Below are 72,089 nucleotides of genomic sequence, written 5' to 3' on the forward strand. Positions count from 1 at the left end.
TACGATCCGGTGGTTTTCCTTTATTTAGTGATTACAGGGACCCTGTCCTTCATATGGTCACTACGGTACACAACCATAGGGTGTACGGTAAAGGTTGGTACGTTCTTCATAAACACGTCACCAACGGCGCGCGTGTTCGATGCGAACACGGGCAAAATGCTGCCGCCGTCGACAACAGTTCTGCGCGTTGCTGGTGCTGCTCTCCTCCCTCCCTCCCGTCCCCCCACGGCCTTTCGCACGACGGAAGAAATCGCGTTTGCTCTACGCCGTGCGCTCGCTCCCCGTGAAAGCGCGCGTCGCTCGCGCACTTTCACTCGCACATACAGCATACGGCCAATGAGAGTTTTGTAACGTGAGCTACACTGGCCGAGGTCGAGCAGTTTCGCGTGGCTCCTGGAGAGCCGTGCTGCGTATGCTTGAGGAGCAGTGACGTCACACGGTGCACAACTGGCGCGCCGGGCGTTTGCCCGGCGTTTGCGTTGGGTGTTCAGTAGCAGTAGTGATTTATTAATCAAAATGACGCGTATTTCTGCTGCCCAATAGGGAGCACGGTACAGCGTCAGAGTAAAGGGAAGTAGGAGATAAAGATCTGACGAAGGGAATAGTTTGATTGTTTGCGCAGGGTGTTTGCCACTGTGGTATAGCCATGGAGGAGGAGAGCGAAATTGCCGCTCAGCGGCGCACAAGAGCGGAGAAGCTTAACTGATCGGATCCCAAAGTAGTTGCCTGGCAATTAGCGGTTGAGCGTAGGAAGAACGAACAGAAGAAGGCTAAACCTTATGCGGAGACACTGGACCAAAGGGAAGAACGTCTAGCAAAGCGGCGTCGCCAGGAGGCTGAGCGACGTGCCCGACCATCTCAGCAGCAGCAAAAACAAGACGCCGTTGAGAACGTCAAGGCTCGCCGATTGACTTACTATACGGTGAAACCTAGCGAAAGTGCCAGTGCGACTCGCACCTTCGAGGCGGTCTTCGTAAACAATCCGTTTGGATATGTGTGCGACGTGTGTGAAAGACTGTGGCAGATGAAAGACTTGACGCCGGTAAGTAGTGCCATGCATGAAACGTTGAGTGTAGCGGGGCCGCCTGAGTGGGGTGAAACCGTGGCTCGTGTTTGTACAACGTGCAAGAACTTTCTCGTTAAACAGAAGATCCCACTCTTTAGCGTTACCAATGGGTACCGTTACGCGCCCATGCCACCAGGTATACCGGTTCTGAACGATGTGCCCGACTCAGCTCACACTACATATATCCTGGCATAGCCGAGCTAAGCCACTGCTAACTTTTTTTCTACACGCGGGCACGACCCTCGGAAAATAAGCCCTTAACAGTATCGCTGCAAAAGCATCGACGCTTTCGTGCCCTTGCTGCGTCTGCTTGTGAAAACCACAACTCTCGTGGACTTCGCTTAGCAAGGTGCACGAAAGACGAGGTGAACTTGCTTTTTACAACGGTCTACGACTGAACTTCTTCGGCCGACAAGTTGAAAGACGCCAGCACACGTCGAGCTTAAACACCCATGCAATAAAGAAGCGTACGTCGGTAGCTCGAACTACTCAATCCAGGTAGACCATGCACTTGAGTCGGCGAAGTCGAAGCTCGCTCGCTGTTGGAGTCCAGGTATTCAGGCAAACGGAGCGTCCGGCTTGTTCGCCATTACAGAGAGTGAACCACGGCCACTTATGACGCCATGTATGATGAAGGGTGCTGACAGACGCTAGCCGCATTTATACCCAAGTGACTCGGAGCCGAGTTGACCGAACGAATGCACTCCTTGATTAGACAACACCCCATATAGAGAACGCATGGCGCGTAGCGCCCTCTATATTCGGGGTGGTTCGGGATTATGTGGTTCGGCATGATTATTTCAGCCAGCTGCCGATGCATAACGCCGAAGCCGATGCCGACGCCAGATTTTCTGTGATTCGGGGCCCTTAACGCTATCCACTTAACACAGATAGCGTTATAGCTGTGTAATAATAAAAACAGCTCTTTACTTGCTTTTTTGTAGGAAGTAAACTATTCTGAAAGACGGAACGGCTGTAGCCAGGTGCGGCTTCAAGGTGTCCTCGCTCTTTGAGAACGATGCTAATCCCAAGTAACCATATACCGGCATTCTCATGCATACAACGGCGTAGCAGCACCAGATTCCCCTCTAGGTAATATTCACCCTCATTTCACCCTCGGTTTAGCCACAAGGAACTTGCGCGAAACCAGTTTGGAATTTCCGAGCTAGACCAGACCAAATTGATACTAAATTTCTTCTGAGCTGAGTTCAAGTTTGTTTAAACATGGGCGCTATAGCGTAAAATGATTCCAAACTGTTTTAATTCCAATTTCTGCAATCAGCCTCCACGATTGGTCAAAACAGTTTTCGGGCCGCTCCCAACTTCGCCTGTCTGTCACGCGACGTCATGAAAACCGCGATAGCTCCCCATCTGATATAACGTGTACACACTGATTATGCATGATTAAACCACACAAAAGAAAAATAATCATTCCTGATTCGATGTCTTTTCACCATTAGCTCTCTGCTATTGGTCCAATGTTTTCTGGCTACGCCCACTTCACCTGTCTGTCACGCGACGTCACAAAACCGCGAAAACTCACCACGTCAAAGTGACGTGTACGCGAAAAAAATGCATTAATATGCCCAACAAAACTGAAAAATTTTCTGAATGGCCACAGACTGCCCTGTTCCGAAAGGAATCAAAGATGGCTGCCCCCGATGGCTCAGGCCCTCGCTACTCGCACCTGCCGGTGAGCATGTATTTATTTGCGCATGATAAACTTTTTTTCGTGGCAGTAAAACGTTATCGAGCCCTTTCGGCATGCATACGACATCGCTCTGTCAGCTCTTCCTTGTTGAGGATCCGTTTTAGCGGCATTCTTATCCTTCTGTTGCACTCCGCCGCAATTTTGACCAGCCACCGCAAGCTAAATAAGGCTAAGCAGACCAATCGGATAAGCCGGCAAACCCTCTTCATGCGGTAATCTATTTTCACTGTGCTGGCTCGGCCCCATCGAAACCCTCTTCCACTAGAGCGTGCAGCTCGACTCTTGTCAGCCAATTAGATAAGAAAAACCGCTGAGTGTAGACAATGTTATTGGTTTTGAAAGCGAACAATGGTGACCTCCTATAAACGAGGACAGTGTTTGATTGGGTTGTTCAGACAACGCAGTGGGTCACCGCCCGATGCTTGCGTCGATGGTTACGTAAATTTGACGTCAGGAGTTTGGAATCAAAACAGTTCGGAATCATTTTACGTTATAGCAGCCCATATTTCTTTAGGTTTACTTTTAATTTTTTTAAAATTCAATAATTTACCCTATTTCATCACCTATTCCATACTTTTTTGTTTCTAATCTTAAGCCCTACTATGAAGTTGATCGTGGCCGATTCCTCAGTGTGGGGAGCGGGGCAACAACCGATTGATTACCGCTTGGTTCTAGGCCGATCTCCAGTAGTGGGTAAATGTCATTGCTTGGAAGCAAGAGAAGATTCAGTCATGTGCCTGCTTGCGACAACTGTGCTGCGCGTCGCTGCGGCGCTGGGGCTATTGTATGCAAGCTGGCATGGCTTGAAGAGCATCGGCGTCGCGTACCCAGGCATAACTTACCTGAATGCGTCCACACTTTTCGGTGGGGGAAAAGGCGACTACCGGAAGGATGAAAATGCATACGCCATGATCACCAGGGTGTACAGCATAACGCTAATCGGTAAGCCTAACGCTATTCATAGCATGTCTCCCCACGTCGGTACACGTTTTATTGCGATAGCACTGACGTCATTGTAGCCGCCATGTTGGTGCACCGACACCATGATAAGCTGGGTCCGCAACGTCACGTGACAGCTTTCAATAAGATGGATTGGACTGAAGTGCTCGTAGCCGCCATGTTGGTGCCCCGACACAGTGATAAGGTGGGTGTGTGACGTCACGTGAAAGCTATCATATTGATAGCTTTCACGTGACGTCACACACCCAAAGCGGATTTCACACACTCAAAGCGGATTTCTGCCGTCGGCGTCGCTGTCGCCTTGAGGTTCCGTATGACGTCAAACGATGATGAAATCTTTGCCGCGCGCCGTATGCTTTATGTGCGAGTGAAAGCGCGCGAGAGACGCGCGCTATCACTTGGAGCGAACGCACGGCGGAGAGCAAACGCGCTTTCTGCGCTGTGCTCCCTGAAGGGCTGCAGAAATGAGCGTGTCTTTCCTCCTTTACAATCCCCATCTATACTCCATCTCACAAGCTGTTGTCACCACTGGGGAAGCTACACAAATTCATAACCAATATGAAGGTTGAATGCTCCTCGAGATGTGCTCATCCGCGCCGCGTCATCTGCTCAGTGTATGCTTTCCATCCTGTTATTTGCTCCATGTTTGGTGGATTGACCCAAAACGTGTTTTTACGCAATCACCATAAGCTTTATTGGCATGCATGCGACAGCTGGGCTTCGCTTCACCTGTACGCTTTCCCTGTAGTTACCTTGAGGCCTCCTTGGCAAGTAGAAAGGACGATCGCTCTCATAAATGTTCACCTGCGGCACAGTGTCTGCTCGGCGTCTACTTGGTGTTTGCTCGCTACCGTCATCACGTACCAGGCTATAGTGGGGTAGTAAATTAATGGTGCAATAAACAATTAGGCTTTTATAGAGTTCCGCGTGCTAATGCTAATGCTCTAGCGCCGTCTGCTAACTAGAAATCAAACCAGTTTTACGGCTCGGTGCCGTGTCTGAAGTCCTAGCAGCGTGAACGAAACAGCCTGATCTCAATAATTGTGACAAAGCATAATTAATGATTTGGCCTCAGCTTGAGTTGAGACTTAGCGATGACGAATTTTGCCTATTGTTTCTTTTTGATAAGGCGGAGAGCCAGTAAAAAGCGCGAATTCGGATCGAACCGGGTGATCGGCGCTGTATGGGTGCTGCCAGTCTAACATGTCCTAACATGTCCTAACAGGTCCTAACATGTCACGTATCGTTGTAGCTTTTTTGTAGCGAGCAAAAATAAAACTCTCTAGTGTAGCCAAAAATCAGCCAATTACTCCCGGAACTATATTCCTACGCAAGTATATTGCCTAAGTACGCCTCGTACCTTCGTCAGTGCTGACAACAGCTTGTGAGATGGAGTATATAGAGCCAACGCGACTTCTTCCGTCGCGCGAAAGGCCGTGGGGGCACGGGAGGGAGGGAGGGGAGTCGACATTTAGCTGCGGCACCAAATGCATATTTATATAAAAACGTTGCGAGGCGAGAAGGTGGTACAGACTTCGGACGCTGCTCGACGAGTGTCCCGTTCTGATCTCTTCGATCACCTCCGAGTCACCCCCACAGGCACCGGCAACAGTCACCAACGCTGCGCGCGTTCGGTGCCAACGGGGGCAACACCGACGGCGTCGACAACAGTTCTACGCGTTGCTGGTGCTGCTGCATGTCCAAGTTTATACAGCTGATAAAACTACTATCCATACTTCGTATAGCTCTCTACTAATTTGCTATCGCAATTGATGCTTCGCCTTTCGGGTGAAACTGCGACATTTATTCATGTACATGCCTTTCACTTGAGGATGCTTAAAAGATACTATTATTGCTTCCGTTCTAAATGTGTCAAGAATTCTGCAACAATTGCTTTGAGGACACCCACTCTCCTTCTCTAATGTGAAGATACGTGTCAAGATTTTACTCCCTAATACAGTGGAGAGTAACACACCGTCAGATACTCCAGGATGTAAAAAATTTGCGGGGAATGGCGGTGGGTTTTGATTTCTGAATAGTGAAGGACAGATGAATCTATTGTATATTTAATTAGGGAGCACCGACTGTAACCGTCTTTTATTTCTCAGCGTTGAATGGCTGTTGTACTTTTTGATAATCATATGTCATGGAATGATCACATAGACTTGCAGGTAAACTTGCCCAAGTAGCTGGAATACTGTTCAGTTTAAAACCCCTACCACGCAAAGTCAAACTTCTCATATATAATGCTCTTTTTCTGAGTCACATACACTACTGCTGTCTGGTGTGGAGTACAACGTCTGCTACCAACATAAACCGATTGTTCCTGCTGCAAAAAAAGGTAATTCGTACTATTTTCAATGCTCCAGCAGATTATCATACTGCACCTCTCTTCAAACAACTTAAATTACTCACGCTACACTCTGTTAGACTTTAGATTGTCATTAGCCTATCGAAAAGACGTGAAACAAAATCAGTCATACATTACGTCTTTGTCATATGTAAGAGGCCGCCTGCGGCGCGAAAAAGAAGAAGAGCACGTGAAGCACCGTGTTCGGAACGGCACGAGCTCTCGAGGCGCGTGAGCCGAGGCGTGATCGAGGGATGAACGGCGCTGTCTGGGGATTATCGACGTGGCTCCGGGCCAGGAAGGTCGCATCGCCAGCTCCGCACTGGCGACGGGAGACTTGGGGGTCTGGTTGAGTCCGTGACGTTGGCCGTCCAAGGTGTGGCCGTCGACCTCGGCAAGTTCGGGCGAGGCTCCTGGACGAGCTGCAGCTTCTCACGGCAGGACCAGGCACCCCAGAGAGGCTCCCCCTTCTGCGGCAGACCGGCACGATTGATTCTCCTCGGGACGCCACGTCGGCACTCTTGAAGAAGTAGCGTCGCGTCCCGACGCTAGGCCTAGGCAGGTGGGCCTAAGCTACGGCGACCACCATTACTGACGAGCTCATCTCCGACGAAGTACCGGCGAGCTCCCTACTGATAAAGAGACGACGCGCCGACAACAAGGCAAAAGCGACTATAGCATCAACGAGAACACCTACTCCTGGAGAAAAAGGGCCGACGAGCTTCGGACTCGGACAAACGTGCAACGACGAACGCAGCAAGGTGACTCTTATTTGTAGCGTCTCAGAGATAAGACAGGGTTGCCTGACTTTGAAGAGTTAGCCGCCACGGACGCGCATAGGCGCCAAGTAGAATGTTTTGTACATTAGGCTTTGTACATTAGTTTGTATCTTTATTAGTATTTCTTCCCGTAGTGTGCTTGGGTGTGCTTGATTTTTAGTTTTGGTTTTGAGTGTGCGTGTTATTAAAAAATATGTTTGCTGTGTCGCCATCCGTCTTCCTTCTCCATCTCTTTTAACACCCGCACGCCTCCGAGATCGGTGACGCAAAACACATCACAGTCTTTAACACAGTTAATTAGAAATAGACCAGAATACTGCACATGGTCACCTGAACACTGGCATGTACCACGTCCTCGCACTAATTATGCTTTTCAAATGTTACATCATCGCTTACCACGCTTGTTAAACACACTCATGCGCAATAACATTGATGTCATTTCTTGTGCTTTTTCGCGTTTGTATGAGTTTTTCAATGATATTTGATCAGGATCAATTTTTTTTAACACGAAAGTGTTTTATGCCGGGGTCCACCAAGACTTCACTGACGTATTTCCGTCACGGAAATACGTCACACGAACATACACGAACATAATACAAAGAAAGAAACCAGAAGAAAAGTTCCACAAACATGCAAAATTTGGAAATCGAACCCACGACCTCTCGGTCCGCGACGATAGATCGCCGAGCGTTTAACCCATTGCGCCACAAACGCATTTGCAGAGAGCTACACAGACGCGCCTTATATATCTAACACTCCTCCGTGTACCCGCGCTCTTGCTCGGGGCGGTGCCGCCCGCCGCCTACGAGCAGAAAACAGAAGTACTGCATTATGACACTAACGCGCACCGACAGTGAACGCTTCGGTGGTCTCAGCACTACGACGCCTCGATGCCAGCATTCGAAGGGACGCTGGCATCAAGAAGCACTACCAACGCGTTCTCGCAGAAGCACTACTAGGTGGCGTTCACCGTACTCAGCACAGCGGAGCGTGGCCTCCGCAATTAGCTCTGAAAATGTTTCTGAAGTTGATCGCGGAGGCTGCAATTACGACGCGCTGTACGCGCTGATTTGACTCGGTGACGATTCAGTTACGTGATTTGTCTTGCGCGTTGTATTAGTGTGTCAGTTACGTGCTTCGTCTTTCGCGTTGTGCTAGCGTGTGCAGCGTAGTGCAGCTTCCATATGCACGACGGTTGCTCATGGTCATCGACGTTGGTAGTCGTGATGGAGGAGACGTGCCACCAGGCGTCAGCGTGGGTGCATCAACGCCTAAGGGCGCTTTAGCCACAAAACACCAATAGACATTATATATCAATGTGCAATAAACATTACACTACTTCTGTGAAGACACGTTTCACTTTCGTGTTCTATACCGATTCCTATATAAGAGGGATCAACCACATTTTTTCACCGTTTTTGTTTGCTCATGTATAAAAGTGCTATTTTCTGTTTGTAGTGTTTTTCTTATATTGATTTTTTATGGCATAAGTTTAAGCCAACACTGCATTGTATTGAAATGCATTTTTGTTGTTAGTCATGAATTAGCGCCTGTGCCTGCCGCTGCTGCCCTCAGACTGGGTTTTAAGGCCCGTCAAGTTGCTGTGCGCAACTTGTTTCTTAAATCCCCCTTAAATTGCACATTTATGAAAATAAAGGCAAATTCAATTTCAAATACTTTGCGTACATTTAACTTCAGGGTTTAGGAGGGGCTAACAAGACAGCTTCTCCTCTCACAGGTGCTCTCTCAGCTCATCTAGCACCTTTTAAGAACCCGCTATTCTTTTTTTCTTTCCGGAAGCGTAGATGCGTCTGTGAAATCGGCGAAATTATGTTTGTCGCCGCGAGGGAAGCGAGTGCCGGAAGAGGAAGGCGCCGGGAGGTAGAGAAGGGAATCACCGCGTTCGCGCCCTTTCCGTATCTGCTTCGACGCCGCGGTGCTCATTGTGCATGTTCGAGGTGTCTCTTCTTTGCATACGTAGCAATATGTGCCTTCCCTGTGGCACACCGTGCGTCCCACCGTCGGGATCAACGTAGCGTCCGCGACCGCGGCCTTTTCGTATGTGCATCGACGTTGTGGTGCTCGCTGTGCATGTGGGCGGTGTCCATAGGCTTGCGCGTAACCCGCGTTCACGAAGTGCAACGTCACTGTAACTTTTTCTTTCCTTTATTGGCGAGTGCAGGACAATACTTGATTCAGGAGTGGCTCCTGCCTGGTCGCCTGAGAGATATGCTTACACACCTCGAGGTTGGAGCCTGGCTGCAAAAATACGCGCCTGCGTTGACACCGCACGAGTGGTTATTGGACAAGCCCCTGCACCACGTTATTCTGCTACTGTCTTCGCTTCTCATCATTGCAACTGCTTACAGGTACCATGTAGGTTTTTCAGCGAAACCTTTGTTAAATCTGGACCAATGACCGAAATCACCGTCAAAGTTTATCTAAAAAAATATGCCAAATAGAACCCGGTGCATTAGGAAACGGCGTTTCGAGAACTCATTACTTTATGATAACAACTTTGGTAAATTATAATTATGGTAAATTTTCGTTCCTTTAATTGATCCATCGCTCACTCTTCTTGCATTAAGGATATTCAAATAATTTGCTCGTCATGCGACATGAACGCATGGGACCGACAACTACATGAAACTGTCAGCAGGTTGACTAACTGAGTGAAAAAAAAATGTTTAAAATTTCACACCAATATGAGTCTGCATCTCTTCAGAGCTTGGAAATATATCCTCCTGGACTTTCAGCTGTGGTTTCAAGGAACAGGATGCCACCCATACGTTAACCCGAAGCTTTGACAAAAAATATGGCTGATTCCTTTTAACAATGGAGCTGTTTAAACCGGCCATAATTTGTGCCGCGAGCCGCAAAACCTCGCCGAGCTATGACGTCACTGCGTTGCCTAGCAACCCCATACCAGCTGTGCGATAGCTTCGCAAGACTCCGCACCTAGACACTGCGCGCAGCGCGTCTGCTCCGCTTACCATAAACGTTCCGTGTAGCAGGTGTGAAGGCGTGGTTGCTAGTGTGCGGGCGATAGTAGCAGCCATGGGGAGACCACGGAAGAACCGCACTCCTGTGGAAGAGGCCGCTTTCCGGGAATCACGCCGGTTCGCCAAACAAGAATACAATCGCCGGCGTCGAGCTTATCCTGCACAGAGAGCCGAGGAAGCTTTAGCCAAGCTACGGCACAGGGTCGAAGCTGTGCCTCGCTTCTCCTAGCTCCGGCAATGCTCCTCCGCCGCCGCGCCAGCGATGGCGTCACGGCGCGTTGCATAGCGCAGCTTGTAACACCGACACCGCGTTCCAGCAGACCCGCTCCGTCAATGCGGTCAACCTAGCAATCACTTAGGTGCCGTTCACACCGAAGGCGGAGCGGGCAAGCGGACATGCGGATCCGGTCAAGCGGCCTTAGATTTTACGCTTGGCAGAAAATACACGGCCGCTTTGTCGGATCGCGCTCGGACCGATTTTTTCCTCGTGGCAAAGTTGGCTGCTTTGGCCGCAGCCAATCAGAACCCGAGACGGCGGAAGCGCTGGTGAACGAATGTAAACATCCGGCCAAGAGAATGCAAATGGCGTTCAGCATGTCTGAAGCGGCTGTGTTCTCTGTGGAACTGCTGCTGGACACAATCAAGCAGTGCATGGTCCTGTACGATAAATGTATTCTAAGATACAAGGAAACCAACTATAAGAAAAGGCTATGGAAGAAGATTGCGCAGCATTTGGGTGTGACAAGTAAGAGCGAGGTGGCGGCACGTCCGTGAAATTTCGAGATGCTGCGCCTCCCCGGCGGCGCGGGCAGCCAGACAACCCGCACGGTTCGAACAGCCGCGGTCACTCGAAGCCTCACCGCTTTGAAAATCCGCCTAGCTGCTCCGCTTTTGGTGTGAACGTAACTTTACCCAGCTTCGCCCAGCCATGTCATTGCTTCACGCCACAATTCTTGCTTTGCTTAGTCATGATAACACCTTGTGAAGCTTGGCCATGAGGTCACCCTGATTTTAAAGACGTACCCAACTCTCGTAGACTTCGTACCGTATAAATCTAGCGTGGGACGGTCTAAGAAGTACAAGACTCCCGAAGAAGAAGCCGCTGAGCTGGAAGCTCGTCGTGCCGCCAGCCTAGAAGGAATGCAGGCGATTGCGTGCTAATCCGGAGTATCGCGCCGAAGCCGCCGCTGCTAAACACGCCAAGGCTAGTAAAACCTGGAAGAAGCTAGGTCGACCACCAGCTCCGCTGTTTACTCCAGCCTTGCACCACTAGTGCAAGCTTCCCACCTTTTTTATAAGAATTGGTAGAACACGAAAGCGAAACATGTATTTACAAAAACTGTGTAACTGCTGCAGCGAAAGGCGCACAATTTGCGGGACGGCGACCGTGTTGCATGTTTGCTTCGAGCGCGGCGGCCTGTTGTCGAGCGGCGTTGAAACGCGCCAGGCGTCTCAACGCGCTGACTTGCCCGTGAGAAATTGATAAGTGCGTTCTAAGCCACGTGCTGGTGCATGCGCTCGTGGCGTAATGGTTTCAATATCGGGCTTCTGTACGGAGGGCCTGTTTTCCAATCCTCCGGCGGCGGCTGCATATCTTGAAAGCGAGACTGCAGTGGTGACAGAGTTGAGGTGCGCCGATGGCCGATGACTTTGTGTACGTTGTGTTCTGGCCGCTTATTTGGCGTAGAAGCGAGAGGAAGCAGGAACGGGAATTCTCTTGCTGCTGCGGGCGCGCTTTGTCACGCCAGCGTTTTGACAGCGAGTGTCCTCGGTCATCGAGTGATATCGGTTCATGTTTGCCTCTGTGCACCTGACAACATGCTTGTTAATTTAGTTAGTAGTCGAATCTTTACAAGATTATAGGGCCCATAAATCTACTATCCTTAGTTTGTATAGCTGTCTAATAACTTGCTAATGCAATGGATGCTACGCCTTTTGGGTGAAACTGGAACGGTTTTTTTTCACGATCCCCTCAAACATCTAATTGTTTCGATACAACGAGTAAAAGGCACATCGCGCCCTTACACGAAGAAACCCTCCAATGTGTGATTGTATTAAACTACTAGCATTTGCATATAGAGCTGGAGTGCCAACTAGAATATAACTCCTAAAACGACATGACGTGGGATTTCTTATTTAGAATTGAGTTTATATAAATCTGCTGCGGTGGGTTCATCACCTGGGTCTTTTAGATGGTCAAGCAGCCCTAACTTGCATGACAAATCGCCGTATTCAGTTATTCATCGGTCACCACACCCCAGATCATGCAATTACTGCATTGAATCGGGGGGGGGGGGTGATCAAGCCATACGCATTTAGCAGAAATGGCGTGTCCAAGAAACATTTCTTATTATTTGTCACCGAAATTCAATTTGTTCGCGTTAGTTACCTATACCGTAGCGCATGAAGCAGGTTTTTGGGAAGCTGTTTCGGTAGAACTGGAACGATAATATATTTAAAAGCACATCCCTAGGAAATAACATCTCCAATCTGGTGTTAGTGAATCTCTGCGGACAGTTATTCGCAATGTAAATAACAAAATTCATACTTTCTATGGGAGTTCCTGGACATTCACTCAACCAATGGCAAGTTGCTGAAAAGTAATACGAATGTTCTTCGTTCTGCATTAGACACAAATAAAAAAATATTAAAAGCTTTTTTTTGTAAGCAGATGCTCTCAACGGAAGAAAAGGTACGACAAAGATATTGAGAAATGCGTTTGCTATCAAAAGTGCTGAAGTTTATTTCTGGGGTCTGTTCTCACTATACACACATGCAGATGACATCCGCCAACACCTCTGACACCGAAATCTTTGATAGCGCCGTTGCTGATAACAAAGAAACGTAATCAAATAGCACGGTCGTTTATCCATCATTCTAGAAAATGACAGCCGTGGTCCAATAATACGAACACTAGGCAATTTATGTAAAAACATGACACTCATTCAGAAGGGCATATATTTTCAATAAGAGGTTATTGGCTGCGCTAATAGGAACTTTTTTCAGAAAACAGGGTTTCCTGCATGCTCGGGATTTGCGAACTACCATGAACAATCAATATTGTTTTACGGAGATTTGTATGACATACATTGTGTAAGAAAAAACAATAAATTCAATAGGCAGGAATTTTGTGCTTGTACCAAATAATGGTGTAGACGAGCATTGCGCCTGTGCTCGTCTGGTCTTATCTTGTGTTGTGTGGTGGTGCGCTTTTAACAATGGTTCCTAAATGGTTGTAGAATCGCTCAAAACTGTTTTCCCAAACTGCACCTATTGGGCTACCATGATATCCGGTCCGTGAACGCTCAAAAGCACACTTTGTGGGAGTGCCCAAAGTATGCCGCCCTCCGACGAAAGCACCGGGTGCAAGTGGCCAGCTTCGAGGAGTGAATCCGTCGCTCGGCGGAAGCCGACAGTGTCCTGCGAGCGCTGTTCGCCTTTGCTGCAGAATCAGGAATTCTCCGCATGGTGTAACCATGCGAGGAAGCATTCCTCGGTGGCTGGCCCTGTCCTTATCTGCCAATTACCGAACTCTTTTACCCTAAATAGGCTGATGAGCCATCCCTATCTCAATAAAGCTTTACCATACCACTCCAGTGACTCTTGTCTGAGTGTCGTTTGAGAAATATTCCAGTGAACGACTCTTGCACATTAAATAGTTGGAAGAAAGAACTTTTGCTGCGGTACGCAAATGCGAACGGAAAATATTCTGTTCAATATGATGTGCTCAAAGATGTCAGTTGTGTTAGCGACGATGCATAATTAAATGTAGATATAGTGGATGCTTGAGTAGCTTATCAAAACTAAAGAAAAACGCTACTGAAGGATTTGTCGTGCCGCTATAGCCGCGTTCAATGCTGCAAAACGCATGGATTTGTAACTTGAGGATGGTATATTGGAAGTTGTTCGTACGACATATTGCGAGAAAGCGCGTCACAGAAAACACGAACTAAGGAAGAACGTGGACTCAGGCGGGCATTCGTCGTGTCATTTCTCAGTCTTTATATTACTTGCCCTATTACTTTGCAATTGCAATTTGCAAAGCTTACCTCTTTTCTGACCCAAAATCTCGCCAGGAAGCGTCTGTTTCATGTGTCTATGTTTTGTATGATATGTCATCAGAGCAGAAATTTTATTTGGGCGCCGCTTCACATAAACAGGTGCTTCAAGAAGGATAATACGAAGTCCAAGAGAGTGGGTAGTGCTGGCCCCCCTCCAGCGCGCAGCCTGTCTCCCTTCACGGCTACCCAGAGGATAGTGGCCTTCAACCCTACCCGGTGTACTTTAGGCCGACGCTGCTATGTTGGGGATGATGACGACGACTGCTTCCCTATCCGTAAGCATTTCACCTCTACACATGTAAACCTTGGGAGAGGGTCTGCAAGTTCCTCAGAATCACCACGCGGAATTGCGTACTTTTGAAATGAGGGCACTTCTGGTAAATAGAATGCTCAGAGTGGTTTATAACTTGTTAATGCAAATAATTTTTCTTCTAGTCACGCCAGCCTTCTAGTATCTGGGCGTTTTAGTGGGTCAGTGAGCAGACCAATACCGCCGTCGGTAGTCAAGGACGGGAAGTAGCTAATGCGACTGAAGGGGAACATCGAGTATCTTACAATTATAACCCATCCAAAAACTGGCTATACAACAAAGAACAACCTTAGAGAAGGGAAACTATACCTTCCACAGTGGTGCGAAAATAAGCAGCGGAAGTGCATAGAACTTAAGGTTGAATACGACAGATGGTGCTGCTGAAACAGGAAACGAAAATGAAATATTTCTTTTGTGTTTTTTTTTAATGCAAAATCCAATATGGCCGCTTCTTACCGGTAGCGTAAGCTGGTATGCGCCGTGCTCGGCCTGCTGACGTCTCGACATGTTCCGGTGCCTTGGCTACCGCGTAGCTACCATAGAGCCTCTGCTGACTCCCGTACAAACAAGCCACAAGTGATTGAACAGGACATGTGACTTTATTGACAGAAAACAAGCAGTGCACCTGATCTTACAAGATCACAAATAAAATTTCCATGTCGAGATAAACTCAAACGATTAACACCAGCTCGTAAACGGCTCACCTTCGTCGTGCACATGTCATTCCGGTCATGAGCACTGCCAGATGCTGTCAGATTGGGCGGCGTGTCCCACCTGTTCACACCGGCAGTCACCTGTGAAGATAAGCAACTTGCATTGCGAAGCAATAGGGTGACAGAGGCATCTGCTCCCGCAGCCAACACAGCGACATGGACTACCGGGGATTTTAGTGTTACTTCCTTTCCAACCTGCACGTTTCTTTTACAGCTTCAGCTGCTATGGGCTCATTCCAATGTCTGTTTCGGTTGGCGATGGTGTCCTTCACCGCCGGCGTTGCCGCCGATGCTGCCGGTGTCTAGTGTCCATAGCAGCTATCGCCGGGAATGAGAAAAAGAATTACACCATCTTCCCTTAGGGAAACCCTGATTACTATGCGAAGCAGCCATGGGGTCGACTCAAGGTAGTTTTATCAGCTGTATAAACTTGGACATGCAGCAGCACCATCAACGCGCAGAACTGTTGTCGACGCCGTCGGCGTTTTGCCCACGTTCGCACCGAACGCGCGCGGCGTTGGTGGCTGTTGCAGGTGCCTCTGGGGCGCCTACCGTCGCGCCTGTAACATAAGCTGCTTCGCATTATCGCGCGCGGAGCCGCAGGTGTTGCCATTCGTAGCGCAATCCGGAGAGGAGAGGAGCGTCAGAGAGGAGAGGAGGAATGCCGAGAGGAGAGGAGATGAGACAAGGAGAGGAGAGGAGGGGGAGGAGGATGCGCGCGCGCAGTGCGGGTGTGGACGCCGCACGGCGGAGGGAGGGTGGGTGTGACATAGCCCCGACCATAAGATGCTTCGCATCTAAAAAAAAAACAGTTCCCGCCGCGATCGAAGCTGGGCCCGCTGCCCCGCAGTCAGCTACCCTACCACTGCGCCGCGCCAGCGCTTGCGAGCATGCAGTGGAAGGATGCCCTTTAAACGCGTCCTATAATACGCGAGTAGACGCGCGATGTCACATGCGTGCCGCGTAGCGTTGATACGTGCACACTTGGCAATGCATTTGCATATTATTGCGCTAGGTAGATCACCATGCAGCAGATATAGAGGTGGCGGTGCAAGGTATTTAGAGAAGGTTTGAGGAAGAAAAAGTAGTTTACAGAAATGTATACAACGATGCTAGAATATATATATATATATATATATATATATATATATATTGTGTACCTGTTTAAATCAAGCTGGCTAGGCGACTATGTCGCCGTCGCCTGTCAAAGCGGATGCCAATAAACCATCACCAGTAGCATCTTTTTTGCCACTTGTCCTGCGATTAGAGTTACTGCTTATGCCTCCCTGCGGGACCCATATACCGTAAATGTACTTGCCATGTGAGATGCGCGCCGCGTAGCGTCTATACGTGCGTCCTTTGCATCGCTGTTGCATATTATTACACCAAGTGGCAAGCCACATGTAGCAGTTGCATAGGTAGCCGTAGAAGGTACATAGAGGAAGAGAAAGATTATGTAGATGTATAAAGATTGCTGTAGTGAAAAATATGCATGGCACATCCTAGGGGGCCGCAATGTTTCGAGGACCTCAAAGGTATTATAACACCAAGCTATTACAAACTGTTTCTACTCCAATTCTGCAATCAGCCCTCGACGATTGGTTTAAATATTTTCAAGCCGCTCCCACTGAAATCACCTGCCAGTCACGCGACGTCACGAACACCGCGAAATATCCCATCTGATATGACGTGTACACACTGATTCTGTACGATTACACTTAACAAAAAAAAACAATATTATTTCTCATTCGAAGCCTCTTTCGCCATTAGCCCTCTACCATTGGTCAAAAGTTTTCAGGCTACGCTTATACTTCGCCTGGCGGTCGCGCGACGTCACAGAAGCACGGAATATCACCGCGTCAAAGCGACATGTACGCGTTAAAGATGCAAATATATGCTGAACACAACTGCATTTTCTTCTGAATAGCCGGAGACTGACCCGTTCCGAAAAGAATAGGAAATGGTTTCCCGTCGAAAGCTCTGGCACTGGCTACTCGGAGCTGCCCGGGCGCATGGATTTATTTGCGTATTATCAAAATTTTTGCGCGGCAATGTAATGTTATCGAGCACGCTTGTTACGTAAACGACATCGCTCTGCCAACTCCTCTTCGCTGAGAATCCCTTTTAGCGGCATTTTTAACCTTCCGTTGCACGCAACTGTGATTTTCAACCAGCTGCCGCAAGCGAAGCACGGGGAAGCAGACGAATCGCAGACGCGGGCACCACCCTCCTCATCCAGTTAATTCCTGAACATTCGCAAGTTGCATGTAGACTCTTGCTCACCCTGGGAGGATACCACACAGCTCCACCCACCTAATAGGATCCCACCTAATAGGATCCCACCTAATACAGAAACGCATGATCATCTGGTGCCCGGGTCACGAAGGACTCGAGGGCAGGGAGAGAGCGGGAGAGAGCTCATGCGTTTGTCAACCTAGTGGCCGACCATTCTGAAGGAAACCTCTTCTTGCCGCGAGACAACCTTGGGCACCTACGGCGCGATCAAGGAAAGTACAATCCACCACCACCTTATCTATCCGGGCGGGACTCTTACGACTGAGGCCGAATACAGAGGCACACATATTCAAACCTTTATTTGAAACATGCCATTCACCCCATTCATCAAAGTCACTCCTTCACCAGAACAGCAATTGGCCTCCCTGGTGCAGTATTCGGCCACTACCTCCCTCATGACTCCGACAGAAAGGGGTCAGGCAAGAAGACACAATTTCTCCAATGCTATTCACTGCATGCTTAGAAGAAGTATTCAAGCTCTTAGACTGGGAAGGGAGCAGTGGGAGACTTGGCTCGGCAGCGAGGATCGGGAGATGCAACTAGCGCTCCTCGATCAGGCACGGCGGACCGCTCAAGCCAGTGGAGCCCTGGACTAGGGGCGCCAACCACCCGCTCCCTACACCTGCTATTTCAAAGCAAAGCTTTCTATGGCTAGGTGAAATCGACTGTGCACAAAAAACTATCATCAACATTGGAATGAGCGTCAATCGCGTTCTTCCGCAGCTGGCTCGTTGGCTCGTGCTCGTGCTCGCACGCGCTCGGGCCACTGCTCCCGCATTCGTCGTCGCCGTCGTTTGCTTCCACAAATGGCTGCGTTGCCACTAATCATTCCAGCGTAGAGTTTCGCTTCTCTTCCGTCGTCGTAATGGGTATATAGGCCGCGTTTACGGGGGTATAAGCTATTGCTTAAGGTACCCCCTTAAGGTACCCCCTTAAGGGTATGAGCCATTCATTGTCTTACGTAACGGAAATATTTAACTTTGAAGCAATTTATTTCTACAAATCGCAAGCGTCAATGGTGGGCGAATGCTGCTAACCACGCCGCCGAGCAAACTCGAGACGTCGAACGCAAGCGACAACGGCGGACTGCGGGCATGCCGTCAGTGACGTCATTCTCTCCGTCGCATCCGAACGTGTGTGTAACCTCATTATTGAGAAATACTTTAATGAACCCACGGGTTAATGCATCTTCACAGAATGGAAGGGCCAACGAATTGTTTAATACACGTTTTGATACATATAGCTACCATTATTGTTCTGGCTCGGCCCCATGCACCGTTCGTTCACTCGCTCGTTTGCTCGATCGTTTGTTTGACGTCTTGAAACATTAGGCAATAAGAAAGCGACGAAGTGACAATCCTCGACGCACGTCGGCGTCTCGTGCTGCAAGAATTCGGGTATTGGTTCGCATTACGTAGCTATAAACTATAGTTGTCTCTGTAAATTGTTTTAAGGAATAATGGTTCGTAGAGACTACCACGAGTAACATTTTTCTCATTCACTTTTGCCCCGTCAGACGTTTTCGCGGGCATATTCAATTACCCTGAGTTTGATGCGCGGCTCGAACATGATCGAGATGACGGGGTATGTGACAGAAGTACACCATGCACCCAATGCTTCCAGATATACAAAGCGCAACACACCCGCTGAACCTGGGTAATAATGCTCTCTCTGTAATAGCGGATGCAGTAAGGCTAACACTCTGGCGAGAAACAAGCAGTGGTCCACAGTTCTACCTTTTGGCCAAAGCAGGCCAAGCTTGAACCTGGCGCCAAAGAGATAAAACACCGCCGTGATGCTTCTTCTGTCTTGTTCATTGCGAGCGGTATGTTCGTATAGTTATAGTAGATAAACTCAGTGCGCTACCCTTGCAGGAAGGAGCATCGACAATGCAATATACGACGATTATGTATCGAAATACGTGAGGCTGCAACGTATCGGCAGCATCTCCCGTTTCTAAATTGCTTAGCCCTGGACGCGTTCATGTCGTAGAAAGTTCCAGAAAGTTTGTTTCGGTAAGATTTCTCAGTTATGCTTCTTAAGCCGTGTAGCTTGAGGGGGCACCAATTGTATCTATGCAGGCATATCCATGCAGAATAAGCGAAGTGTATACAAAGACGTCGTTAAGTCTGCTGAAGGATAAATTCGCTTTCCAGCCATCTCCAATAACCCCTATTTTGCGTTACGGTATGCGTGAAATTATCCTAATCTCATCGAACCACCTAATCCCCTCATTTCCGAACAGGCTGTCCTTCCCCAGTCTCACCTCTTGATGACCTTAGAAAGGTTTTTTCTTTCTCTGACATGCTTGCTGAGTGGTATTTTTTTCTGGCATTGTGAAGAATTCTCCTAGTTGGGGAATTTTCGTTGGCATTCTTTATGACGTCCAAAGGTCCTTTCTATATATTTTACTGGATGGTCATTTTATATGCGAGCTGATAGTCTAATACGGTAATTTGTGTGCTAAAATTACGAAGAAAACTCCCTGAAGCATTGACAGAACATCGAGCGCAAACTATAAACACTCAGCTTTTTTTTTTTTTGAGAAACCGGTGAATATGTTGGCGGCCACATCACATGTTCCCGAGCCTACGGACGTATATCAATGTTACTTATTAGGCTTATCTATGGAAGTCGCGTTGATAGATTTCACTCGATGTCCTGTCTAAGCTACAATGCGTTTGTTTTCGCAATTTTTGCGGACCAACTTAAGGACACGTAAGCAAAAAAAAAGGAAATGCTGTTTATGTTATTACTCTATATGAGTGACAACGTATGGTATGTATTTCAAGCAAGTTACAAAACAACGTTCCCTGACCATCTCTCTACCTGCAATAAATATAACAGTCGACGTCCTTCCACTATATTGCATCGGGATCTGCCCATGGTTAATATGTTCTGCTGTCGACCTGCGCTTTTTCTTCAACTACAATGAAAACCAATTCTATATCGTTTCAGGGAAGCAGGAATTTTCCTAATGAATTATATGTTCTGAGCAGAAAAAAAATTATTTACACAGGCTCGGTCAATATTGCCGTACTGTATTTACAAAGCCCCAGTAAAGCCCACTCGGATTACCAATTTATTAAATTCAGCTGTTACGTAGGTTGATCTAGCTGCTGCGATACATTCTGTTTCTGGATACACCCATAAATCACGAAATAAGTAACTAGTAAAAGAAGAAGGCTGAACTCCTGATCGTCAAGGCGTAGTCAACCTTACGTGCGCAATAAACTACAAGAACATTCACAGAAACAATTTTACACAGGCAATCCGAAGCAATACAACTATTAATTAATTAAAAATTATACAACTATTAATGACATAATTGGGCTTGTCCCTTGGTGGGTACGTGTGCTGTGTCAAGGAGGCTGCTTATTTTTGTTTATGCCTACCTTATGTTGTCATACCCTGTGTTTTTTCCACACAAAGTTTTAGCTAGTGCCTCTGTTATGCAGTTCAGTTTTTGCTGTTGTTTTTTTCCTCTCCTGTGTCAGGCGCCATTGTACTCCCTCAGGCACCTGACGTGGGAGTGGCTCTGAGCTTTGCTTTTCTTTATGACCATATATTGATTTTAGCTTTTGTTTTGTTATGCCAACAAGTGTTGACGCATATGCTACTTTGCTAATGTATTGATTGATTTACTTTTCATTTTGTTTGTAACCCCTCCGAGCGCAACATGCCTACAATGGGGAGAAGGCCCTCGTCAGGCATTGTGCCTTTTGGCCTCCTTCCTGGAGTGTATTCACTTCAAATAAAGAATAAATAAATAAAAAAAATCGCACATAAGAAAAGATGTTCTTGGGGGATTCTACCAGTGTCGAAATACTAATGAAGATGACAGGGTACAAGCTATACAGGGGCTAACACGGCACTTCCATAAATACCATTTTAAATGATAGTGTTGCACCAACCTGTACACACTGAGCATATCAATGGATCTTACTGCTCTTTCCTGCGCCATAAATCTAACAAATTAAACGCAGAATGAAAAATTTGCCTGATGCGAAGTGCATTGTATTATTTTGGGTAACCCAGTGACTTCATTTACATCAATTGTGAATTAATGTCAAATATATCAATATTCCAGCACATAGTGCACCAAGGGCAGGGCCACTCGGGTTTCTTAAAGTGCACCTCTAGTGCGGTGCACGAAGGCTTTTAAATACCGGCCCTATAGTCCTGTGGCTTTTGCTAACATCAATATACTTAGGCTCACATGCGCTTCCTTCGTGCATTCTTTTTTCTGGCTAGGACCACGGACATTGCACGACGTCATGATAGGCAGCAGATGGCAGGATGATGAGCCATACCTCGGTGGACTGCATGAACGCGATGCGCCTTTAGTGTCAAGTAAGTGTTGAAACGGGCGTTGTTGCTGTGATGAAGATGTCAACCGTGGCTGAATCTTGTTCCTCCCAATGATTCCAAGAAACGTTAGTATATGGTGATGCTTTTTCAAAAAAGTAAGTAATGGGGCATAACCAAAACTTGTTATGTAATTAGGCGTAATGAAAAAAAAAATAATCTGAATTCCTCCAAGTGACGGCAGACAACGTTACCTTGTTTCTGTCCAGCTACGTGGCATTTGCGTATCTTTAAATCTTGGTGCATGGTATGGAAACACCATATATATATATATATATATATATATAAACGGCCACCGGCGTGGTCTGTGTCTGTGACCACGTGACTTTTTGTAGCTTCTGCAGCTACGCCGCCGGATTTACCGCTTTATTAATCATATAATGTGTTCGCATTAATAAATAAAATTTTGCAACGGTGACGAGGCGCCTTTGCCAGCTGGCCGCCGCTGCTTTCAAGTGTAACACGTTTTCAATCTTAGCAATAATCGCGCAGCGTTAAGCTCTCCCTTCCACTCTTATCTTTTACTGGTAATTGATAAAACCAACGAAAAAAAAATCAGATGCAAACAAGAAGTAAAGAAGAAACAACTCAGCGCTGGTTGTGTTGTACGCAGCGTCGGGTTGTCTCTTCTTTTCTTCATGTTTGCGTCTCATTTTTTTCGCTCGGTTTCTGAAGAGTCAGTATGAAACAACTGGCTCAGCAAGCATCACTTTTACCTTTCACTTTGCAAGCTTTTTTTCCGTCATCTCCTGCATACAGCATAAACTACGACTATTTATCGTCTTATAGAGCACTTGCTACATGGCGTCAGCCTATTGCATGCGGTTGCCTCCGAAAAATATGCGCATTCGCTACCACGCCCAACACGCTCCGCCTCTACGTAGTAGTGCTACAAACCCATTGTTATGGCTAAGCCAGCTTGTTTTGTGACAGCTCCGTGGTTAGCGTGTCAGTATATCAACTCTACGTCGCCCCAGTCACGTAGTTAATCACCCTTGGGTGGCAGGTTGGTGTTTAATATTCTCTTATATATAATGCATATAATGTTCTACGCGAAAGTGCCTGGTTGCTACGTCAGCGGCACGCACAAGCCAATGTGCTGGTGGCCTTTTTGGCAAGCCACTTCGTATACTTCTCTTGCTGCGTTCGACGCCCAATACGTCTATTAGTTCTGAAACTGCATTGAATAAGTTTTATTCTTGCTCACGGCGTTCAGTGGCCTGGCGATATAATCCGCAGGTACGGACTCTTCAAGAAGTGATGAGTTGTCAAGCGACATCCCTTACCACACGCTCATAGACGACACGGAAGCGCAGAGTGATGTGGACCCTGGAGGTGCGTACAATAGAAAGGCCATAGATATGCTTATAACGACCATATCGGGCCTGTGATTTATCAATACAAACAATAGTGAAACGTATGAAGTCATGTACGAGTGTTGCGGGTGAAAATGTGCATTTAGACGCAAACATAAATCTATGCATAAGAAAACTGTCCTATAGAGTATCTCACGCATGATATCTTCGTGCTCACAGCAATTTGCTTGAGGCTATGTTCTTTAATAGGATTTCAAACAAATATGATGTATTGATAATACATATCCGTGTTATTTTTGTCAATAAAACAAAAAATGCATGCATTTGACCGAACGCGTTGACCGAACAAGTAAATCACAAAATTTGCTGCCAGTTTTTTCAATAACATAGAATCCTAGAGAAAAAAAGAAAATGGAAGGTCCGCGAATTTATCCAAACTTGCACTGTGACATACTGTTGTAAATATTGCTTGCACTTAGTTACATGGTAGAGCAATTTTCCCACTATTCTTTGTTCAATGGGCAATGGCTCATGACATTTATTGCTTTTGGGCGGGTTCACAGTGGCGGCACTATTCCCTCCCAGGGCAGAACAAACAGGAATTTAACAAGTGTTCCAGTTCGTTCCGATTTAAAACCGCGTTTACACTGCCAGATTGCTGTCGCATGAGCAGAAGAGATATGTGTCGGTGACAAAACAGGCGCACAAAGTGGTTGCAGTGTTTGCACATATTTTATGTTGCATTTTTCAAGGCGTGTATAAAGACTACACTTGATATGCAGGATAAATTTATTATATTCGACGTTTCATGTCCCTAATTCCCTTTTTTTCAACTTTTGCCTCGCTAAAGGAACGCGCAACATGCGCTTGAAATCATGAGGAGAAGAAAAAAAAAACAGACAACTTATAGTCAAACATTTTACGTGCAGAAATCCCAATCTGATTATGACGTTCACCTTAGCGGTACATTCGGGAATAATTTTGACCACCTGGGTTTCACTAACGTGCACCTAAATCTAAGCATACGAGTGTTTTTTTTTTCATTTCGTTCCCATCAAAATATGGGTACCGTGGCAACAATCGCACCTCTGGCCCTAAGCTTAGCAGAACGACCCTGTAGCCAGCTATCGAGGTGGGTGAGGGAAAACAGACGCTGATTTACCTTTTCATTCAACACATTTCTGATGCGCCAACCCGTTGTTTAGGTGCACAGGCATGTTCTAAATGAGTTGAAGTAATCCGCATCAATTGCAGGAGGAGGATTTAGCGCAGACGTGGTTAAATCATATCGCAATACTAATACTTACGTGCTATATACATTTGTTGTGCAACAAGCGATAATGTAGCAGACTATTTTTTCATCGCGGCGTGCCATGTATAACCAAAATATTTTACGGTCAAAGGAAGAGCGTACCTGTGAATACAATAAACAATACTGTTCTCGATAAATAAGCAAAAGAACAGAAGTTGTTTGATTTTCTACGCTTATGACCGTGTGGGTTAGTATAAAAGCTGAAATATTAAATTTACTCTGCACACCGTCGCAATTAAGTGGATTTGTTCAAAGTATGAAATAAAAACGCTAATTAAATGAATGTGAAAATAACTTAGCTAAGCTACCAACGATGTTACATTTGAAAGTTATGAAGACGCAGAAAGCACGAATATGAGAACATTCTTTATATGACTAGCAAAAGTTGCCATTTAGGGAAAAAAAACGATATGGTCTTTGTAATGAAGTTTCAAAAAGCAAGCATTGCACCGAGTGCATGCGAAATGTTTGTTTACCCTATGACGTCCCATCAATACTACGACGCTCTGAAATATTAACGCAGTGGTGGGTTCCCGTAGCCTTCCTTATATAGCTACTAACTTCTTATAATAGCTAGACACTTAAGTAAGATGCAGCATTACAAGGAAGCAAGCGTCCAGATATGCGAGCACATTTGTACTCCGCACCAACCCAATAGCGCCCGCGGCGAGAGAATGCCAAACCCACGACCTATTGCCAAATTGATCTGAGTACTCACTAAGAAATCTATGTAAAACGTATTCATTTCTACGGCGGCATGCACGTAACATGCATGATATAAATCTGCATATTCATTTCAAATGCAGCATGAGTGCGTTGGAGTGAGCGGAATTTATATAGGTGTCCTTTTACTCTCGCGTCTTTAAACGTTATAATCTCCCATTCGAGTCTCATTAATGCACTGCGGAATTTCTAAAATTATAGAACCCCCTACAGCTGGGGTTCATTATTCTGTATAACAGAGGTCACGTCTCTTTTAGATGCAGAAGCAGCGGCGGACGAGTTGCGGAGGCAGCTGACCGCTGCCCGAGTCATTCAGCGCTGGACGCGCACCAGGTTCCAGCAATGGCTCCAAGAACGTGGGCCTCGCTTGAGAGCTGCTCCGTTACCAGCGGCACCTGAAGATTCATTGGACGAGGACTTCGGGGCAGTGTTCCCAACGATTGCAGACAATTCCGACATAGGCGCAACATGGATATGGCACCCTGACAGCGAGTCTTCTGAGGACGATCACATCGGAGGTTTGCTGGACACCGATGTGTCTCTCGAGAAGGACGAGGTTGAAGAGCAGGTGGCGCAGAGCCACCTGGATGCTGGAAAGGGTCACTTGCGCAAGGCCGATCCAGAGATGACAAAGAGACCCGAATCAAGTGAGTGAGCCTTACTCAATAGGGGGGACAGCACGGTAACTAACTCACAGCTTACTTAGTGTAACGCCTATTCGAGCTATTTTGTTCAACAGCTGCCGATATGTTATTAAACTAGGATACTCTAAACGTCTCTTAAATGGATCATTGCTCTCTATGCCTGCACTGCGATCGACGTTTGGTACCTTCCGCATCAGGGTTACTTCCCCAGTGGTGTGAGAAGAGCGAGGTATACTTATCAACAATTGTAAATTGGTGGGCTAGTTGGAGCGACAATTTAGCGCAACGGGGAACGCTAAAGAGGTGCGCAAAGGAGCAGGGAACATGAACAGCATCTTGCCTGTTCATAATCTGTGCTTTTTCGGCACTAATTTAGGGCGTCCTGAATTCCAGACAGAAATGTCGGTAGCTCAAAACCGCAGGCACACCGTCCCTGCGTACAAAGTCGAAGCGGCCAGAGTGCTTCTTGTTACAGCAATGTGACGCGAGGGCGAGGGCAATGTGAGGGCGAGGGAACAGATTCGTCAAGAACAGCGGACGCAGTTGCTCATTCTGGAGCAATCACCGTAGCTGTGTCTCGGCTATGTACGTTCGGAATTTTAATAGATTTAAATGCATAAAAACACGGTGTAGTCTTTTACAGATATATGTACTTGATGAGAAGAAAGCCTTTGCGGCATCTCCGCTCGTTTTTGTCCAGCCAAAGTATCACGGGTGGTGCAAACAAATGCCATTTTGCTTGCACTGATGATTCTGAAGCTCGTAGTAAAGATGTCGTTCTTTTTCAAAAGTCCAATTTCTCCCGCCTCATGATCAGCACGGTAAAGACATACGAGACAGGAGGCGACGTTGCTTCAATGTTGAAGACCGCTTCTTTAGGTACTAAAATTTAAAAGCAGAACACCGTTTAGAAGTATGAATTAGATCTTATACGAACAAATATTACCTAACTTTTCTCCTATGCTAACTTGGAGTCCGAGCACCGCCTTCCGTTTAATGAGCGTTGCAGGGAGCTTAATTGATCGCTCACAGGAACTGTTGTGACAGCCCAGACTGACGAACAATATGCAGCAGGTTCCCTTCTGTTTTAAAAGCAAAGAAACGCTAATAAAGTAAGCGGTAATGAGTGCTCGCCCGTCTTAGGACTTACTTTGCATATAAAGTTCTGGCAAGGTAAATACACCTGGTAGCGAAGCTTCCATAGAAGACCATACGTTCAAAACACGGCGGCTTATCGGCGGTTCATGGGGCTTAGCGCAATCTGTGTGAGGAGGGAACACTTCCGGCCGAAGAAAAAATCATTTGGCGTCATATCCTTTTAAAACAGAATTGACGTCATTTTGTTCTCAAAGGCGCGAATTGTTTTCGGAGGCCTGCCATTAGAGCTGTATATTCAAATGCCCCGCCATTCGACGTGATGAGCGTTTAGAGCTTTCAGTGCGGAAACCGATGCAGGAAAAGTTCAGCCATACGGGTGTCGAAACCGCACCCTTGCGGAGAACATACTTTGTTTGGAGGCCGACGAATGCTTTGGGCGTAGAGTGCTCGTCCTTTCGTCGGACGCCAAGCCCATCGGCCAGCGCGGTCGCACGAAAACAACTAACCTAAATAACTACCTCATGGTCGCAATTCACTACTTTTGATTGCACAGGTTAAGAAACAACAAAACTACCCGCGTTACCTAATTCAGACAAACGTCGACATGCAAAACAACACAACATGTGAGAAGGTTGTATTGTAACAGGAGAACTTTACGAGCGCGCCTTTCCACGCACTCCAAGAGCTACATTGCATTGCAAGTGATAGCGGCGTCAACGCCCGCCGCTATCGATGGGCGCTGAAACAAGGTATTTATTGATAATGATCAAGTAAAATAGAGTTGTTCTTTTCTCGCCATGCGTATGTAAAATGGATTAGGAATTTTATTTTCGTTCAATGAATCTAACTGCGTGTCGCTTTAATTAAACAACGCTTTTTTCTTTCCCGGTGTTTATTTCCTCCAAACATAGTCACGCTTCAGACGCTGCTCCCATAACCACCCTTGCTGATGTTGGTGACAATTGGTTCTGAACCGCTTTTCGCCCGAAACTTCGCGGCCTATGTGGATAGACTTTGGTTCTGGCGCACTCCCATGTGCAAAGAAGGAGCACTAAAAATAATTCCCACGGCTCTCTGAAGAGGCAACGCCTTCTAGTGGCCGAATAGAAGTAGCAGCGCTGCCGTCCAATAGCTGAACAGCCGCACCATAGGTGGGGTGCTATGCAGGATGCGCCGAGTTTCTCGTTCGCCCGAGTTTTACCTGAGTTTGCTCGATGGCAGTCAGTGAACGGATATAGCAAGGAACGTGCAAAAACAGCAGGCAAAAAGAAATGTCGAGATAAAGCCGCGTATGACAACATGAGCGCACCCTGCGCGGCACAGTGCTTCCGCGCTTCAAGCAGAGAAGACTGCGCAACAAAATGCGCCAGCGCCGCGTATTGTTATCAACGTATTATCGCAATTTAGCAATACCATCACTGTTCCGCTGTCTATCTGCACACTTGCCGTGAGCCGTTTGCCACGCCTTTCTCGGGCGCGTCAAGGGCTTGCCTCCTCTTTTAGGCACTATCTGTCCATCCTCAGTCGAATGCGAACGAGGCACATACGGTGCATTCTTGCACTTACACTTTCCCCTCAATCGAATACTTTAAAATACAACAAATAAAATAACCAACACTTTATTTCTTAAAGTATCGTTTTTTTTGTTTTGAATGCTATAAACTTTTGATGACAAACGGAGATCGAGCGAATAATTAAGTTTTCACTTTTTTTTGCCCCGAGTGGCGACAGTGAGGCGAAAGCTTACAAGGGATACATTCTAGAGGATCGCACACATGAGGGAGTTCTTACGGTGAGCAGTCGCCTGGGGCGCTGCACTGCTACTCTATAGGTAAAGTCAGTCACGCCTATGATCTGTCCATTCCCTGTCTATTATAGGGGATGGCAACGCAGCGCTGCGGCATGGTTGTTCACCGCAGGTGCTTCATTGAGGCGACCATTAAGGCCGCCGCTTTACCAATTGAAACGACACTCTAGCCATAGAGAAGTGGAGCAATGGCTGTGTCGCTTCAAAATGGCTGTGCGGTATTCTAGGGTTCGTAGTGACGCAGCACAGTGAAAATGCGCCAGTTTATCTGCGTGCGCGAAGCCTCCGCGGTGCATTGCGATGAACAGCGTGGGGCGTGACCCAGCGACACAGTACAATGTTTGTTATCGCTTGCCCAGTGAAGGTGCCTCCGCGCGCATGTACGCAGAATTTGAGTGTGTCGTTCACCCCAATGCGCTTGCCGATTGCCTCTGCTGCTGAGCTAACAGCGGTCGCAGATGGATAACGTAATGACAGCGCAGCAGTTGCATTTTGGCGGGTGAGGGCTCGTGTGTGCAGTTAGGAAATTAGACTTCAAACGCAGGAAGGTGTTGCGACTGTTTAGTGTGCCGTGCATGTCTGGAAGAAATGCCATCGCACTGGGTCTAGAAAAGCGAGAGTTTCTCGACGCTGAAGGTGTTTGCGACATTGCGGCTCCGATACATCACTGATGACAGAGCAGCCATCTCAAACGACAGCTGTGATACTGTTGTCGTCGGAAAACACTGCGCACTGCTCAGCATCATCGTCAACCACGGCGCATCGACGCCTTGTAAGCAGCTGCAGCAGCGTGCAGATAATTATTTGCTGTGCGCTACGTTGCCACAATGCAGACAATAACCGTGTTTGCGGCGCCATCACAGCCTAAGAAGATATAAGCATAAGCCAGTGAAAGTCGACGCTTCGTTTTTGATCCTGGTGCTCAGTACATCACCGATGACAGTGCGTTGTGCGTGTTTTATTTCCGCGGTCAAGATTGTGGATGCCTCTCAGTTCCGCACCACGTCGCTGTTGCCGAAAATATGTTGGGCGTGTCCCAAACAGTGGTGGGCGCGCGCACAAGTTACATGCATCCCGTGGGGCGTGACCTATGGTTTTGATTGACAGGCGAACTCGTGCTAAACTCGTACATCGCGAAACCCCCCTCGAGTTTAACTCGGGAACATGGCGGCGGCAGCAGCAGCCTGTGTCATCGCTAGGGCTCCGTGTTTTCGGAGTTTATTTTTCTTGAAATTCGGAGCGTGTTTTTCTGAGTTCATTTTCTGGCGCAAATTCGGAGTTTATCGGAGTTTATTTCTCGTAAATCCTCAATTCTCTGAAATTCGGAGTTCAATATTGCATTATTCTCAATACTCCAAAATCTTAGATAAAATTATGTCTGGACACGAAAACATCAAAACACATGAAGCATATTTTTGTTGTCGGGAAGGTTTGAACGCACAAACACAGATACACACAAGCACAAATACTTGAATAGAAAACAACTATGTTAGTGCGTATTAAAACCTTAAAGCTTGTTGTAATGGACGCAATCATACTTTACGAGGTTTCCGTCACAGATGGAAGCACGCTCCTTTCGATTGATGATTCTAAGCTTTAAATATGCCCTTTAAACTTTTGCGCTAGAAGACTCAGCGCGCAGCGAGAAAGCACTGGCTACTAGACAGCGTGAAGTTTCCAAATCAACAGGGGTTCAACAATGTTACTAATTAATTGACTCTGATAGTTCGCAAAATCACTCATGAGTTGGCTCATGTCCTCAGTTTCAAGAAACACTAACTTAAAAATCGGGGCATAGGTTTCGAACGCGAGGAGCAACTCATGCTTCACATTTAGATTCACAATTTGAACACTATACCAAAACGATTCACTGCTGTACTGGAGTGCATCGAAAAGGTTCCTTTCGACTGTCTGTCTTCACTTTTCAGCGACAGCAGCGTAGTATCCATGAAGATCTGCGACAGTCGTTGAGCGATCATACGTCTCTCACTCCGTGCGCGACAAGCCCTTTGTTAAATGTACGATGGGTGTGGTCTACGATATACTGTTGAAGTGAAGTAAAGTTTATATCGGCCAAACCGACCGATGTATCAATGACTGCTTAGAACATGCCATTTCGATATAGAACGGAACAGGGTCATATTGGCTGTTAAAATCGGAGTTTATTGGATAAATCCCAATTGCCAAAATTTTTATCGGCGAGTGTTTATCGGATTTTTTCGGATTTATCCGACAACACGGAGCCCTATTCATCGCATCCAGCGGCAGCAAGCGTCAATATGACCGTCTGGACCCGTTCACCTACATGGCCGACGTAGAGTTTCAGCGTCATTTTTGCCTTTCCAAAACGTCAGTGGCAGTAGCGCACCCAGGATCTCTGCCAGGGGGGGTTGACAGTTTGCCTTAGTTTGCCAATACCATCTAAACAGCACTAATTTCAATTCCTTCACGGAAAATTGTCAAAAAATGCGCTTTGTGCACACGTTTGCGAATGTGCAGACGATTGCGAGTCTTACATGTTAGTTGCAGTACTCAAATGCGCAAGGAAAGAAAAGGGGTTAAACAAAAGGGGGCTTTAACTCGGCCTCAAGGGGGGGGGGGAGGTTACAACCCCTGAACCGGGGCTATGCATCAATCTGCATTAGGAGACAGTCAACCACGGCGTGAACTTTGTGGACCCTTTCACGGCCGTTCACACGCAAAAAATAGAATGTTATATCAAAAAGTGAAGCGCAACCTCGTCAGTGGTGGGTACAGGGTAATTTCACCGATGCTGTAGTCCCACATTGGATGGTTGTGGTGGCAGTAAACAGCCACGTGCGCTGCAAAGAAGCTTTCTTGCGTTTGTTAGAAGCCACGGATCGCTCAGGGCACCCAGTATAAAGACTCTTTCCTGCGGTTGTTAGAAGCCATCGCTAGGCGCTAGCCAGTATGAAGGTGCATCACAAAGTAAAACAAAATAAAGCGTACTTTTCTGATCCTGAGTGCTTACACGGTAAGCGCGCGCCAAACCACTTCTGCGCTAGCCGACGCTCATTTCGTCTCGCAGCCTTATTTTAGCGCGAGCAACGAGCGATCTGTTGAAAGCTTGGTGTTAAAACCAGGCGCACACCAATCTGTGCTTGTAAATGGGAGCGCAAGCACGTAGCACGCCGCACCAATTCAAATCAGAGGAATGAGAAGGAGCAACGAGCGATCTGTTGAAAGCCCAGTGCGAAAACCAAGCGCACACCAATCTGTGCTCGGAAATGCTAGCGCAAGCACGTAGCGAGCCGTGCCAATCCAATCCACAGGGAAAAAGAAAGGGCGAGCGTCCCCTCGTGGTATAACGCGAAACGTATTAAGCTACGAATCAGTCTAATACACATTCAGTGTACATCTTGTAAACCTTAAAATGCTTATAACCCACGTTAGTGTGACTAATATCATTGTAATAAATGCATTTATTTTATAACTTGCTTGGGCCTGTAATGCACTCGGTAGAACGACAAGCAAGTGAAAGAAGGCACGACCATGCAACGACCGTATGATCACGTGAGCCCCTGTTTGTCGACCGCCCATATGACAACGCCCAAGCGATGATAGCCACCCAGAGTGAATCTAGATAAACCAGTGAAACTGGAGGCGTGCCGACGGACAAACTTTGTCTTGTTACTATTAGCTCTTTCATCTTGGGGCGTCGCCAGAGCTCGTGAAGATCCCGAGTTTCGCCAAACTCGGCGCATCCTGCATAGCACCCCTGTTCGGCTTTTCACTTCGCACTGCTCTCGGAAAAAATGAAGTAGACATGAAATCACGTGCCATTACACGTAACATCATTCTCTTTGCTGTTTCGTGCAGCCTGCGTGTGCGAACAGAAGCCGCAGAGCGCACTTGGTGGGTCCGCTGTACAAAACACGGAGAATGGTGATAGCAGCAGAAAATTCTTGCCATAACGAGGTGCTGGATGCGCTGCAATACGATAACAGCGAGAGTGACTGCACTTTGGATTCAGTATCGAACTGTCGAATAGGCACACTGCGTAGCTCAAAGAATATTCTGCAATATTCGGCCGACCGCCATGTCGATGTAACCGACGACTGCCATGCGTCGCTGTATTCTGACACCATGTGATGCCGAGGTCGCCGACGCTGAACGAGGACGGCGCACCGACACCGCGATTGCCGCGACGATCCCGCTTGTGTGCGCTCCTGGTCGCCTTCGAAATGAATCAAACCGTGATTCCGCAGTTGAAACTCACGAATTCATGTCAGCTTCCTCAACAAACCTGAGCCGATGCCGACCCCGCTCAGAGGAGGTTAGGCCTATAAGGAGCGAGAAGTTGGAGCGGCACCTGCTAACGAGGGACATCACGGCCTTGGGCGGCTCGCTTGGGTGCCGCGCGTGCATGCTTTCAGTTCTTTCGGTTGCTTGCTCCTATCCCGCCTGAAGTGCACTTCGATAGTTCTTGAAACTGCGTGACTCGTGAAAAGACGTGACTTGGTTATTGAAAGCCACGTAGAGTTGCAGAGGTCTAGTCCTCTAGCGATGCAAAGGTATCCCGTTTACGTCGGTAAATTAAAAATAATAATAATGGCTGCACACTTAGCGCGTAACAATTTGTACGATATTTTGCTCAAAATATGAACATTCCTTTTATTAGCTATCTACAGCAGACATTGCATTTTATACGGAATAGTGGCCTCGCGATTTGGTCTGCACATTGTAAATGCACATCTAACGCGGATACCGCCTGCGAAGCTTTCATCGATCTTCGGTAGATCTGGGTAGAAGTTCTAGTTAAATGTTGCAGCTAAATGATGCGTTAGAGTAAGAGCTACCCATCTACTTCCTCTGAATTACCTTGCTACTGTCTCGATTCGCCGCAACAGCTGCTCTGAAAAAGCCCAGTGCAGGACTCTTGCCACGACTGCGTGCCATATATAGTATAGACTTCATGAATACACGGACATCAATCGCCTCAAAGAAACGTTCTGCGACAGCATGAACCTTTAGCTGGGAAGGGTGGGGGGGGGGGGGGGAGGCAGCTCCAATTTTTTCATGCAAACACATGTAAAAGGCATAAATGATTTCATAAGACAACCTATGCAGCTATTTGAATGAAATTTGTGGCATTTAAGAGATAACAACTCCAGGAAACAAAACTTCAATTAAGGACTTCCATTTTTTTACGAAAGTTACCGAAAATTGGTAAGTTAGAAAACGCACATATCTTAAAAATCCCTAACTCGGCACCATTGCAGATAACGTCATTCTGTATATTGCATCTGTTAGTGCATCTGAAGCCGACCAATTTCGTGATAAATTTGCAGCTTGTGCACAATACTTACTAGGCTCACGGGGGTTTTGTAAAAGTATCGCGCGGAAGTTGGCTGCATCTTATAGAGCGATGTCATTTTTGTACGTTTTGCATGTGTTATTAGGGGCCGCTTACAGAATTCTGCTATAGTTTTTCATTGCTGACTTGGAGTTGTAAAGTTTATACTTGAGTTTTGTAAACGCTTGCAATTTTCAAAAAATTGTTAGGGAAAACTAGAGGCCATGAACTGAAAGTTCACTCTGAACAATTACAAAATGTTAACGTTAATTATTTTAAATGCTACACACGTCATAAAAATTGGTTCAGTGGTTGCAGGGGAAACACGGTTTCTGCGTTCAAATAGATTGAGATAGGAGCTCCCCAGCAAAAGCTCCCTTGTAAGGTCGGGAGTGATGATATTAAAGGAGGTGGGATGTACCGTATAATGCACCAGCCTTCATTCAACGATATGTCACACCCCTCTCGCTACGGCACCAACTGGCCATCGTTATGGCGATGCATTTATTGCTCACAAAACCCTTCTTTTCACTACAATTTTCATTGTAATTTATGACGCAGTCTTTTAAAGTGCAACTTAGAGCGCTTAGGCACAAACACATTTTCTACATGAGCAATCGCATGCAGTGGGTTCGTATAACACTATATTAACTAACTCGGAAAATAACGAAGAGTAAGCGAAGAGCAAGAACGCGGCCGGCATTAAAAGTCGCAATAGCACAGCATACGTTAGCAAGAGGGCCCAGTCGCTCACACCGGCGCGTCCCAGAGGGATGCGACGTTGCTCATACACGTAAAGCGGCGTGTTTGCAATGCTTGGACATTACCTGATTTCAAGGCTGCGCAGTTTCTACTGCATTTGAAGGGAATTAGCAGTGATGGCTGTACATTCTGATGTTAAAAAATGCGCTGCTCTGGGACCTTGCATAGACACATTCGCTCAGAAATATGATCTCTGCCAATTCGTATTAAGATGTACAGAAATTTGTTTTAATATTTCTTGAAGGAAATACTGAACTATCTTTTTAAGGAGAGGAACAGATAAAAGCGAGCTGCCTCTCCAGAAGCCACTCATGCAAAAAAGAGCATCGCGTGCCTGTTTTGTTATCTAAGGCGAGGTCAACTAAACGCACGAAACGTTTGAGTTGAATTATGGCAGAAGGCGGAGTAAAGGCTTTAGCGCTCCCTCTTCGTCTCCGCAGAGGACTGAGATCCGCCAAGGCGAAACAATGAGGCAGGTGCGTGTGCACTTGCACAAGCGAAGGGATTTATTAGCTGTTCGTGGATTCCGAATCACAACAAAGTGACGATGAAGAAACAGTTGTAGTGAAGCATAAATTATCCGCTGAACCAAACAATTAAAATAAAAAGCCGGATCTGAGCATTGGCGGTGAAGCAATAGCCAGCCAACGTGGCACGTTTTTGTGGAAATTGATAGAACAATAGTTATAAAGTACGAGTTAAAATGCACTCATTTATTTACAAGGTTCCATCTTGACCTCTTCTTTGTCTCTTCCTCCACTACGTTTCGCTCTTTTTGCTTCAATCGTCTTCTCCTTTGCCGGAACATGGCATCCTCCCGAACTTCGGTTTTCATCCTGCTTGGGATGATAGAGTACTACGTTTCCCACTGCTGCTATTTCAGTTTTTCCATCCGGTACCAAATTTTAGGTTCTTGCTATTTGATGGTATTTATGACTGCGTAGGGACCAGAATATCTCGACTTTGGTCCATCTAAACTTCTTCGGGCAGAAACTACATATCCAGGCTCTATTAGAGGCAATTTGGAGCTATGTCGCAGATTGTAGTGTCTCTTCATGGCTGATCTGTAGTGTATGAGCTCCTCTTCCGTCTAGCACTTTTCCTGTAGCTCTACTTTTCCAGTGATTAGAAGGTCGGAGTGCGCCGGTAGTCAAGTGGTTTCGCTTGATGTAGCAAAGTTAGGCATGCATCCTAATGCCATGGCATGAGAAAGGTTATTGTGCCTTACTGCCGCTTCCAAGGCACACTTCGATCCACCACGGAATCAGGGTACATTGCGATGATTGTTTCATCTCCCGAATGAGCCTCTCACCTAACCACTTTCCTTCGGGGGCATAGGGCGTGGCAAATCTAGGGGTAATTCGTCTGTCGCGGGCCGATTCCTGGAGTTTCTAACAGCGTAAAGCTGGCCCTTTTTCAGACACCACCACCTTGGTCTTCTTAAACATATTTCGCTCCAGGAACGTCAGAACACACTTGGCATCTTCCTTTCCTGACTTTGGAGCTGCCTTGCGTCTGCATTCATCTATGGCATCAAGGAATTCTTGTGTCTTACTGGCTCGCTCGCCCCGCTTTTTTATTTCGGCAAAATCTAGATGAATTACTTTCAATGGTACTTATGAATGACGAGCGATGGTCATTTGATTCCTTCTTCGACGATACTTGGCCTTGATAATGGGGCACTAGTGACAGGTTTGCACGCAGTTCTTGATGTCTTCTTTCATATATGCGTATATCCATGTGAATCGACTATGTATATTGAAGTTGTAATAGGCTAGGTGCCAGGAAATCTCGTCCAGAAACGAAAGTATATACATAGACCGGAAGTGGATCAACATTTTCGGCTTCATGTGCGTACGATTGGCTCCATGTATGCGGTGGTTGGCTCCATGTGCGTGGCGGTCTCTCGCCCGCTGTGCCTTAGCACAGGTGTCAAAACGGTTGATGGATGGCCCATTGTTATACCCGTCGCCACTGCCGATGCCTCTTTCACAAGTGTCACGATACTCGGTGGCGGCACGTCTCACCAATCGTTGTGCCCCTTTGTCTAATGACGTAGAGAACACACGAGCGCTGTTACCAGCAGTTTTCTTGTGGACTCGCTATGGGATGGACGCTCGTTTAACCTGATGTTCCAGGATCATGACGGTGCCATGCAGTGTGCCGCGGCTATGAACGCTGTGGCTACTAGGCTTTAGTCTATGACGATGGGGTGGATTGGTGCAGCAAACACACTACTTGGCTATCGCGCCAGGCGAAGACGAGACGCCGATTTCCTTGCTCTTTGACGAACTTGCCGAAGACGCTCAATATAGTCAGTAATGATAATACATAAGTTCACTGCAGCAATATTCAGTATAGCAGACCCACCATAGTGACAGCTTCGCTGGCTTCCATCTTCACCGTAGTGGTAGGGCTCTGAATGTTCCTCTTCCAATAAGTTTTCCAGAATTCATAGTGCTCTCCTGACTCTGCACTGTCATGGTAAAGCTTCAAAAGTTTGGCACTAAGCTTCCTGGCACGCACAACTTGCCATTACCGCAAGTCGAGTCTTCGGTGCCTTCTCACAAGCTGTGAACATCTCCATGAGCATACGTGTTCACTTCTGTGATGTAGAGCCGGGAAGGAGCATCTGAGTCAGGGAACTTGTCACCGGGTCGATGGCTTGCATCGAAAGTGAACTCTTGTATTTCACTGATCCAACGTGCCACCGTGCCGTTGGGCTGGGTTAATCCCAACAACTCAAAAAGTAACTTAGCACAATAAAACACGCAGACGCGAGAGAGGGAGACAAAGACAAGCGCAGGTTTTTTTATTGCGCTAAGTTACTTGTTGAGTTATGAAAACCAACTAGCCCAACAAATAATTCTTTTATAATCCCAATAGGTAGGTTCCCGCTCGGTTGTCAGAGAAAAGCCGAAAGTGGCGACCCTCTATGTAGCATCTGAAATACCGAAGTGTCAACACAATAGTTTATGAAGATTTGATGATTTCTGAAATAAAAAGAAGCGACGACCAAAATTCAGCTTGTTTGTCGCATAAAATGTATATTGAATGACCTCGGCAAAAATATCTGAGGAGCAATCGTGAAGAAAACTTGGCACTCAAGGAATCAATATTTTTAATCAACTTGAAGAAATTTTCTTCACGCTGACAGATCTGTTGAAAGTTTCTTGTTTAGCCCAAGCGATCAGCCAGCCGACCAAACTTGCTGCTGCAATCTGGAGGAAGATAGTCTTTCTGCTGTCATCGGCAGCATCATATTCGTTCAAAAGTGCTGCCAACACCAGGTGGTCCAAATTTCTGGAGTCCCCCACTTCGGCGTGCCTCATAACCATATCGTGGTTTTGGCACGTAAAACCCCATAATTTAATTTAATTTTTTAGGGCTGTGCCAACCTAGTCATCATTAGAGTAGTGATTTGATTCATATGAAGCCACACGGTGGAAGCACTTTCTTATACAAGAGTTAGTGACTTCGTATTAGCGCCCAATAGGGGACTTGCATAAAGCCGAGAACCCTGTGCTGCAGTCAGGCTACGCTAGTTTTAGGCCACCATCACGACGAATAGACGTGGACGTGTTATAATAGTCAGTTACCTGCCCCTCCGCTTGTTTGTAGAACTTGTGCAGTTGCAGCAACGTTCCTTCACTGAAATTCAAAAAGCCAATCTACAGCTACGTGCGGCTATGTAAAGAGGTTTCCTAAGCGTACAGTCTCGGCCTTAAGGTATACATAAGCGCAAAATATTCGCTATGCCGTTCACTTTACTGGCAATTCTTGAACGCCGCCGCTACGTGGTTGTTGCGACCGGTTGTCCGGATATCACACTAACAATGAGGCGCTCTTGCTTCGATATACTAGCCACAAAGTAAACTTAAAGAAGTGTATGCGCAGCGCACGCATGGCTATAGCTGTACGTTTTCCACACTCATAAGCTACCACACCATAGTAGTCAGCTGCGTCACGCACCCATATTTATTCCCTGTTGGCGGCAGCAGTCACAATTCTTGAGCAAAGAATGATATGCTCGGCAACAGTGGCTGAGACGAGCGCACGCGATCGTCATGGTTAAATGGTTTAGCGTTTGCAAGGCCATTTGGACCGTGATAGATGAGCGTGTGGGATGGCTACACCAGTAGACAAGGTATCGCAGCATGCGTGCTGATCTTTTTACTTTTTTTTTCTTGTTCGCATAGCTAGCTCTTATGGAATTCGGATAGACATAGCACTCGCAGAATGTTGTAGCTCCTGCATTCAAGTCACTTCCTCGTCACCGCTTTCGCTAGTAGTCAACAACGTCTTCGTGTCGCACGCGTGAAAGCATTGCAAGATATTCCACTATCCCGTAGCCGGGAACGAATCTTACGTTCGCATCAGAAGGCTGTAAAAGTTGGGGTCGGGCATTGCTCTAAGGTGCGTTAGCCTACACTACGGGGTGTCTCAAAAAGGGATAACTGGCCTGCGCTACCGGGGCGTCACAAAAAGGCTAGGTGGGCCCCCGCCGTCGTATGTGACTTCATGCGGAGCCTAATCTAAGCTAACCTACAACTTCTTTCTGACCGCAAGGCATCTTTTCTCTTGGAGGCACACAGCTACCCCAAACTTGAGGCGATGAGGGGTTAGTGGTCGGGAAGATGAAGAAAAGTGAGGAGCTTATTTACATCTTTACGCTGGGTATTAGATTACTCATGTTTGCAGGTATGTTCTGGGGTGCACATGGTTGTGGGAATATAGGGCTATTTCGTAACACACGATGTTCAGTGTACAAACAATCAGTCTTCCACAGATTCTTACACCAAGGAAACATGTGATATCACATACAACTTAGGCGGTCTAATACAGTTGTAGCGCTCAGCCTTCGTGGCGAAAATGTGCTTACAACAGCACCTGGGCTTCAGGAAGCGCAGACACATGACGTATTCTCCCAAGTCCTTTATTGGCATTCTGATCCTCTGCTCCCATGGAGCGCTGAGACAGAATGAGGTCACCGGCACAGCACGTTCACCACAATAAAGCATACCTCTACGAGTTGTTACACCTAGTCCTCATGATTGAGGTCGCATGGCGAACACGTTCGCTTATTCAACCGTGTGGCATGAAGCACAATTCTGCGCCGACGATTAGCTGGGCCCTCGTTGCCGTTGATTTAGGCTGCTTAGAGATATTTAATGATCCTTTTTTGCATTTATTGTTATAAAATTCCGCGTTGAAGTACTGGAAATAGATTTGTGGTCCCGATCTCAGGCCGAACGGCGCCCATTAACCAGCGCCTGCAAAACACGCGAGCCTCAAATAACGTTTTCACAATCGCGGCGTCGGCTCACCGCTTGGGTAGATATGGGTCCTCACCGATTCGCATTGAAGACGGTCATCTCACTGGAATGCCGCACTTTTGAGCATTTGAATTCTCTCTCCGACTAGAAACTCCGCTATAATGCCGTTATTGCAAACGTGAATGTGACGCCAGCATCCGCATTCCTGCTGGTACGCTATCGCTAACATGCAGCGCTCGCGCCACCAAGAGCACCAAAAATAACTATTGTCAGTGCTGTCGCACTAAATACGCGCTGCTTAACTCGCACACTAAATTTGGTACTGCTATAACCTTGTGCAACTGATCCCGCTGTCGTCTCCGTCAGGCAAGAGAAGTCAATTTGGGAAAAGCCACCATCTGCCAAACTGTGCACTGACTGCTTGAGGCCCCTATTAGTTTCGTGTTGGTTGGCTGCACGCCGTGAAGCATACCTACTGTATCCTGCATACGTGGTTGCAACGCTTGCGCTGTACGCTTATCCCCATGTTGCCGCTCCTCCACAACTTACACCATTTAGCTACGCACTAGCGAGCGAAAACAAAAAAGAGCGAGAATCGGCTTTCTGCGGCCGTCGATCATGTGTAACAAGCCCCCCCCCCCCCCCATCGAAAAGACAAAAAGAAGCTGAAAAGGTATCATGGCGCATTATCCATTATTCGTGAACAAATATCGGAACTCATCTTCACGGAGCTATCTAAAATTGCGCAAATGGAGCTTATGTATGTCACCGTTTTTATTTCAGACGTTTCCGAGACTGATGCCGCCTGGTCATCGGACGAAACTACGTACGCTCGGCTTCCTTCCCGGGCGACTACCAGTGACGGTTACCGGCCATCTACATCGCCGGAAGAAAGGAACGAGGTCGACTCGAACGACGGTGTTCCTGCCCAGCAGCTTTTCTTGCAGCTTCCAGAACCACTGCCGCGTGCACCCGTCGACCAGCTTCTGCCGGGCCCATCTTCCGAGAAAATCTTCGGGGAGCTCCTGCGAGAGTGCAAGCACGGTGTGCCCATTACCTTTGACGCCATGCTTGAGGACATGTGAGCACTTTGTCTCTTTATCCTGTTGTGCCCATAGAGTTTTCTACTCTAATCACTAGAGGGAACTGTGGAGCTGCGATGGCTTAGATACCTTGGGAATGACGATTAGTATACATGCATTTGCCCAATATTCGTGCTTGTGGCTTCAAACGTTATCGCGGGTTTAATTGCTGTGCTTTACGCGCACTTAGCCTAAATTTCGAAGCGAGCTGCATTTCTAAATGTATATCTAGTTCAATCTAGTAATTTTTAGGAAACTCTATGATGCTGCCTATACTAGAATACACTTTTAAGTGGCAATATTATCACGCCTCGTAACTGGACCATCACACGAGTCACACCGCCTGTGGCGGCCTGACCTCAATTGCTGGCTCACGTTGGATCTGTCACATTCCCCGTTACAGAGTAAAACATTTTATGTATGGTGAAGAGACAAGTTAAGATTTAACAATAAAAAGATACAGGAGAATAAATACTATCATGTGTTGAAAAAACATGGAACAGTCATTCACTCTGAACATGTTAAACTTGAGTAGATTCTGTCAGTGATTTTCAATTTGTGCAACCGCTTCCTCGCACGGCTAATAGAAGCACGGCTAAGAGGATTCTCTGTCTCAAAGATCGAGCACGTGAAACGTTGAAAAGAACCACTTGTTTCAGTTCTTATTTACTGTTCCTCTTCACTACGGTAAATTGTGCAACATCCGTGGCTCTTAGCCGGATACATGATTACTCTGTCCGAATGACGCTGCTTCTTTTACTGTGCAGATTCTCTGAAAATTATAGAACCGTTTTACATCTCACTGTAAAGCATAAACATGACCTCAACGACGAAGATAGATGCAGCCGAAGCAATTTTTTCGTTGCCAGAGATGCATGATTTCGAGAGGCAGAACTTCAGAAGGGCTCAAGCTTTTGTAATGACGAAGATAGCACAAGCGTCGCTGTGGTCGCATGGCTCCTGAAGTGAGCAAGACAAAGACGAAAGGATTGGTGTCTGTGGTTTTTCCTCGCGCTGGCGTTTGGCTGGAACTGCTCGGGTGCTCTTTGCGCTAGACCTAACGTGACTGTGAATAAATGCCAATGAACCCGATATCATTTGCTTAAAGTGCTGGGTATCCTAACGACTCGCCCTGGAAGTCCGGAGCCGCACTCTGCCCGCCGCTACCCCAACGACCATGCCAGACGACGCCGGTGAGCGACCCACTTCGTCAACTGGGCCAGTTACCTGCGATGCCGTACGTCAACGAGACCCAGCTGTGTTCTGTGGCACCGCTGATACTGACGTCGACGACTGGCTTTTGTCGTACGAACGAGTGAGCAACCACAACAAATGGGACGATCGGAGAAACCTCACCAACGTTATTTTTTATCTTGCGGATGTCGCCCACCTCGGGTTCCGCAACCATGAAGCAACTGTTGCGAGATGGAATGACTTTAAGACTGTATTCGCGGAGTTATTTGGTCGTCCCGCCGTGCCAAAGCTTCGCGCCGAACAGCGCCTTCGCCACCGAGTGCAACAGCCGGGCGAGACTTTCACTTCTTACATCGAGGACGTCATCGATCTCTGCAACCGCGTGAGCCGAACGATGGCTGAGGAAGGTAATATTAAAGAAATCCTCAAGGGCATTGACGACGACGCTTTTCAAATGCTCGTGGCCAAGAATCCTACCAACGTTGCAGTCGTAGTCACATACTGCCAAAGCTTCGACGAATTACGCCGGCAACGAGCGCTCGCCCGCCAAACTGTTCCTCACGTGGCCTCCCTTTCCAGTTTGGTGACTGCTCACGGACAGGCTGATGACGCGTCTCTGTTGCCTCAGATCAAAGCCTTCATTCGTGAAGACGTGGCCCGCCAGCTCTCTCTGCTCCCTCTCACCCAGGAGCCTGTCCAACCTTTGTCCTCGGCCGTGCAGCCGGCCATCCGCGAGCAGGTTGCAGAGACCCTTCCACCAGTCCACCAGCACACTCAGGTTGCTGCACCGTTGACGTACGCTGAAGTCGTGTCGCGTCCTAGACCAACGACACTGCCCTACTCGACGCCGCCACCGCGCCCAGCGCTTCTCCCTGTCGCTCAAATGCCCCCTCAGTACTTCCGGCCGCAAGATCCTTGGCGCACGCCGGACAATCGGCCGATATGCTTCTCCTGCGATATCGCGGGACATGTGGCGCGCTTTTGTCGCCGTCGCCTGCCGCGTCCGGACGTCGTCGTTGAGCCACATGTACCTGCAGCCCACCAGAATGCTGATTTAAACCCGTCGCCGAACTTCTGGACCGGCCGTCAGAACTTCAGCAACCGTCCTTCACCATCACCGCGTCGCCGTTCGATATCGCCGATGCGTCTTCGCCCGCCTTCCAACGAGGGAAACTAAATGCTGCAGCTTCGGAGGCAAGAGCTGCACGCTTGTCGAAATGCCCAACACCTCCGCTATCGCCGCAAAACATTATATAAATACAGGTTGAAGGAGCCGCTACATTCGCACTCGTCGACACGGGCGCTGCAATTTCCGTCTTACGATGAGACTATTTGCCGTAAGATTAGGAAGGTCACCACATCATTTTCTGGCCTTGCTACTTCGTACTGTTACCACGGAGCACATCGAACCTTCAGCCGCATGCACTGCTAGGATCGATATTCAGGACGTACTTTACACAATTGAGTTCCTTGTTCTGCCTTTCTGTTCCCATGATGTCATCCTGGGATGGGACTTTCTCTCGCGCCACAGTGCCGTCATTGACTGCGCCCGTGCCGAAGTTGCTCTGTCTGTCGTTAACACCACTCTGCCTGCCGCCTCTCCCGCCCCCTTAAAGATTATTGTAGCCGCCGATACTCATCTGCCGTCAAGCACTTCAACACCAGTTGCTTTGTTGTGTCCATCTGCGCCCGACGCCTCGGTACTGTTCACGCCTGCATCTGTTTTTCTTCACCGTAAACCTCTACCACTTCCATTCGCCATTCTTGACGTAGCCGCTGGTACAACAATTATGCTAGTGGACAACCCGTTCGCATAGCCGCTGACTCTGCTTCACGACGAGTGTCTCGGCTGTGTCGAACCTATTGACATGTCTGAGTATTTGGACGTGCCTGGCTCCTCTTCTGGTCTTTCGATCGACGCTATGACACCGTTTCCGAATAGCTCCCGATTGGCTACCGAAGTCTTTGATTCGTGCGTTGACGCCAACCTTTCCCTCGAGCACCACGAGCAACTCTTGTCTCTCCTAGATACTTTCCGTTCTTCGTTCCACTGTACGAAACAAGCATTGGGTCGTACGAACAGTGTTTCCCACCACATCGACACCTGGTCCCCGCCTCCCCTCAGACAACACCCCTATCGCGGTTCAGCGGCGGAGCGTCGTATAATCAACGACCAAGTGAATGACATGCTCGAGCGTGGCGTCGTTCAACCATCCCAGAGTCCGTGGTCTTCTCCAGTTGTGCTAGTGCTAAAAAAAGATGGTTCTATTCGTTTCTGTGTCGATTACCGCCGCCTAAGCAAAGTCACGCGGAAGGACGTCTACCCTTTACCCCGAATTGACGATGCACTCGGTTGTTTACAAGGCGCTGAGTGCTTCTCGTCATTGGACCTACGATCTGGCTACTGGCAGGTTCCCATGGCCGCATGCGATCGACCTAAGACAGCGTTTGTCACCCCTGGTGGGCTATATGAATTTAACGTCATGCCATTCGGGCTCTGTAATGCGCCCGCAACTTTCGAGCGCATAATGGATAACATACTTCGCGGTATCAATTGGAACATTTGTCTATGCTACCTTGATAACATCGTCGTGCTTCCTTCCGACTTCTCGACGCACCTCTCCCGCCTCCACCAAGTTTTGACATGTCTTGAGAACGCTGGTCTTCAGCTGAATATCAAAAAGTGTCGCTTTGCAGCTCGCACCTGGACTATCTTGGGCCACGTTGTGTCCAAAGACGGAATCCTCCCTTATCCTGCCAAACTTCGAGCTGTGGCCGACTTCTCTAAGCCGACGCCACTGAAGACCCTCCGGAGCTTAATCGGCCTTTGTTCTTATTTTCGTTGCTTTGTGCGCAATTTCGCGACTGTTATCGCACCTTTGACGCGACTTCTCACCGTTGGCACCGACATGTCTAACTGTTCTCCTGAATGTGACGACGCATTCCACACGCTACGCCAGCTGCTCACATCTCCTCCGATTCTCCGGCACTACGATCCCCGGGCGCCTACGGAGGTACACACTGATGCAAGTGGCGTGGGCCTTGGTGCGGTGCTCGTGCAACGGAAGCCTGGCTATAACGAGTATGTGGTCACCTACGCGAGCCGAACCCTCACAGAGGCTGAGACCAACTATTCAACCACTGAGAAAGAGTGCCTGGCTATAGTCAGTGCTCTTGCCAAGTTCTGACCCTACCTTTATGGTCGCCCGTTTTACGTCGTCACGAACCACCAGTCTTTGCTGGTTGTCGACATTGAAAGATACCTCGGGCCGCCTCGGTCGGTGGGCCCTTCGGCTACAAGAGTATGATATCCAAGTGGCGTACAGGTCTGGCCGCAAGCACTCCGACGCGGACGCCCTTTCTCGCTCTTCTCTACCCCATGATACAGCGTCTCTCTCGGCGCAGTACACCGCTATCTCAGCAATCAAACTTTGAGTCCGTGCATTCGGAGCAACGGAAGGATCCGTGGATTGTTGCCCTTCTCGACCTTCTTTCGGATTCCACCGCCAATCCGACCTCCCGCGCGCTCTGCCGTCAAGCTTCTCATTTTACCGTGCGAGACAACCTGCTCTACCGCCGCAACTATATACCGGATGGTCGCAAGTGGCTTCTCGTAATACCTCGTCACATGCGCTCCGACATCTGCGCTGCATTTCATGCCGACCCGCAAAGTGCTCACGCAGGCGTGCTGAAAACTTACGCAAGGTTGCGCCAACACTGGCATGGTATGTACAGCTTTGTCCTCATGTATATCCATGCTTGCGAAGCATGCTAACAACGAAAGATTCCTTCCGTAACGCTCGACCGGCGCTCTTCAGCCTCTACCTTGCCTTGCGCGGCCTTTCTACCGGGTGTGCATCGACCTTTACGGCCCACTCCCATGTACTACGTCTGGAAGCCGGCGGATAATTGTTGGCGTTGACCATCTCACCCGATGTGCTGAGACTACCGCCCTTCCTGCCGCTACAGCACGTGAGGTTGCTTTCTTCATCCTGCGCATTTTCGTGCTTCGACATGGCGCTCCTAGAGAACTCCTCAGTGACAGAGGACGTGTCTTTCTTTCCTAAGTGGTTGAAGCCTTGCTTGCCGAGTGCCACGTTGTCCACCGTACATCAACCACGTACCATCCGCAAACCAATGGATTACCTAAGCGCTTCAATCGCACTCTTGGCGACATGCTCATTGCATACGTCGCGTCGGATCACTCCATCTGGGACAAGGTTCTCCCCTTTGTCACCTACACTTACAATACCACGACTCAAGCGAGCACAGGTTTTTCGCCCTTCTTTTTTATTGTATGGACGAGAACCCTCGTGTATGCTCGATACAGTATTTCCATACCAACCTGACGCTTCTGAATATCGACCCATATCAGAAGTAGCCAGGTACGCTGAAGCATGCCGCCAACTTGCCCGTACCTTGTCGATGGAAGGTCAAGCTCACCAGCGGAATCGACATGACACTGGCCTGAGCCCTACCACTTTCCGTGTCGGTTCCCTCGTTTGGTTGTGGATGCCGCCTCACGTTCCCGGTCTTTCGTCTAAGCTGCTGGCTCAATACCACGTACCCTACCGAATCGTCGCCTGTACATCTGCTGTAAACTATGTGGTCGAACCACTGACGCTCTCTGACGATCTGCAGCTTCGTGGTCGCGAGACCGTGCATGTCAGCCGGCTTAAACCGTACTATGATCCCTCTATCGTGTCGTCACCGTAAGTCGCCAGGATGGCTAATCTTATCTGGTGGGGCCATTGTAATGACGAAGATAGCGCAAGCGTCGCTGTGGTCGCATGGCTCCTGAAGTGAGGAAGGCAAAGACGAAAGGATTGGTGTCACTGGTTTTTCCTCGCGCTGGCGTTTGGCTGGAACTGCTCGGGTGCTCTTTAGTCTCTTCAAATTTAATTTAATTTTTTTAAGTGCGTTTAAACCCAGTCCCATAACGTGACTGGGATTAAACGCTAATAAACCCCATATCGCTTTTAATAATCGGTGCGTACTTCTTCTGCCGTTAGGGAGGGCTTCTGCGAGTGCTTTCGAGATAAATGAGATGTAATTAGTCAGTACTAGAAGTCAGCCCGTGTTGCTACTTGAAAGGAATGAAAGGAACAGCAGTGAAGCAGAGGGCGAAATACTTGATCGACACCATTTTATGAAGTAGTAATATGCGGTACAGTCCTTCGTGCTAAGAAGAATAGAAAGCAAGAAAAGGAACCAGCAGAAATTCACATGTATAAAGACTGTTAAGAGAACGAAGAGAATATGTTGAGGCGAACTTCGAGATGTATAGTCGACAGGAGAATTGTGAGCTACGCGTACAAGGTAGTTGAGAGACGGGAACAACTGCATAGCAACGAGAAAGAGAGGTAGAATTTTTTAGAGGCAAATAAACCACTACTGCGAAACATGCTTGCCTAATATTAGGCATCTAAAGCAGCTTGTAGGCTCAGATGTTCCTGTGGTACCGCGTCTCGAACCTCTTCAGTAAAAAAAAAAAAAAATGTCGCAGCTTCCCTCTAAAGGCGAAGCATCAATTGCGATAGCAAATTAGGAGAGAGCTATATGGAGTAAGGATAGTAGTTTTATCAGCTGTATAAACTTGGACATGCAGCAGCACCAGCAACGTGCGGAACTGTTGTCGACGCCGTCGGCGTCTTGCCCGCGTTCGCTCCGAACGAGCGCGGCGTTGGTGACTGTTGCCGGTGTCTCTGGGGGCGGTTCGGAGGTTTTCGACGAGATCAGAACGTGACACTCGTCGAGCAGCGTCGGAAGTCTTTACTACCTTCTCGCTATCGCGACGTTTTTATATAAGTACGCATTTGGTGCCGAAGCTGAACGTCGCCTCCCCTCTCTCCCTCCCGTCCCCCCACGGCCTCATGCGCGACGGAAGAAGTCGCGCTTGCTCTCTCTCTCTCTCTCTCTATATATATATATATATATATATATATATATATATATATGGTGATTGTAAAGGAGGAAAGAGACGCTTAATTCTGCAGCCCTGCAGGGAGCATGGCGCAGAACGCGCGTTTTCTCCCGCCATGCGTTCACTCCCCATGAAAGCGCGCGTCCCTCGCGTGCTTTCACTCGCACATACAGCATACGGCGCGCGGACGGCGATTTCATCGTCGTTTGCCAGTCATACGGAACCTCACGATGACGGCGATAGCAGAAATCCGCTTTGAGTGTCCATATAATTGCTATCGCAATAGAAATACATAGCCGTGATGGGATTGAACCAAGTTACTTCAGCGCAGCAGCCCGCTACTCTACCCACAAAGCTACAGACGCTAAAATCGGCCTTGTGTGTTCCTTGAAACAAACGCGCACAAGGAAACATAAAGGAGATGGGCAAAGAGAACGTCTTAGGTAAGGCTTGAGAAAGCCAATCGGCCATGAGAGCAAAAAATTGGCGCAGTTTCACCTGAAAGGCGATGCATCAATTGCGATAGCAAATTTGTAGAGAGCTATACGGAGTAATGATAGTAGCTTTATCAGCTGTATAAACTTGGACGTGCAGCAGCACCGGCACCACGCAGAACTGTTGTCGACGCCGTCGGCGTTTTGCCCGTTTTTGCACAAAATGTGTGCGGCGTTGGTGACTGTTCCTGGAGCCTCTGATATAAACTTGGTGCCGCAGCTAAACGTTGTCTCGCTTCCCTCCCCCTCCCCTCCACGGCCTTTCGCGCGTCGGAAGAACTCGCGTTTGCTCTACATATATGATGATTGTAAAGGAGGAAAGAGACGCCTACATCTGCAGCCCTTAAGGGAGCACGGCGCAGAACGCGCGTTTGTTCTCCGCCGTGGAAGCGCGCGTCCCTCGTGCCCTTTCACTCGCACATACAGCGTGCGGCGGCGCGCGGCGACGATTTCATCTCCATTGACGTCATACGGAACCTCACGGCGACGGCAACGGCGTCGGTGACGACGACGGCGAAGCCGACGGCAGAAATCTGCTTTGGGGTGTCCATATAATTGCTATCGCAATAAAACGTACGTGCTAACCAGTCCACTACTGGAACAACTCGCATTGAAATCGGCACACTACTTTATACGCAGGCTCCTAGGGAAGTAATAAAACAAGCTTGCAGCCCCACAAGCAGAGCAAGGCAATTAGATACCCGACTAGACGCTAGGCCCTAGAACAGTTACAACGAAACCATCGGCTTTGATCTGCGCCTCCATAGCTTTAACAAGTAAGGTACATGCAACAAATCACGATTATTTCGCAGATTCTCAAACCTTCAATTCGAGCTTCATAGGGGTGTGCGAATAGTGATTTTTGAGACCGAATGGAATAGGCATCGAATAGTGCCATTATCGAACTGAGTATCCAGTACTTTTATAATAGTTTCCAAATAATTAATATGTCTTATCACAATTAATATAAATACATATTCTTAAAGCTAGCAAGTTTTTGTCATTACAGAGTACGTTACGAAGCGTTGTTTATTAAAAGCGCAAATAGAACATTAGGAGCGAAGAAGTAGTTGCTTTGGGTGCACAAAGCACTTCACAAAGTGCGAATTATCGCTGTACAGCCTGTAAACTATGGCTACATAAGCGACGTAGCCTGCTCCACTACGCAAGTTCTCATGTTATTTGTCGACACTATCTATGCTCGCGAGGGAGAAATTTTACCGTACTCCTGATTGATTGTTATGTTTATTTGGGCGCAGTTCACATTTGGAAATATTCAAAAAGTATTAAGAAATATTCGCATTTACGAATAGTGACTAATCGATTCGAAAACCGTCTCGAATATGACACTATTCTATTCGTTATTCATCAGTTTCAATATTCGCACACCTCTAGAGCTACAAAGCAATTTCACTCCCTTGAGCAAAACTGCCTAATGTTTGAGGTTGCGATGCCTTGAGGTTGCGATGCGAATGGAGAGATCATGCGTTGTGATAAGAACGAGCATAATTGTATTTATAAACGAGCGCCTCTAAAATTAAATTGGCACGGGAACAGCACACAATGGAGTGGAGCAGTAGAGCGTCCTTTTGCAGTAGAACGTCCTCATGAAAGCAATGAAATCCAGTGTAAAGATTGACAGAAATATGCAGCGCTCTATTTTTTACAATTGCACTACCTAATTATTAGGAAGTAAATGTATATCCTACAATTGTAAACTGTGCCTTTATTTGCGTAGTTGTAATTCGCAAAAACTTTTCGAAAAGTAATGCTGTCTCCACATAAAGGAACATATAGCGCCGGTGCGGCATGGTCCTAAGTCCATTATCTACGAACACGCAGGCGGCAAGCTATCCGCAACGGCATGCCGGCCAACGCCGAGTTTTCGGGATCACCACACTAGCGAGGCGCTGCCGCCCGGCGCTGTTTGCTTGACGCCGACGACGCCCTTAAGCCTATCCTGCTTCGCTTCGAGGCCGTAATGGACGGCGCTTCAAAAGCAATCGCTGACGATCACAAAATACACACTTTCCGTGTCGACTAACCTTCTACTCATCATATCGACAGACAGAAAATTAGTAGTAATGAGTAGGCTGATAGCTCCAGCATATATATGTGGCGAGTCGCATCGAAGCGCCGCTGCAGGTCGACGCTCGTACCAAGTTTTACTCAACACGTATCGTAGCTCTCGCTCGTTCAAGTGGTCGTCACATGTCAAGAAAGATGCACATGATGTGCCATTTTATTGTAGCGGCCGTGCGTAAATGAACAATTGTATCCGATGTTTGGGTCACCTGTGGCGGCAACATGCTGGCGCAGGCCGCCCTGACGAGGAGTTGGGCGTGCATAAGCGCTGTCGTCACGCAAATTGACCGTCTTTCACTGGCCTGCCTAGCCATACTGGCTGCGACGGAGTCTGTCGTTTAGCTCATGACTTGAGTTGTCCAAAATAGGATTTTGCTTTGTTCTATCGCGCATCTTGGAATCTTTACAGCAAAGCTCTATATGTGGACCCTGTGCCGTCGTTGTCGGAGTTAGCTAAAAAGGAGCCACGTGACCTAGCGGGAGAGGAAAGGAAAAGAAGAGCTCAACAGGGGGAAAGTGGTTGGAGTGACCCCTTTCCCTCTGTGAGAATGCTGTGAGAGGGTGCAGATGAAAAGGAGAACGGGGAGGGGCGTTGACGTAAGTCGTGCCGCCCAATAACTGCGTTGGAGGGGGAGAGAGTGAGGCGCGCCAACCAATGGCGGTGTAGGAAAAAGTCGCAGTTTCACCTGAAAGGCGAAGCATCAATTGCGATAGCAAATTTGTAGAGAGCTATACGGAGTAATGATATTAGCTTTATCAGCTGTATAAACTTGGACATGCAGCAGCACCGGCAACACGCAGAACTGTTGTCGACGCCGTCGGCGTTTTACCCGCGTTCGCTCAAAATGCGTCTGGCGTTGGTGACTGTTGCTGGAGCCTCTGATATAAATAGGCACTTGGTGCCGCAGCTAAACGTCGCCTCCCTTCCCTCCCCCTCCCCCCCCTCCCCCACGGCCTCTGCAGAAGAAGGCGCAGAAGAAGGCTGCAGAAGAAGGCGCGTTTGCTCTACATATATGGTGATTGTAAAGGAGGAAAGAGACGCCTACTTCTGCAGCCCTTAAGTGAGCACGGCGCAGAACGCGCGTTTGTTCTCCGCCGTGCGTTCACTCCCCGTGAAAGCGCGCGCCCCTCGCGCCCTTTCACTCGTACATACAGCGTTCGGCGCGCTGCGACGATTTCATCTCCATTGACGTCATACGGAACCTCACGGCGACGGCGACGCCGACGGCAGAAATCTGCCTTTGAGTGTCCATATAATTGTTATCGCAATAAAAAGTAGGTCAACGGAGGAGTGGGGTGTGAGTGGAGTTCGCATTAGCTTTGGTTGTACATACGGAGCTTTGGTCAAGGACTCTTGTCTGGGAACGTCGTAAAGAAGAAAGGCGTGAGGAACGCTGTCACCTGTGGATGACGATGCGTCCCATTCCCCCGCAACGCGCTTTGAACGCTATCGCCCAGTGACGCCAACGCGTCCCATCCCCGCAAGTAGCGCCATTCGGGCCAGCCAAGCTGCCGCGAATGCACAACTTCGCTCTTCGACCATCTTAACGGAGTGGAAGGAGTGGTGATCTTTTTATTTTAGGTCGCTGAGCTTTTTCAAGCAAAGACATGTTTGCAAACTAGAATGCGACGCTTGGTTTTCAATGTCTGCAAGTAGACAGTCACGTGTAAAAGCAATGTTTTGTTTTCGAAGGCTCGGCTTAGATATTGGTAGCAACACTTTGTGGTATATTTGCACGTAAACACAACGTAGAAACGTCCATGACCCTCTACATTAAAAAAACGTTGTTGCGGCGATGTGTTACAGAATTAAGACTGCTTTTAAGGCCAAATAGTTGAAGTGCTTGATAAAGCGGCTGTTCTTCTGCCAAAATTGCGGGCGCGAAAGTAGTTCAGTATTTGTAGCGTGCAATCGTCACCACTCTCATTTATCACTCCTGCCTAGAGAAACGGTCCATGACGGTGGCCCTTTGTAGATCAGCTACCGTATGAGTGTGTCACGTGCGAACCAACTGATGACCGCGATAAACATATTTCATTTTAATATGGTATGCGGTATAACGCACAGACAACAGACACTACTTACTAAAAAAAATATTTCGCCCAACCCGAAAGCTCCCTACCCACACAATGAGTCACTATGCATTTCCTGCTATTTATTGTCTTACGGTATCATAACAAGCAGCGAAATATGCACGTGTGTAATATTCAAGCCGGCTGATTTAATAATGCCCGTACCGTCACTTATGTTTCGCCCTCTCCGGTCGAGATGCTCGTTCCCTGTGTGAACACAGGGGAGGAGCGTGTCAACACAGGGGACCTTTACTCACTGTATTCCACGCATAATTTTCTTCAAGAACGCTGCTTCGCATCTGCATTCCTTGAAAGTAAAGTCGATGCAGTTACTCCTACCTGAGATTCCCTATTCTCAGGCAAACGCATATTTCTCTCTACTTGGTAAACTTCGGGCCCTGTTCTATAAATATCTTCAAGAGCTAATTACAGACACCTGGATGACTGTGGCGTTGCACGAAAACTACAGCAGACATTGGGAATCCTCTCGTCAAATGTTGTAGAAATAATTCCTTTTTAAAATGCTCGCACCGGTGATGTTCATGCAGTGGTGCGGAGGGCTGTGTGAAGCTCTGCGAGGGCGGCGTGTACACGGAGGTGTTCCGCACATGCGGCACAAGGGGTGGAGCCGTGCTCAAGGTGATGCACCCGACCTACCTGGTCCGCCACCTGCACCTGGTGCTCGCCGAAGTGCGCATAGCAAGGCACGCGCTCTTTTGACATGTTTGTGTTTTCAAGCTGCAGGAAGCCGCATGTACTGGTTTGAAGGAAATTATTTAGCTGTGGCCAACTGCATCCCAGTGGCTTCAAGCAGCCTCGAGGGGAGGTTAGAAATTAGATCACGCATTAGATCACAGCAAATTACTAGTGGGAACTCTTACGCTGGTTTCTACGGGTCCGAGATAGAAACAACCTTTATCGAATCCTTGATGGGGTCGAAAGGCGACCAGAGGGACAGGAGCACAGCCCTTCACACCCCCTCCTTACACGGCGGCCAGTCCTTGTAGTCTAGTGGCGTACGCGGCCATCCGGAGGACCCAGAGCTGTGCTTGCGGGACCCGTAGAAACCGCACCTCCCAACCAGCACCGCACGGTTTCTACCTGACCCGCAAGCACGGTGGTCCAGCCACCGTTACTGTTAACTGTTACACCGTTAAGGATCGTTACTGCATGTATTTGCCTAAACTTCGTCCTTCTGTCTTCAGTTTTGTAACTCCGAAAATACAGCGTTTTCATCGACCTGTCGCGCTACAAATGCGATAATTCGCAATTATTACGCATGCTCACCGAGACGGATACTCGGGCTACTTGAGTGAAATGCATATGCATATTAGAGCGCGAATAAGACCATCAACCCCGCGTTTCATGGGCTTTCTTCCCTGTGTTGTGTGTGTGGTTGGCACAGCCATTCTGATATGTTCACCGAGACTAATTACCATGCTGTTTCGAAAAGTATCAGTACTTGGAAACTTAGAAAGGTCAAGTGTAATAAACAACGTTGGAATAACCTTTGAAACAACAAGTGTGGAGATTAGACAAGTCCTTGTAATACTCATCATTTCCTAGGTATCTGAACTGAACGCATTGCCAGAAACTCATCTAGTATTGTTTCCAGGAAACTCCGTTGATCACGCATGCAGACCGGGTGGCACTGATAGGAAGTTCACACACCTCTCGATGGGCTTATTTACCCGTAAACCAGAGCGTCGTTCGCAGTTTCTGCTGCTGCAAACTCGCTAGTGATGTTGCCGCTGATATCATATATCTACGCTCGCCTCTATATCCCGTGGGTGAACGTAGCGTGTGCAAGCTGTATATAGATGCTACGCCATCAGCGCCATCACGTTGGTGAGCTTTCAGCCACAGAAGCCGTGATCAACCTTGACATCCACTAATACAGAAACAGATAGAGCAGGTGGACTAGCTCTGAGCGGCGGCCTGCGCGCAGGCTCGATGCAATTTCTTGCTTCTCCCTGAGGTTGCTAGAGAGCCTTGGGATGCACTTAGACCGTATCTCCGGTGTTCCAGTTGCTTCTGTTCACCTCTCTACACTGACGAATAATGTCGCATATTACACAGAAAAGCAATTGAAAGCCCTGTGCTCAGCAACTGCGTTATATCAAGCACATTACGCCTGACAATTCACCTAAACCTCTTAAAATTGTTTTATCCTTTTTTCTTCGGAAAAGTAGATTCGTAAGTCAATTAGATATTACTAAGATGACGAATATTTTGTCGTTATGAATGCTTTCTTCTTGTCAAGATGGAATTTACTATTTTTTAAGACCGTACTGGAAGTGAGTTGAAATCAACCCAACTGGTCTTCTACTGTCTCCTTTCTGCGAACAATATTTAAGGAATCTAATATTTAGGATAAAATTCTGCAGAAGGTTGCCGCAGATAAAAAGTTCACCGACGATTACGATACTCCCTAATGCGAAATTTGAGCGCAGCTCTATACGTGTTTTCATTTCGCGATATATTGCTGGCGCGGACAATCTGTATCATGCGGCACGTTGCAAACGGCGCAAAGTGTGGCGCAACTGCGTCGCTAATCCGGAGATCGCGAGAGGCAGCGCGTGGGTGCGATTTACAGCAGCCACCACAGACAGACATCCGCTCATGCAGCGCTTTGTTTCCATATATGGTATCGCCGGCATCATCACAGAAAAGTTGTCGCGCGCTACTCTGGCGCCATCTCGTAGCTATCGTCGCCGCAGAGCCCATCTTGCGCGGCATTACGCGTTTTTTCTCACGCTTTCGCCATGCCCTACTCCTCCGCTTTGCTCCTGCGTTATCTTCGCTATCGCTGTCTTTCATCCCCCGCCGCGCTCCGCGTTCGCTCTTTCGTCCTTCGCTGTAGTCATTCGCTCGGTTATGAGGGACGCCGACGCTCGCCGTAGGAACGGGCACCTAAGAGCTGCGCTCTAAAATTACTGTATTTCGAACTGAGCATTCGCTCCCTGTTGTCTAGCTTCCGCCCGCCCAATTCATACACAGAAAATGCACGAAAAATGATTTCAGTAGTCAGGCGCTGAATGATTTTGAAATACTGTTAATGTATTTGTTGCAAGAAAGGCACAGTTCTAATGCTTTGCGGGAAGTAACTTTCGGTTGATATATCAACAGAAAGTTACTTTGCGAATATTTGCGAATATTTTGCGAAGGATGGAATAAATTAAAGCGTGTCAGTAAGCGTGAGCGTCAAGTAATCACGTTTGTAAGCATGGCAAAAGGCATTCTGTAATATCATAACGTAGAGCATCTCACTGTCGAAAAAATTATGAGAACACAGAGACCTGCGACGATGTTTTTTTTTTCTCGGGAAGTCAAAAAGAGCTTTACTTCTAAACGCATCAATTTGGTAGGAAATGTCTGGAGAGTTTGCTACATCGGAAATGTGCTTTAATACGAGACGCCTATGCCAAAGTTTTCCCATAATATTTGCTCCGTGTTGCTCTTGATATGCTACAGTGCGTTGCATATGACCTCCTGTTTATATACAGCTTTTCTGGATGATTGCAGATCCTTGCGTAGCTTGAGCATGGGCGTCGACAACAACACTGGAGGCTTTGCAGAGCTGCGAGCGTAAGAGTTTCCTTTATTAACACATATTTTCGCTTCTACTGTGATCTTCTAATTGACGATTTAAAACTTCCATTGAAATGAAGAAAGCATGAATTGGAAGGCAGCCATTCCCAGCCCGAATTTGCAGACTGAGTAAGCGCCCTCGCAGAATGCGAAATTAGCGACGCAGGCTAGCATTTAACAAGGCAACAGCATTCAGCACACGAAATTTCATCGGACCTTTATCTTGCAATACACGTTAGAATAAAGGTGAATTCACTTAACAGACCAAAGGAAGATTTCGTGGGCGGATCGCATATCATGTGATCATACTTCACCCGCTAAACGCGCGAAGTCATTCGCGATACCACCGAAACCAAATCACTGTTGACATTTACGGCGAGTAATACCAAAATACAGAAGACGAAATGTCAGTATTAAATGTATATAGTATATAAATCTAGTTTGGTAAATCTAATATATTATAATATATATATTGGAGTATGAAATGTACGCTTTAATAATAAATGCGCCCAACAAAACACGCGGCTCACGCTGGCCACAAGTGAAAGAGCGCCGCGTATGGCGACCTTTCCCCGACGCTTGTGCCTTAAGAAGCAAGACTTGGTTTGTGCAAGCTGCCATCCTGTCGTCTGCTCTTCACATGTGGGTCCATTCCAGGTAAGCTAGGGCTAATTCTTGACACCCATGACGACTGCACGGCCGCCAATGCCAGCCTTGTTAGCTCGATCGTTGGTGGTCGCGAGGACACTCGTGACAGCTACAAGTTCACCTTTACTCGCCACGTTCGCTCTCTAATTGGATCCCGAAAGGCCACGCTTTTTATAAATGTCTACTGTAAAAAGGTAGTTTTGAAGAAGAAAATTTTTCTGCGCTTTCATTAGGTCAAAGGAAGGTGACGTGAAACGCTACACGTTCGCACACAATTTTTTCTTCTAGTCGTTTGTGCTATATGGCAACATAAGAAATTCAGTTAAATGTCGCGCGCAGGAGCCCTTGAAAGGAATTTACTATTTTGCGACTACATTATTACGTTCTGAGATGATAGCTTCGATAGCTTATTCTTTTACTAAAGAGTTTTGACTTGAGTACCGTCACAGGGAGAGACCTTTGTCAAATTCAACTTCAAGTTGCACGACTTTCTGCTGAGCTGGCACTGCAGAGTAGAGCGATAACTTGGGGTTCGACGAGTCGCGTAAAATATTCAATAAGCACCCAATTTCAATGGCGACCGTGTGACGCATGTGTATCGCTGCATTTCCGCGATTGTTCGAGCAGTGAAATTTGTTTGTTCATTGTGCATGCTCATAGTGATTGCTTTCCTCTTGGGTGGTGCGGACCTTTGTGTTTTAAGCAACCATTCCTTTTAAAAAGGCATTAACCTCGAATACTATCGTTTGATCGGTACTAGCATGTTGCACCTTTCATACTTTTGACTACTGCCTTTGGATGCTGTCCAAGCTACGAGCATGTTGCGTGGCAATGTAACCTGCTTCAGTGTAGCATACGACGGCTTGGGGAGAGTGCACGACAGGAACTGAAGGCGTTTCGCATGAAGTGATACAGTCCTTTAGCTTAATACGTTAATTTTTATGGAGGAATTCCGGCAGAATCCATCTCATGATGAACGTTCAGGTTAATGCGATTAGCACTGAAGCAATGCCGGGGCACCGTATTGTTAACGTCTACACGCGTAGGCAACTTGGTTTCGCGCGCTTCAATCCCACTGCATGCACGTGCTGCGCCATCCAGAGCTGGTTTGATTCCGCTGAGCACCGCGCAGAAATATAGATGATCTTTTTTTTACATTTGAAGAACGGGCACATACGCAATGACACTTAACCAGATACTATTTAAGTTGGCGTCAAAGAGGTTTACCGAATATCGGCACATACGCAGTGCACATGCATGCCCATTACACAAGTTGGCGTCAAAGAAATTTACTGAGGAACGGAACAGAGCAAGTGGCACATACGTAGTGCTGCAAGTTGGCATCAAATGTGTTCATTGAACAACGGCACATACTCGGTGCCACATGCCCAGATACTCAAGTTGGTCTGACGGTGGGTTTCGGACCCTTTCCCCTCCGCAAAACAGCCCGGTCCTCTGCCCATTAGACCATAGACTATCCACTCGCAGCGACCGAATTTGGCGAGACGAGGAAAAGAGATACAGGAATACAGACAGACCCCGGAACGTTGGTGAAGTACCCCGAGAATGTTAAATTAAAACTAGCAATGTGCTAGCATTCCTTGGCGTACTTGACGCACTTTCCGAAGGCTATAAATCTATCTATGTATCTAATAAATTTTTACTTTAATTGAATCTTTATTACACAAAGTAAGATCGTGCAAGAAACAAGTTTAAAGCATCTGGATCCGTAGAATCATGCTAGTGTGAATCCATGCAGACCTAGTAAAAACAGTGCATTTCAAAAGATACAGGCAGAATACACCCTGGTACATCCGATTAGTAGCATATAAGATTAGCCCACTGGACAAAATGTTTTGAACAACTAATGCAGTTCTTTGTAATGACATTTTGGCATCACAAAAAAAAGCTTTGTGTTGCTTAGCTGAATAGGAAGATTGTTCCATAAAGAACAACTAGACCTATCAAAGGCGTCTTTTATCGTACACATATTTTACTAGTGGCTTCAAGACGATACTACATTCATAGCCTCCTGCTTTGAAATGGCAAGGCATACAAACTGAACCGTGAAGTGGGACATTGCTAGTTAGAGCTAAACACCATTATTGTATTTTGTCATTTATTAGCACATGTAGAGGCATGATTTGGTATTTAAGAAAGAGGGGCTTAGTTGAGATCTCCAAATTTGAGTGTGACTAAAACGGATTGCACAGTTTTTGCAGAACTACAAGCGGTTTTATGCAAGAATCGTATACAAAAGTCGTGAGATTCTATACAATAACATAGTTGACTGCTAAATAGCGCGAGATAGATCGTTCTCACTGTCGCTACATCAAGGAAATGGCGACATTTCAAAAGCGTAAAGCAGACAGCGCCGAGTTTTTTACAGACAGTCAATATGCATTTCCCGGTTTAAATGATGGTCTAATACAACACCTAAGTAGGTCAGGTTGCTGACTCTTACTATAAGTTCTCCTTCAGCCTGGATCACACGCGAGTCCAATGCTATAGCTTTATGAGAACAATGGATCACCATATATTTTGTCTTCTTAACGTTTAGAAGCACTTTATTGGCATGAAACCAATCACAAATTAGCCTCATTTCCTCGTTAGCTGCATAGAAAGCTTCAGCCATGGACTCATTCGCGCAAATAAGAGCATTGTCATCTGCATACATGACAGTAGTGAACTTTTGTAGCATATTAATGGAAGGTCATTCACGTATAGGGAAAATAAAATCGGTCTCAAGGCTGATCCTGCGGGGACCCCCATGTAAGGGGGAGAAAATCTATATTAGTACTGAAAAACCGAACAGCTTGTTGTCCGTTTGTAAGGTAGCTTCAAAAAAATTCGAGACACCCCGCACGGAAGCCATAGCGTTTTAATTTGTTAAGTAGTATACCATAAGGAAGAGTATCGAGAACTTTTTTATCGTCAATTAAAACTCCAATTACAATCATATTGTTATTGAGGTACGAATTTGCGATATCTGCAACGAGATAACGCTGCAGTGGAGGTTGATCTTGTGCTCCAAAGCCACTGCTGATTATGTGTTAGCACAGATTCTCGATTGAGGGAATTTAGTACCCGTTTCGCAATCAGTTTTTTGAATACTAGGTTAATGGGACTTAATACACTCATTGGTAGGCAGTTTTGCAGAAGATTACGGTCTCCATTTTCGTTTATTGGCACCACCCTGGTTAGTTTTAAAAGATCTGGCCTTGTAAAATGCATGACTAAAAATCGTAGCCAACGGCGCGCAAACAATTTCTATGCAGTTTAGTAGTACAAATGGTGATAACTCATCACAGTCTACTGCTATGTTTGCATCGTATGTTATTAACGATTGTGAAAATTTCCCCAGCAGTTATCTGGATGCATCCAAAGGAATTGAGAACTCTATTTAGAACTGTACCGAGCGTGACATCACGGCAAGAGTTCGCAATTTATTTACCGATGTTACAAAAATAACGATTGAAAGTCGAAACTATTCGGTCAGCTGATGTTCCTATAATTTTTCTATGAGACCTAACGTATTTAATAGTGGGAGTTTAATTAAAGAGTTTATAATCCGCCCTGTTATTTTAGAGTTTTTAGAACTTTTAAGCAATGAGCTGTGAATAGTATTACGATAACATCGAAAGATGTTGAAGAGACGAGCCGCCGCGCGAAAGACGACGAAGTGTGTCTGTGCGCTTGGTGCGAGCGATTGTGGGCCGGGCTGTCTGGCTTCTGCGTAAATAGCCTGTAAATAGCCTCTTTCGTCTGTGTGCTTCCACACGTAACATTCTGGTGGAGGTTAGCGATCCCCGTCCTCACCACGGAACTCCGAAGTGGTCGGTACATCGAGCTTGTCACCATGCCCCCCGGTGACGAGACCGCCTCTGCAACGGCTTCGGCTCGCCCGACTACGCCTATCGTCACGGTTGCCCAACATCGCGACCCTGGTGTGTTCTCTGGCCTGGAGGGACAGGATGTTGACGAGTGGATCAAGCTCTATGAACACGCCAGTGCTAATAACAGGTGGGACCCAACGATTATGCTCGCCAATGTCATCTTTTATCTCGGCGGCACCCCACGCGTGTGGCACCAAACGCATGACGACGAGTTCACCAGTTGGGACACTTTCAAAGAACAGCTTCTGGAACTGTTCGGCGACCCTCTTGGGCGCAAGGTTGCCGCGAGGAAGGCTCTTGCGTCTCGTGTGCAGACCTCTACAGAGCCGTATGTTTCATACATCCTCGACGTCTTGGCTCTATGCCGCAAAGCTGACGATAATATGTCCGAAGCAGATAAAGTGGTCTATGTGCTAAAAGGCATTGCCGAGGACGCTTTCAATTTGCTTGTTTTCGGCAACGTCTCGACTGTCGACGCCATCATAAAAGAATGCCGTCGCCTTGAACACGCTAAGAGCCGCCGTATCACACCCCACATCACGCGGCTACCCAACACTGCTGCTACGTCGACATGTGAGGGTCGACCGCGTCAGGCCACCACCTGTGACGACGTAACTCGAATTGTTCGTCGCGAGCTCGAGGCTGCCTGTTCCTCAGCTTTCTCCACGACGCCTCCTGATCCGCCAGCTACCACGATTGCGATGATTCAGGCCGTCGTCAGACAGGAATTTGAAAACATGGGTCTGAACTCCGTGTGTTCAACGTCTCAACCTAGCGTTCCCCAGTTCTCTAGTGGCCCTCCTCGCCCTCGGCAGTCCCTTTCTGCCACATCTCGCCGCAACCCGTCCGAATGGCGTACCCCTGATGACAGGCCGATCTGCTTCCACTGCTGTCGCATTGGCCACGTCGCTCGTCACTGCCGCAACCGATGGCCACCTCCTCCTCGGACATCGCCACCGCTTATCCCCGCACCTTCGGACCTTCTGTTCCCTATGCCTCCCGCCATGAACCCACTGACGCTGATGCCCCTGCTCCAAACTGTCGCTACAGCCGCTCGCCCTCACCTCAACGCCACCAGTCTCGTTCGCCCCAACCCCGTCGATTTTCGTCGCCGCCTATCACCTCCCGGATGCCGCCGGAAAACTAGACACTGCAGTTTCTGGAGGTGAAGCTGCGTTGTCGACCCTGCCCTCAAATCCTCTACTCACGTTGCCTACGAACCAAAACCTTCTTGACGTTGACGTCGACGGCTGTCCTGTCACTGCACTGATCGATACAGGGGCCCATATTTCCATTATGAATGCTGCCTTCCGACGACGACTCAGAATGCTCCTCACCCCAGCGTCGGCACGCGTCGTCCGCGTCGCGGATGGCGGTACTGTCCCTATCGTCAGCACGTGTACGGCACGTGTCAGCATCGCCGGCCGCCACACTCCTGTCCTCTTCACCGTGCTTGCTCATTGCCCCCACGACCTAATTCTCGGACTCGATTTTCTTTCTGCACATTCTGCTCTTATTGACTGCTCTGCCAGCACCCTTCGCCTTAAGTTGCCGATTCTCGCAGAACCTCCTGATGAACCCCAGTGCCGCTTACGCCCCAAAGGCTTTATTCGCCTACCACCAAAGTCAATAGCCTATATTGAACTGTTGTCTTCCCCACCTGTTCCTGATGGCGAGTACCTCGTCACTCCTCTGCCCGACATTCCACTACAGTATGACGTCACCGTGCCTCACAGTATTCTTACCATTACTAATAACTGCACTCGCATGCCTATCTTCAACTTTGGATTGGCAAAACAAATTCTCCCGCAAGGTATTTGCCTTGCCAACGTTGACTGCCTCGGCGACCATCAAGTGGCAGCTTTATCAGCCGATGGTTCTTCCGAGCTTGGCGTGCCCCTCGCGCCAGCCTCGGGCGCCGATCCCAACATAAAGAAAATGGTTGCGGCGGACCTGTCCTCTACTCAGGCTGAAGAGCCTTTCCAAAGTGTTATCGGCCTACAGAGATATTTTCGACTTCGACGATCGCCCTTTAGGCCAGACGCTCGCGGTCAAGCATCGGATTCCTACTGGCGATGCTACGCCTATTCACCGACGACCATATCGCGTTTCTGCGTCGGAACGCCGAGTAATTCAAAATGAAGTGACCAAAATGCTAGATAAAGACATCATTGAGCCTTCTTCGAGTCCCTGGGCGTCACCTGTGGTGTTGGTTAAGAAGAAGGACGGCACGTGGCGCTTCTGTGTAGACTACCGCCATTTGAACAAAATTACTAAGAAGGACGTCTACCCGCTCCCACGAATCGACGACGCCCTTGACTGCCTTCACGGTTCCAGCTATTTCTCTTCTATTGATCTTCGCTCTGGATACTGGCAGATTGCTGTCGACGACATGGACAGAGAAAAAACCGCGTTCGTAACACCTGATGGCCTATACCAATTTAAAGTAATGCCGTTTGGGATTATGCAATGCCCCGGCCACCTTTGAGCGTATGATGGACTCCTTGCTCCAAGGTTTTAAATGGTCCACGTGTCTCTGTTACCTCGACGACGTCATCGTCTTCTCGCCAACGTTCGACTCTCACCTTGAGCGTCTAACAGCTATACTTGATGTATTTCGAAAGGCGAAGCTGCAACTCAACTCGTCCAAATGTCGTTTTGGCCGCCGCCAAATTACTGTTCTGGGCCATCTCGTCGACGCTTCCGGAGTGCAGCCTGATCCCGACAAAACTCGCGCCGTCCGAGACTTTCCGGTTCCGAAGACAGCCGCAGACGTTCGCAGTTTTGTTGGGCTATGCTCGTACTTTCGTCGTTTTGTTCAGGATTTCGCGGCAATTGCTAGACCCCTCACTAATCTTTTGAAGAAAGGCGTACAATTTTCGTGGGGTACTTCAGAAGCCACCGCCTTCTCTCGTCTCGTCACTCTTCTCACCTCACCGCCCATTCTCGCCCACTTCGACCCTGATGCCCCTACAGAATTGCGTACAGATGCCAGCGGTCATGGTGTAGGTGCCGTCTTAGCCCAGCGTCAGCGTGGCCAGGATCGCGTTATTGCTTACGCAAGCCGCCTCCTATCACCATCGGAGCGCAACTATTCCATTACGGAAAGAGAATGCCTTGCTGTTGTCTGGGCAGTTGCGAAGTTCCGCCCTTACCTTTACGGTCGCCCTTTCTCTGTCGTCACTGACCATCATGCTCTCTGCTGGCTCTCATCGCTCAAAGATCCTACAGGCCGGCTTGGTCGATGGGCTTTGAGGCTACAAGAATTTTCATATTCCGTGGTGTACAAGTCTGGCCGCCTGCACCAAGACGCTGACAGCTTGTCGCGTTACCCTGTTGACGACTCTGACTCCTCCAATACTGACAGTGCTGCTTCCGTTTTCTCAGTATCCCAGCTCCTTCATTTCGCCGACGAGCAACGTCGTGATGCCTACACCAGAGCACTCATCGACCGTTTGGAACACTCTCCGGCCGATACTACTCTATGCCTCTTCGTACTCCGCGACGGTACTCTATACCGTCGTAACCTTCATCCGGACGGCTCCGAGTTCCTACTTGTAGTCCCTAAACACCTCCGCTCAACCGTTCTAGAAGAGCTTCACGACGCCCCAACGGCAGGACACCTCGGCGTCTCTCGAACCTATGACCGAGTACGTCGCCGTTTTTTCTGGCCGGGCCTTGCCCGTTCCGTACGGCGTTACGTCGCTGCTTGTGAACTTTGCCAACGACGCAAGAAGCCTTCCCAGCTCCCCGCTGGTTACCTGCAGCCAGCTCGACATGCCTGCCGAGCCCTTTCATCGTGTTGGCTTAGACCTTCTCGGCCCCTTTCCGGAATCTACATCAGGAAACAAGTGGATAGCCGTCGCTGCGGACTACGCGACCCGCTACGCCGTAACACGCGCTCTTCCGACCAGTTGCGCTACTGACGTCGCGGACTTCCTCCTCTACGATATCATTTTGATGCATGGTGCTCCGCGTCAAATGCTCACCGACCGTGGCCGTACGTTCTTGTCCAAAGTCATTGACGACATCATGCGTGCCTGCTCAATACAGCACAAAATTACCACCTCCTACCACCCACAAACGAACGGCCTCACTGAGCGTTTGAACCGCACGCTTACAGACATGCTATCGAAGTACGTTTCCGCCGACCACCGTGACTGGGACCTCGCTCTACCTTACATTACCTTTGCATACAACTCTTCCCGTCTCGAAACTGCTGGCTTTTCCCCGTTTTACCTATTGTATGGCCGAGAACCGACGCTACCACTAGACACTGTGCTCCCGTTCCCCACAGCTTCAACTAGCGATTATGCCTGTGATGCAATCGCCCGTGCTGACCATGCTCGCCAACTTGCGCGTGCTCGTCTGCAAGTGTCTCAAGAAAAACAGAAACAACGCTACGACCTCCGTCACCGTGATGTGCATTTTGCGCCCGGCACCCTCGTGTTGCTTTGGTCACCATCGCGTAAAGTTGGCCTTTGTGAAAAACTGCTCTCCTGTTACACAGGCCCATATCGCGTGCTCCGCCAAGTGACCGATGTCACCTACGAAATCGTTCTAGCCACGCCCACTACGTCCTCCGCTGTGACAACCAGTGATATTGTCCACGTCGCCCGGCTCAAACCCTACACCTCTCCAAGCACCTTGGATATTTAACAGCACCGTGACGGCGCTTTTGCCGCCGGGGGGGTAGTATTACGATAGCATCGAAAGATGTTGAAGAGACGAGCCGCCGCGCGAAAGACGACGAAGTGTGTCTGTGCTCTTGGTGCGAGCGATTGTGGGCCTGGCTGTCTGGCTTCTGTGTAAATAGCCTGTAAATAGCCTCTTTCGTCTGTGTCCTTTCACACGTAACAATATTAGCATTACCTGTTTACAAGCACCGTTTTAAAACTCGATGTTAGAGTGCATTGCGATAAGTACCTCTGCTTTGTTGGTGCGTTATTTTACAATGTAATATGTCATTGTTTGTGTGCATCCGTATTATCTAGCATATTAGCATTACCTGTTTACAAGCACCGTTTTAAAACTCGATGTTAGAGTGCATTGCGATAAGTACCTCTTCTTTGTTGGGTAGCGTTATCAGTACGGGGAAAATAAATAGCAGTCCTTTAATGATCCGAAAATACGGCGTCATAATTTTTGCACTCGCTGGTTGTTGCGTCGCAATTGCACAGTATATGGTTGATTGATATTTATGTACAAGCAGTGACCCTGGTAGTACTCATAATGATGTTATGAAAATCATAAAAGTAAATAAACGTAAAGTGTTCATTTCAATCACCTTTTAGGGAGTCAATGTCGAAGGCGATGATAGTTTTTTGTGTAGAAGTTGCTGAAATAAAGAAGCAATGCATAAAAATGGTGCAGAAAGGTTTACATATTTTGGTTCCGGGCATGACAGATGACAACAATAGCTACGGTGGTCGATTTTATTAGAAGAAAGTCAAAGAGAGTAGGAGAATTGAGGAGCTAAGTGAAATTTGACATTGCCTTTCGTTAATAGACCAACACCCCCCAATCGAGCACAAGACTGCCTAGGCATGGAAAAGAATAAATAGCCTGGGATATTCTGAACTTCACCTGGTTCCAGCCAAGTCTCAGAAAGGACTATGAAATCGAGTTTAAGAGAATTAGCGGCTAGGCAGGAGAAAAGAGTGTCGATACTTTTCTGCAAAGTTTGCAGTTGCACTCTATCAGCGAACAAGAGTTACTGCACGTGGTTGCTATCTAGTGGCAAGTGATACGCAGCCATCACTGAGAAAGTTAAGATATTCAGTAGACTGTAGATCTTCCTCACTTTGAATATGTAGAACGCTCAAATTATCTGCTTTCCCAGCAAGAATTCTTCTGTTTCCGCTTGCCCAGGGATACCTCCAATTTTTCTCCTTTTTTTACGTGCAGTAGCCTTGGCAAGACAAATTTTATTTTATAGCAGAGATGCTCATATATTCACGCTGAATGTGTGCCTTGATAGCCAAAGTTAGTAGGAAGAAGTTTTTTTCTTCTTTTTAGCCGCTTTCAAACCGTTACCGCGCACTGAGAGAAAACGTGTTGTAAGCTGCTAACAAGAGAGCGAGACGCAAATATCACGACCACGTTCAGCCTTTTCATGTCCTAGCTCGTGACGCGATGAATTACTTCGCCGTCTGCGCATGTTGCTGAAACGTTTATTCTTTTTTTTTTGCTATTGCTACTACGACATCGTATTTCGTAGTATTTCTACAAAAGTATATATTTTGACTGGGCCTCATAGGAAGGCCCTTCATCTCGAGATTCTCTTGACGCCTGTATTGCTTAATTTTCATAAGCTCTTTCTGCATTTTTTTTACTTTATCGTTTAGTTGTCTGTTTTCATTCTTCAGTACTACTTGTTCCTGTTTCACTCTTTCTAGTGCGACTTTAAGTTCTTCGGACTGTGGGTTCATGAATGACACAAAACTGTGAATTTCCTGCCTTTCTGTGCGCACTTTCTAGCTGAGTGTGTCAAATGCAGTGCTTAGTTCCGCCTGCATTTTAGCAACTTCCTTGACTGTCACCAATTACACAGAATACACACACTGCAATGCAGCCCAGACACTATGATAATCAGTTTCAAGATACGTAATACATACCTGTAACCGCGACGGTCAAAATGTGAGCCAGTGCTCAGGGAGCGCACGTGCCTAGGCTGCCCGCAGTTATACCATGTCCCGGGAATGAAGCGCTCTTATGTTAGTATATAACCGCTTTGCGGCATACCTGGGTAACTGGATAGTCCGCGGTCGAATGGTAAATGTATCGGGCTGCTGTGATCACGTAACAGGGTTCCAAATCATTCATCAAGATAAACTTGGGTCACTGAGCATGTGACAAAGTGAACGTACTTTCCTCTATCTTCTTCAACGAAACTCTTTCACCACGACATGGGCCACTGTAGACGCGGGACTGAGTAGGCACCGATGTTCGAAAAAAAAAAAAATACTGAGGCCAACGTGGTGCACTGCGTATGTATCCATCGGGTTGTGCTGGTTTTCAATGAACATCTTTGATGCCAACTTCCTTCACTGGGTACGTGCGAGCAGGTGTGTTCCGTTCTTCGGTGGATGTATTTGACACCTACCTGAATAACTAGGAATCAGCCGCTGTAAATGCGCCGCTCTACAGTGACAAAAAACACCGCTTAAATTTCGCCGATGCTGAGCGAAATCGAGCTGCATGTCACAAGAGTTCCTCAAGCACCGCAACCCTGAAGTATCAGGCAAGCTGCGCCACGAATGACTTGGTACGTGCCGCTTTTCAATGAACGCCTTTCACGCCCAACGCTTTTGCGAGCTCCGCCGCGAAGGCACTAGGGTATGTGTCGCTCATCGATGAACATCCCGGCCACGGAGGCCGCATTTCGATGGGGCGAAATGCGAAAACACCCGTGTACTTCAATTAAGGTGCACGTTAAAGAACACCAGGTAGTACAAATTATTCAGGAGTCCCCCACATACGGTGTGCCTCATAATCATATCGTGCTTTTGGCACGTGAAACCCCATAATTAAAATTTTTTAACCTCTAGCCAACTTCGTTCACTGAGTATGTGCCATTGAGTGCGCAGCAAGTGAGGGAACAATGCTCAGCGTTCCCACATACTGGCGCGCCACGCTTCTCGTCTTGGAGGCCACGCGCAAACTTCTCGGCCGTGCCACTGGGTGGCGCATCATGTCCAGGAAAAAAAAACAGAGAGGAGCCCTGTTGCCGCATGACGCGTTTCTCAGCGCTCGCACACACCGGCGCGCCTTGTATTTCAGAGGCCACACACAGGGTTCGGGGTGGCGACGATAGATAGCGCCGAGTGTCCTTAGAAAAGCGCTGAACAGGAGTGCAGTTGTAGTACACACTTCATACATAAGTCGGTTCGACTGTGGCAATACGTTGTTTGGCTATATTGATTCAATGGGAACTCATTAACGTCGACAGTCATTGTGAGATGGGTTCTGCCGCAATTTTTTTATTGTCTAAGAGCCTAGGCTCTTCGCTTTCATTGGAGTTTATTAGAGAAAACTTCAAGTCTCAAAAGTCGATACTAAGCTCGGATTTGCGTTCAGTTCCGTGATGAAGGCGCCACACCTACGTTACGCCGTAAAGGAAATAGAGGAATGTCCATATTATTGCCCCTAATGTGCCGTCTTCCCTAGGCTGCCGCCATTTAAAGCTGTGTGGTATTTCGGCCCTAGACGAGAACGAAGGCAACTTTGACGACACTCTGGGATTGGGACTCTAGAACAATTCCAACCGACTATGGGTAGCTATATTCAATAGCGAGCTACCAGTTAAAGTGAAGCCAAGCGATTGCTGAGAAGCAAGTGATCCTGCTAAAAGACAGTAGATTAGGCTAGGGTATTAAACATAAGCGTGAGTAAGCGATAGAAGCATGGATAGTGCAGGTTTAGAAAGTCGCTGTGTGCGATTCGTTAAAATGCCTTGGTCTTTATTACCAGTTCTTTATAGTGACAGATATTAGGGAACGCCATATCGGCATACAAAATGAGCGATAAACAGGTGACCTTGGCGTCTAAAATTGAGTGCCAGATATCTGACGATGTCTAGGCGTGTTCGGGTTCTAATCCGCTGGCTGAAATGGAGGAGAAGATGTCTTATATGACGAGTTAGAGAACTCTGCTTGCTTTAAAGAGCTGGAACACAACCTGTTTCCTGTACATGCTGGCGCGAAGTGATGTGACGTCTATCGTATGTCACGTGAATTGCTTGCTCAAGAGCAGGTCCATTGTGCCAATCCAGATTAATGTTCCACTGGTAGATCACGGATGGCGGTTGCGCGATTGTGATGGGTGAAGTGTACGAGTATGCGAAGGAGAACACGGTGACGTGGAGTGCGGCGCGAGCACACCAACGAGATTTTCCGAAGAAAAGGATGATACCAGGTTGCTGCATGACGCTGGCAAAAAGCCAGTCTTGGAGCCAAACAAGCAAACGAACGCTATTCACCAAAGAGCAAGTTTTATGGCAAGACGAACAAAAAACATAGGAGGGAACTTCCATGGGAAGCCAACGAGGACGGAGAATCGTTCGGGCGCGCACGAGGAAGACGCTGTCCAATTTGAGGGAGTAACTGCCACTCGAGCTTCAACCCCGGCGCTGTAGCAGCCTCGCATTTGGACAAAAGTGTCTAATCAAGTCTCTTCCCGTATCCTCGGCGAACGCTGTACGAGAGTGCAGCCCTATGAAGCTTGCGTCTTCAGCATACAGATTCTGACAGAAATTCCTACGGGCAACTGTAGCGCTGTGATAAATCCGCCATACCCTGGTGGTGATAGTGAGTACATGCATTTGTCTAATCTTCGTGCTTCACGCATGAGTTATTTTCGAAATGGTATTTATTTCTCCTCATTTTTCTGTATTCAGAAAACATAGTTTTTTAAAGAAATAACGTGATTAGTTCGGGTCCGCATGTGCCATCGTTGCGATTGATTGCCATTTATAACGCGATACTTTGTTGGAAGTGGTCAGCTTAGAAAGCCAAAAGCCTGTTGAAGCCAAAAGGACAAGCTTTAGGGAAATCCATGTACTGCCATTACTTCCATCGTGTTTGCATTTGCAGCTTCCGTAGAAACTACCAGATTTCCTTCTAGTTGGATATTCTATTATCACCAGCAGCCCGTGAAAGCTGTCGCCGACAAACTCCAACAGGACATCTGTTACTGGGACCGCTGGATCCTAAACCATTACAGGAACCGCGCTCCACACAACGGGGTTCTCAATGTTGGCACGTGTCTCGGCCACCCATTGATGCCTCGGGCGCCCCTCGTTTTTTACCACAAGCACATTTCACCAGTGACATTTATGCCTGCAACATTTGCATGAATGTTTTCTCTGTTCCTTTGTGCATGTTTTAAATAGTTCGTGATGTGCAGAAAGCCCACTAAACACAATTTGCTAGCAGCGTGTTCATAAGCGGTCTAACCATTCACAGTGTTTGCTGTGTCTTCGCAGAACCTTTGAAAGAAATCTAAACATGAATCTCACGTTGTTGCATAAAGAGTCACTGCATAATTGGCGACACGTTAATTTGTCATTGTAAATCTCAGTGCTTGCGTCGCATGTTCGGCTAGTGATATTGTATGCATTCTGTGACCACAGGGTGTATGCAGTTTGGGACAAGTATCCGGAGGTGATGGTAAACGCGTGCGTCAACTACCACAGCCGGAAAAATTTCTCCCTCTTCAGTGACGGTAAGCGTACACATCACTCGTGATTTCAACAAATGAATAACATGTATTGCCGTCTTGAGCTTTCTGAAAGTAGGGCTAATTCTTCATACATAAATGGTAGGAGAAAAAATACGCATCGAAGAAGGCAACGAGTCTCACTGAAGCTGTTAGTACCTAGAGCCTCGGTCAATCATATTATGGCAATTGGTGGAAAGCTGCTTGTAAGAATTAGTTGACTGAATAAACTTTGTTCTTGTCAAGCGAATGCAGTAAAGCGTTCAATGCAACGTAAAATAATCTGCAAGACATTTGGTTAACTACAGTGAAGATTTCAAATATACCCCGGTTCGGTGTAGGGAGACATCCTATGAGCTTGTTGTAGAAAAGCCTCCAACGAGAGAGTTGTAGAACGTGCTAAAAATATCTTGTTTAGGCCTTTTAAAGAGAAGCTTTCTTTGAGAACTCTTCCAGACTTTCCTGACCCTCGCCTTCTAGGTGCTCCTGGGTGCTGCTGCCTCGCTGAATAGCTCATACTTAAACAATGCGCACCCGATGATGGGATTGAACCTCGGTACGCCAGCAGGTTAACCCGATGCCGTAACCATTAGGCCACAATTGCCAGAGTACTTTTATCGTGACAACACCAACGAGCCTATTTAGATGAGCGCCTCGTGTGTCACACTGTGCCCCACGGGTGCCCGTGAAACATGAGCGTGCTCCAGTTTCCTTTACGCCAAAGACGCACGAATAATATGGGCAAATAAGTAGCATTCGATGACCCGTTTCACGATAGCCTCGCTTCACATACATATGAAGACGTGCGTTGGATCTACATAAATTTGCACTTCCTCCTTATCACGCACCAACATTTAGCGCCAGATGAAGCCCGCGATATATACAAGCCAATATATGGAAACTGGCTGCATGACGCAATCAAAGTGCCCTTAAAGGTTCCCTGTTTAGACGAATAGCAGTTGCAACGTACTGCGCTTCATCTGAGAAAAAAACGAGAAGGCAGTGACGTTGGCTA

The 72,089-nt window shown here is 47.6% G+C and overlaps 1 protein-coding gene across 1 annotated transcript; it reads left to right on the top strand.

The window, feature by feature from the left end:
* Positions 1–10,462: 10,462 nt before the first annotated feature.
* Positions 10,463–56,313, top strand: LOC125943482 (uncharacterized). The gene is made up of 8 exons (XM_049662819.1): positions 10,463–10,527; positions 14,029–14,204; positions 21,502–21,600; positions 22,855–22,950; positions 25,224–25,613; positions 40,654–40,951; positions 53,270–53,425; positions 56,247–56,313. The coding sequence occupies exons 1-8, from the start codon at positions 10,463–10,465 to the stop codon at positions 56,311–56,313; spliced, it is 1,347 nt and encodes a 448-aa protein (XP_049518776.1).
* The last annotated feature ends 15,776 nt before the right edge of the window (positions 56,314–72,089 follow it).

This window comes from Dermacentor silvarum, chromosome 2 (genome assembly GCF_013339745.2).
Source record: "Dermacentor silvarum isolate Dsil-2018 chromosome 2, BIME_Dsil_1.4, whole genome shotgun sequence".
NCBI lineage: Eukaryota > Metazoa > Arthropoda > Arachnida > Ixodida > Ixodidae > Dermacentor > Dermacentor silvarum.

What these genes read in the sequence shown, in the direction of transcription:
- LOC125943482 (XM_049662819.1), top strand. Translation starts at nt 10,463, where the DNA reads ATGTCTGAAGCGGCTGTGTTCTCTGTGGAACTGCTGCTGGACACAATC. An exon ending in ATCAAGCAGTGCATGGTCCT is followed by an intron (nt 10,528 to 14,028) that starts GTACGATAAATG and finishes TCACATAAACAG; the next exon opens with GTGCTTCAAGAAGGATAATA. An exon ending in GCCGAAGTGCGCATAGCAAG is followed by an intron (nt 53,426 to 56,246) that starts GCACGCGCTCTT and finishes GGATGATTGCAG; the next exon opens with ATCCTTGCGTAGCTTGAGCA.